Raw genomic sequence first — 70,469 nt, forward strand, 5'->3', positions numbered from 1 at the left:
AGACTGAAAGCTGGACTTGTTTTCTTATAACACTCCCTACAGTGGCAGCGTAAAAAGCATCGTCCTCTCCTTTGCTTTTCCTTTGTAGTTGATCCGACTCTGCGCCTTCGCACATCTCCTGTGGCCGTGTTTGATTTGCTCAGGTTGTGACCAAAGCTCAGCACTCGGTGGTGTCGTCCCCGATCACCACAAAGTACAGTTCCCTGCAGAAGCGGGGCAAAACATAGGGAAAAAGCAGCAGAAATCATAATGGGTGAACACTGTTGAAATAAAGGCTGCAGAGGATATGAGAATCCCAGTTCAAAGACGTGTATTCTCGCAAAATGAATCAGTCAGAAAAAGGCCCTACAGGGATTTCCATCATCTCGCTCAGACCTTGATACCAGGTTGAAGATGGAGCTTGCACCAGCTCCTTTTATCTAGTCTGAGATTGGTGATTAGATTGAAGAGCCGGGCGGAGGAGACGCGAGTCCTCTCCTGCACACCGAGAGGAAAAGCAATGTTCCACAAGACTACACATTCATTACTCAAAATAAATCTCCATTACACAAATGCCATATGCATAATTAGGCTATAGGAATAATTAGAATTGTGATTAGTTTCTCCATGGGCCAACCCATGTAGATTGTGATTGACACCCGGCAAAAACGGAGTGCATAAATGTGGCCTCGGAGATACAGGGGGACACACTGCAGCACAAAAACAAGCCTCAGGATACAGAGGCGACAAAGGGATTTAGGGCATGGGTGGCTGTAAACATGCCACCGCCACACATTCATAATCCAAGCTATACATACAAGACTACACAGGGCCGCTGTATGTTTTTGTATCGGGAATAAACAGACAAAGAAAATATATACCTGCTATTAGTCTGTACAGCAGTCTTGCATTAAATCCTCCATGTAGTTTATAATCTTTAGTTTTTATTAAAGCTGTTTGTCTCCTCCTATTGATATACATGAGGCGGGCAAAACATCGGGAAGCGCCTCTCAGTGTAAAACAATACAATTTAACAACACCACAGTTCAATAAACACCTCTCTAAAACAGTGGAAGTAAAACATAAAGGAAAATACATCAGTGGACGATAAAAATAGATGAGATTTAAACAAGACTCAAGCTGTGTCCCAGTTCCATACTACACAGTATATTCTACTGACTATAGTGTAGGTTTTGCAGTTAGTATACAACAAATAAACTTTTTAAATGATCAGGAAATGATTATTGTTGTAATATACACCTATACAAAAAGTAATGAATGAGTTTTTAATTTACTGTCAGTCCTTTGATAACATTCATTTGCTAATGAAGAGGCAAACTCTGTAACCCCCCAAAAATCCTTCAGAAACCTTCCAGGAAACCAAAAATAAATATGTACAGATATGAATACAGGTGTGCCCTGGACACAAAACATTTGAAGACCACTGTCCTGAAAGATGCAATTCATCTGCTGCTCTCTTCAGAAAATACAAACTTAGATAGTTTTTAATGTGAACACATAGCAGATTCATGTATAAATATGTACAACTAACTCATGACTTGCCAAGTGCTTTCCAGATGTTTTTTTTAAGTCCTCCTCAGACATTCACTCATATTTCACAAGACACTCTGAGGACTTTCATCGTCTGTACTGTCGGACTTCCATTAATCACTCAACATCTACATTATCATTATTCCATAAACATCTGAAAATGACTCTCTTAACCTGTTAACATAAACTAATATGTGAGTTGTGCTTTTTTCATCAGTTTTGTATCACTGCTCAGTCTTGAAACTTTGATGAATTTTGCAGTGTTTGTGATTATTTCTTTATGAGAATGACTGTTGAATTTAATATAGGATATCTCCAACCTCTTCTGCACACTGACAAATCTAAAAAAAAAATGCTTACTATCTATTTGTATATAAGTGCAAATAAACTTAATTTGTTAACTTCCAAATGTTATGTTGTAATCAATATTATTATTAATAAAAGTTTTTTTTTTTGTCCTATTGATGTGTACCTGGAATTGTTTCATCACCATCAGCAATTAGTTGGAGGAGTAACAGGATATTGGACAAAAAATGTACAGACGATACTTGTACAGGCAAAAACATACAAAAGATACACAGATACATGTGACTGTATTCAAATGCTAGAAAAGACACAAGGAAAGAGAACGCAACTACTGACAGAAGTGAGGTAGTCTGGGTAATAAAACAACCTGTTAAGTAAATTTAAAATTTGTGAGAAGTGGATTGCATGATGGGAACGACTCCACAGTCGAGATCCTCTGTATCTAAAAGTAGAATTGTGAAGAGTTGTTCTGCACCTCAGAATGTACAAATTATTTTTTCACATCTTGTGGCTGCTGGAAAAAAATAATCTTTAAAAAGAACAAAAAGCTTCAACAAAAACTAAACGCAATAACCTGTCAAGAGATGGTAAAAAAAAAAAAATCACACACGTTGCCCAAGTCGACTCCTGTGGTGAGAAGCTGAGCAATGCGTTTGCAGTGGTTCACAGACGCAGTCGTTTTTGTTTTAACAACACACAGCCTGATATGTTCAACACACATGATGCAACAAGACAGACTGTAGCGGTGGACTTTGATATGTTTAATTCATACAAACAGAAGTCAATAAGTCACCTAGCACAGAGGTCCCAGTGTATCTCTTCAAAAGGGAGCGATTATAGCCAGGGCCTTGATCTGTCTCGCTGCTCCAGGACCCTGCTGGCAGGGCAGTCCTGATATTTGTGTGGAGACGGTGAAGCCAATTATTACCAGTCTGCGGCTGCTTTGGATTCCACTTGATGTGCACCTTTCATCTCCAAAAGCCATCTCTTAGGGAAACAATAAGCAGCCCTACCCATCCTTTTGAACTCACCAGGTGGGGGCAGCAGTGCTGATATGAACTGAACAGGTGACTGAACAGGAGGAGGAGGGGGCGTGCTGCATTTTTTTGTTCATGGCTGGTCTGTCGATACATATGGTAAAACCGGTGTCAGCAGGTTTAATGCATATGCAAAAAGGCCCAGACAGGTTGTGTGTGGCTTCTTTTACATTTTAATGGAAAAGCTGGGGATCACAGATAAAACCATTAATAGAAAAGGAATAAATGTCTGTGCCTCCACATCCAGAAACCAAAGGAGACATTTTGAGGCTCAGACCTGCCCTTTGGAAGACAATCTCGTCACACAAACCAAGATATTAAAAGACCACAAGATACACAGTGATGATATGTTCACATTTATTGTGCAGTGACTTTTATATACATACATTTTATACACCTAATTTACATGAACAGAAATAAATTAATCTGCTAATGTTCTTTAACTCATCTGGCTTTAGTGTTGCCACCGACTGGACACAGCAAACTTTGAAAGAGAAAATAGTTCCAAGTGACACATGAGTGACAAGGCAGTAATATGAGTCAATGTAGTCTACTTTTCATTAGTGTTATATTGTACACATATAAAGAAGCAGTTGGTAAGAGTTTTAGTGTTTGATAACTTCTAAAATGTTAAAAACATCTATGATAAACTATGAATTACAGTTTGAGAGAGGCCAGTCATCACACAGCACTGCTTCGCTTTCAAAATCGGGTGACAAGGTCAGAAAACAGAACGGACTCCTTGACAGGTTCATAGTTGGAAATCTGTCACACGTCATTTCTAATCCATATTTTCAATCATTATTTTACAAGTACGAAACATATTTCAGCACTTTTGAGGACACTTCAGATTTCAGCTTTTTGCGATATAGAAAAAATATCAAAGATTTGTGGGTTTTTTACAAAACAAAACATCTAGAAAGTTAAATAAAATCTGACAGCAGGTAAACGAGACTTATATCAGAGATGTGTCATTATGCACCACTTAGACATTTAACACAAAGTCTCACTTGTTTCAACATCACCATGATATACAGAAGTCAATCACTGTTTCATAGACGTATGTTTTGCTTTTTAAAATACAAACTTGTATTTGTTATGCATGTCTATACATTCCTTTTGTTGTAATTTCATTGAGCGACACATTTGCTCTAAAATAATTCTTTCTTCGATTTTTCAGAGGACACATTCTTATATATTTATTCATCATTATGTAGTGGAGTCAGTCAGCCTGAGGATATCTAGTAAGTAGCTACCAGTGTCTCAGACAACGTGGCCAAACAAATGCCCTGCAGAGGTCAAATAAATCTTACAAACTGCATCTTTAATATTAGAGATGACTATTACTATTGTGCTACATACAGTATTGATCACTGACACACACACATAAAGATCAAATACAACTTGGCTAATTAGTGTGTTCTTTATAAAAAGTAAATCTAACGAGCTAAAGTGAAAACCATCTTAAATTGTGTACATTGCAGTGTGTGGAAACAATAAAAAATACATTAACTGGAGTGGCCGGGGGCCCACACACGTCAAAATGTGGAAAAAATAAAAATGTAAACCACAGGAGAATTCATCTCGAGGTTTCCCATATACACAAAAAACTGTAGATACAAACATTAACCTGCTCTCATCTTTTCAGTCTGAAGGAACTGACAGGAAGTCTAACTCTCTACGGCTAGCTTATGATAAACACTGGCACTAACTAGAGTGACATGCCTATGAAACACGAAACAACACATCGACTCCAGCCTCCTCTTACCGTACAGAAACACAGAAAGAATTTACAGGATACATTGATGGGTCTTAAGCACTAAAACCGCTGCAAGCAGCAAGAACTCTAAGCTATCAAAACATGCAGCTTGTGGCGAGTCTCTACAGTACTATTCAGTAGTTGTTGGCGATACACGACTGTGTGAAAACCCAGAGTTTGTATTTTTTTATTACTATTATTTATATCACACGATAATGATTTTAACATGGCTCTGTTGTTCCGTTAGCCTCGCACTCGATCTAGACAGACGCTCTCATTAAAGTGAACAAATAATCACATGGCAGCCGTCTTATCACCACACCATACAGGAACATCTGATTATTGCACACTAGCACTGAACTTGCAAATGTTCATGCAGAATGTATGAGAAACACACTACACTCAAATCAGTGGTTGCTCACTATGTGACAGATGACAGTACAGTTCTTTGGAAGACTAAAATACATTGTTCGGGAGGGTCGGGGACATATATCTACGTGGCACGCCTACAGTGCTTGTATTACAGCCTAAGATGGTAGAGAGAGGTGCGATGATGTTTTAGAAAATCAGTATTAGGATACTTGACACCAACTGACAACGACTGTGTTACAGTACCTTCATTCAAAGTAGAAAAAGAGGAGCGTTAGAGATGATAACTGCACCGAGGAGGGGAAGGGAACGAGACCATTTCTGTGAGAGAATCTAGCAACCTCTTTTTCAAGCAAATTCTAGCATGTAAAATATATTACATCCATATCCAACATTCATAGCATTGTTTTCTGTTAAAACACAAAAATAGTTAAGACTCACAGAAAGAATCCCAGCGAAGAAAATATAGATGCCAGGGGTTTCATCTGTTTGGAGATGGGAGTGTAAAATTGTACAAATAAAAGCGGACGAAAAGGAAATAAATGTATTCTTTTCAGACGCACATTTTCCCCACTAACTACTCAACACACTAGTGAATAGACAGGTGAGACGGTTGTAAGGCGAAACTGTGGCAGAAGGATGAGAGGAGGAAGTGGAGAAGAAGTGAGATTGAGAAGGAGTTGTGGTGATGGACCGTGTGTTTAATGGACTGTGGATCATCTTCACTTCGACTCAAGGGGATTGAGAGCCTGACCTGTAGCTCTTAAAGCTGCCTAGCAGACTCTGCACTCCCTTCTTGACCCGTCGAGCCACTGAGTCAGCAGGAGGAGTGGGCAGGCAGGAGGCCAGGCTGGGCGGACGTGCATCCAAGCATTTCTGGTAGCGAAGCTAAAACAAAAAACGAATAAAAAGAAAATACACAGCGTAAATGGGTTATTAAAGACACAAGATTAGATTCCGAAGAGTTAATAATTTGCAAGTCATCATTATCTCATCTCTACCTCTCTCCACCTGGTTTTCATCTCATGTATGCGTTTACTACTCACCATGCAGGCAGCCTGCACGGCCTCACTCAGACTGGCAGCGTTGGGCTCGCACCAAAACATGTGACAGGTGAAATCTCGGGGACCCTCCGCCATGATGAAAGCAAAAGTGTGGACGTCCTTTCCCACGCCCATGAAGGACAGGAAGCGCACCCTGCACTCTGACAGCACCTCTTCATCCTGGGATTAGAAATATAAATAACAGTAAAAGAATTAGCAAAGTGTCACTTTTTTCTTTTCTTTTTCTATTTTTATCTTGCTTTGTCTTGTTTCATTTTTATCTGTCTTTTCCCACCTCATTGCCTTTTTTGTGACTTTTAAGATGCTGTACCAAGTGAATTTCTACGGTGAGGGGTCAATTAACTCATCTTTTTAACATTTTCACAATTTGTTATGCTCCACATTATATTCCCATCAAGATTGTTGTTGTTACATACTAGACCTTCATCTTCATCACCTTGAGATAATATTAAGTTACACTAATTATTTAGTTTTAAATCTACGCAGTCAAAGTTGAGTGAAAGTAAGTAATGTAAGCAGCACACGCTGAAGGTAAGGAATATCTTTTCACTGAAACTGCTGACACCCCTGCGATGAAGCTTTAGCTCATAATTTTAAATTACCATATCACCCTCCCGGAGGCCCATGTCATGTTCAGTTTGTGGTCTGTTACCTGTTTAGAAAGTATTGTGAGGGTGGCTGGTGCCACGTTCACGGAGACAGGAGTCCATTCACTTTTATCTTTTGTCTTCACTGCCAATTCTAGAGTGTCATTGATTATATCCATACCTGAGAAGAGCAAATCATGCAGAACATGATACATCAACCATGATTATTTCAAGGCACACACTTCTGAAGCGTTCACATAAAACATTATATATTTGTAGGTATTTTCTTACCAACTGGCTTAGCCACAGCCTCACATCCAAGGTAATAAACATGGAAGTGCTGGAAGAGTTCATTTTTTGGAACAGGAAACTCTGTAGGGGAAGGAGGAAGCATTGAGTGATCTGTTTTCACATGTTGAATTATGAAGATATTTAAAGTATGTAAGGGCGTCACGATGCATTACCTTGAACCGGGATGACTCCAGGGTTATTCGGGTCAGAGTTGAGTCTGCTAACACCTGGCTTGGTCGCCTTTCTCTCCATCATTATCTAAAATCAAAGTGCGGGAAGAAAATGTGTATAATCAATGTAATGTAATATCAAGTGAAGGAAACCATTGTTGACTATGAATGAAGAAACTGAATCAAATTAAATCCAATAGTAGCTGACCTTTGAACACATCTCATGTAAACTGGTGGCTATGTTCTTGGCGGGTGAGTCACAGCGGAAAACATGACACTTCAGAACTTGGGTCAAGTTGTCTCGAGCCACGTAAGCAAAATCCCTGCAGGTAAAACGAGATGTAGAAGGTCACATTTTGATTTTGAATCATTCATACAGCATAAATGGGTGAGCCAGTTGCACATAAAGACTATAGCAAGTAAGAACAGCAACCAACAATTATTTGAGAAAACATTTCAGATAAAAGTCATCAATATATACCTTTCCCTGTTCATCACAGAAAATGCAGCATGAAAGAAAAAAAACATGATTTGTTAGAATTCAGTGAGACAGGATGCAGACAGAAAGTTATCTTTGTCAGCAATGCTCTGAACTATCCAGCAGAGGGCAGCAGCGTACAATAAAAAGAGCAAAAACAAGAGAACAATGTGCTTGTCATGACAATATTCCTTGAGGAGTGCAAAGCCTGAGTCATGAATGAGTCATGACTACAGAAGGCTGTACATTATTTTAAAGGAGAATCAACCCCTTAATTCAGCCTGAACTGAATAATGGCTGAAACATTTCAACCAATGATAAAAAACACTGAAACTTAAATTTCAACTGTGGTATATAAGAAAAAGTCAGTTCTGTTATTTGTTAGCAAAGTTTGAGATGTTTTGTTGAGCAATGATCAAACAAAGCAGTGGGGTTTGGTTAAACCAAAAGTTTGATTAATAAATCAGGTGCAGTTCTGCCAGCTTCATTTTGGACTCGTCCTGCGGATACTGACCTTCCATTGTCTCGGCCAACACCCCAAACACGGATGCTGCCAATCGGTTGAGTGTGAAGCAGAGTCTGGCCCAGTGGGTCGATCAAGTTCATGGTGTCATTCTCCAGGACCATCACCATATCCTTACCCTGTCAAGACACATAATAATATTTAATAATAATAATAATAATATTTCACCAATCACAGTCATTCATGGGCTGCTATTGAGTTAAGATAGGTATGCACATCAGTCCACATTTGAACTTTTAGGTTATTTCACTTCAATTCCTAAATGAATCTAGCCTTGAAAACTTTTTTAAAAGCTTCAAAATACCTAAAAATATAGTCACATCTTTCCAATGGCTGAAGTGGATTTTGAATCGTCAGGAAAGTGACTGTAGGATTCAATAAAAGCCTCTCACCTCTCCCCAGATACCAGCAGTGTCATGAAGGTTATGTTTGTGATAAGACAGCTGCCTGATGCAGTTGTTGACAGCAACACTGCTCTTGCCAGGTGCCATGTCCTCCTCCGACATCTCTACCCAGCCCAGGGAACGCACTGCAAAACACTGGGAGTACAAATATGCAGCACATTAGCACAAGAAAGGACTGAACAGGGAAGGTTGAAGATGAGTGAAGTCAGAAAAGGATGAAAATGTGAAGCATGTTGTATCCTCTGTGAGTTAATGCTTCTCATAGTGCCTGTAGATCTGGCTTTACTGCTTAAACCTGCCCACAAAGTTCAAAAACACAACTGCAAATATAATTATCCATATGTACAAGTTGGAGAAAAGAGCAAAGATCCTAAAGTGTTTTGACCTTTTAAAGGACTAATGGAAAACCATTAGTTCCATACTCTAATAATCCCTGTGGAAAAATGTTCCCTTCTGCATTTAACCCATCTTAATGTTTCAGAGCAATTTTAGCCACACTGCAGCAGCCATGGACCAGTTCTGAGAAAAGAGTAAACATGAAACACTGCTTTACCTTAGCTTCTAAATCTGTGCAGAGTGGAGCGAGCTTCTCTTCTTCGTCGGACTGGGAGCAATTGTAACTGCATTGATAAAGAGAGAGAAACAAATCAGGATAAGCAACAGAAAGAGAACAACAACAGGTTACAATATACTAACTACTAACTCATCAATAAGGTTTGAACAGCACATACTTCAGGTTGATGGATGCATAGCGTAGAGTTGCCCCTTCAAACTCCTTCAGACTTTGATCAGATGCAACCTCTCCCTCCTCCTGAAGATACAGAGAATAAAAACAGTTTACAAAATTTGAACTTATTTCAGATAGACATTAACTTGACAGACATCATGCACTTGTTCTCATAAAACCTTCTGCCTTGACAGAGCGACATTTCAAGTAATGTCCATTTCGTGAAAACTTTATAGCTGAGTGAATATGCTCAAAAAATAATCCTAGACGATTTGTCATCAGCAAAACGTGAAAATATGTATAAATTCATCTCCTATATCCTTTGCCGTTATTTACCTTCCACAGTTCCCCTTCACCTTCAGCTCCTTCTTCTGCACTGGAAAGCTGAGTCCAGGATTCCTGGAAAATTTAACAGAATGTATAAGTGTCTACAGACTCGCATGCCGTTGCCTCTATCCAAGCAAAATTCACGTTAGACCTCACCTCAGGCTCCTCACAGGGGGTAGTCTCCAGGGACATAGTGGAGGACATCATGGAGTCACCAACTTTACCCAGGGGTGAAGGGGGCTCCCACTGGGTGGTGCCTGTGGGGATGTGCCAGTAGTATGTGCCTGATGTATCTCGCACCCTCATCCATCCTGAAGGCAGGTCTGTGTCGGTCTCAAAAGCACTGGAATCCCAAAAGGACTCTGAAAGGCAGAAGGGAAAGGAGAAACACGACGAAGGGAGAAATGTTTAATGTCTGTTTAAAAAAGAAATAAAAACACACTCTGACCGTATAATATGAGACGGGAATAAGCTATTTGTCTGACAATCAGATAGAGTGGAATGTAAACACAGAGGTGTTGATTTGATGTGGCCAGCATTCTTCTTTATAAGCTTATCGATCAATAACAACAGTTATCTTTTGTTGCCTCAATTTATCTTTGATTGTTTTGACATTTCTTTTTATCAGCGTATTAATGAGAAAGAGAAATGGTTTTAACAGCATTGTTGAAGATAATCTTGACAACTTGCGCTTCTTCAAACAACAGGTGAGAAAGCATGTAGTGTTGCATTTGTAAAGTTGCTTCACCTCATTGTTGTCATTAACAGACTTAATATTTCTGAAAACTGACAGGAAGCTGATGAGATATGATTATTTCTGTACTACTATCATATACTATACTTTACTATATTCAACTACTATATGTCTCTATATACTATGATAAAATCACTGAATAACAATGTTAAAAAAAGAGATTGTACTGGCATCACTAACCAAACTGTCTGACCTGACTCATCAAATCAACACTGCATAAAAACATAGACATGACATTTGTCTCCAAAGCACAGTTTGTGTTTCACCCCACTCCACCATACAAATCAATACAATAAGTATATATTATCTAGAATTATTTAGAGTTCTAATTGATTTGAATATTGTTGTAATGTAACAGAGGGCCTTGGGCCCTTTCTGTGACCAGTAAATGATTAGGAAAACATTATGCATAGTATAGGCCTTTTCACAGCAAGTCCGATACAACAAAGCCTTTAATCCAAAAGAAACAAGTGCAATTTATGCACAAATCCCTTTCCCACGATGTGTGGGACAACGTTAAGAAAAAGATTTGCAGCAGAAAAAGTGGATCTTCCAAAAACACCAGCTATTATATGAAACATTTTACCCTAACTCTTCTTTCTGACCACTTATAAGCCGTATGCAACCATCTAATGAATAGTAAATAACACACAATTATTTATAAACATTTATAAATACATTTTAAGTTTTTATAGTAAGGTACAGTTATAGTAAGGTACAGCAATTATAACTCCTTCTGAAAAGGCATATTTGATATTATCACAACTTTGTTTTACTATATTGTCATTCACTATCATACACCAGCCTGCACTTCTGGGTGCTAATAAACACTTATATCTGCTGACAACTACATTATAGTGTGTTATAAATCATCTGTGTACTGCTTATAAATGCAGTTTTGCCCTTTTATCCAATCTGCAATTCACTGACTCAAGGCTCAGTTTATAATTAGTATCTTAGTTGTTTTTTGAAAGCATACACTGAAGTTTTCAGCTTCTTAATCTAATATATGTTGTTCTGAGCAAAATGTTTCCTTTTTAATGCATGTCGTTGTCCGTGCAAGCAGTGACATCCGACTGCTGTTAAAGGCAAGTCTGATGTTGCATGTGTGGCCTAAAGATCAACTCCATGTACTTCTATTTACCTCTGTTGCCATTAGGAGAGCTGTCAGCTGTGTTGTCCTGAGACACTGCAGGCCAGGTGGGCTCTTCATCGTTTGGTGTCCCGTTCATGTTGGAGAACAGGAGGCAGGGATTCCTCCCCACAACGCTGCCCTCCCTCTGAGACTCCACACTCTGCTCTCCTGCCACTCCTCTGGTATCACCTGATGTCTCTTCATCTTCCTCTGAGTTATTTTCCTTCTCTTTGCCATCTTCTTCCCTCTCTTTATCTTTCTCTTCTGTGGGCTCCAGGGCGTTGATGAGTAGCGGCTCATTAAGGATGTTCTTGGACTCCTCCTGACTGAGACCAGGGGTCATTGCTATTTTAGGAGACCTGGTCTGCTCCTCGTTCCCCTGTTGCTCTTCCTGAGTGGTGGTCTGATGAGGGAAGTCTTCCTTGTTCCCATTCTGGCTGATATTGCAGTTGTGGTTCTGGTCCTGCTGGTTCTCGGCTACTTTCCGCAGCTGGTTCCGGCCTTCTTTGACCCACTTGGCATTGTTGCCCGTGGAGTCCTGGTCGCACCAGTGGCTGCTATCGTTCAGCTTGTTCTTCAGCTCTTCATCTTGTTTTTGTTTATTTACAACATATGACATGTCTTCATCATCATGGCCTCCCATGTTAACTTTCCATATAACTGATCTAATGGAGGAGAAGGATGAGATTTGTTAGCATTACCGTTAGCACGCTAGCTAGCTAACTATCAGGCAAGCGATTGATAATAGAAAGACAGCTGCAGTCATGGGTTTCTCATCAAAGCTCGAGAAAATGTACTGTAGTTGCTGGTTACGATTATATTCAGAAGGCCTCTCTGATTAAAAGAAAGCTAATGCTAAATTAACCGTGAAGCTACTAGCATCATTTCAGTCTTCACACTGAAGTCTGTTTCTCGATCGATTATTCCGGGTTGGCCTTAACTGCGGCTACTTTCACTGTTGGATTTCCAGCACGAATACGAAACGTACTTCAGCAACTTCACCTTCCATTTGCCAACACGACCTTTTTCTCTGTTAATGTTGAGCTCAATATAGCGCCAGTCAGGGACTCGGTGCACCATTTAAGAGCCAGTCGTCTGGTTGTTAGCTAAAAATCCAAGTCTAAAAGCAGACTGCAGACTAAAATACACCGATATTAAGCGGGTGCCATCGCCGCAGCTGGAAATAACGGGATCCATCCGCCATCATCGCCGTCGTCATATTGGCTAGGCTAAAGTTAGCTCCTCAGCTAGCTAGCTAGCTAACGTTTCCAAACAGGGAAAGCAAAGCAAACAAAGCGCGTTGGCAGTGATTTAGCAAGCGGTGCGTGAGAATTTCGACTTACCAGCTCCACCAATCCCCCTGTTGTCGAAAAATACGCTGAACGTTGCGAGCTAGCTACATATTTCCACGAATCGTGAGGGCTCGCTTGGTTTCTAGGTGGTGTTTTCTGTCAGTGGGCTCGGCTGCTGATGGAGGGCGAACCTGCGTCACGGATTGACGTCACAGGCAGAGCAGGAGAGGAGAACAGAGGAGCTCAGGACATCTAACATCACTTTTAAGACTGTTTTTGGACATATTCATCCGGTGCTGCATATCTTCAGCTTCTCAGGATTAAAGTCAACTCTAAAGAATAATGTTTTGTTTCCAACAGTGGTACCAAACCCTTATGAACAACAGCTGCAGGACCAGAATCCCTTTAAAGGGCAGAAGACATTCAAACTCAGAATTGTAATGTTTACAATATTAATGAGGATATACTACAAACTCAGAAATATTTACCTTTTCCATAAGTGGATAAACAAGCTGTTCTCAGAGGAAAATCAGGTCCCCAGAACACTGTTTGAATCTAGAAAGGTGGCAGGGTCCGCCACATATAAACAAAGTAAAACAGTATGAAACTATGTTGTCCTTTAAGGTCAGTTTGTTTATTTAGTTTTTATTATATAATTATAACCGATTAAATGAGGGTTAATACCCTTTTTATGACAAATTGACATGTATAACAACAGGTGACTCATTCACTTTAGCTGATGGCAGCGATGGAATGTAACTAAGTACATTCACTCAAGTAGCCGACTGTACTTAAGTACAATTTTGAGGTACTTGTACTTCACTCGAGTACTTCCATTTTCTGATACTTTTCACTTTCACTCCACTACATTTTGGAGGCAAAAATTTTACTTTTTACACCACGACATTTATTCAGTAACTTTAGTTACTTGCAGATTACATGCTGCATCAGAGACAAAATATTGTTGAACTAGACTGAAAGTCTAAAAAATGCTGCATATTGGATCTATAAAGAGTTGTATACAGTATACATGTATAATTTACTTGTACTTGTACTCTTGATACTCAGGTACATTTATTGCCAGAAAATTACTTAAACATAAGTACATGTAATATCAGATACTTAAAGACTTTTACTCATGTACTATTCATATGGGTGACTTTCACTTTTACCAAAGTAATATTTTAACATATCTTTACTTTTACTCAAGTATGACTTTTTTCCTGTTTAATACATTTATTAGATTAGTGTAATAAATGTAATACTTGATTAGAAAGTAACAAACTGTGAGTGACACACCAGCTAGAGATTTTTCACAACCTGGCTAAAGGGTGTTCTCTATTCGTCCTTTATGAGGGGTGACTTTTTACATAAAGAACATTTTTATAGACAGTCATCAAAGGAAATGACATAAATTTGAAGGACTCAGGTATCAAAAGTTTTACTGGAATTAATTTGTGTATGAGCTAAGATAATAAAACTAAACCAAGTAGGACTCCACTTTTGAAGTTTATCTTCGGTATTCTAACACAAACCTCTGTTTGAATATTAAAAAATAAATTAAATGGTATTGATTAGAGGGGCCATTTTAATTCACCTGCCAAACAAGAATTACTGCATTGCAGTACCAGTCATGTTGCTGCTCCTGAGCTGTGGTGTTGAATGACAAGAATCTTTACAGAATATTATGTCAGTGACACTGAGCTTTGATACTGATGTCATCACTTCATTATATTGTCCTATCAGATATTTGTGTACTTTTTTTTTTCATACTTATTATGAATTGTTGAATAATAGACAAAAATGTGTTTTGTGGGGTCTCAGTGACCTTGACCTTTTACCACTCAAATCTAATAAGTTTATCCTTGAGTCCAAGAGGACATGTGTGCCAAATTTAATTAAATTTCCTCGAGATGTTCTTGAGATACTTACTTCTTAAATAAATAACAGAAGCTGCTGAAAACTTCAAACTTCTCCCCTTACAAATAAGGCCTCCCTTTTATTATTCAATTATTGTAGTTATTGCATGTTGCCATCAGTCAGTGACTGCAGGACCAGCAAACATCTTTTAAACTTCACATGAAACATTAATGCCTTTTCGGTTGCTATTTTTAGGTCATTCTTCTCTATAAGTATATCACAAAAGCACTGTTAAACACTGAGCGACATATCAGCAGTTAAATGACACTGTCCTGATATCAGTGTCTCTTTGTATTCCTCATTGAATGAATTACTTGTAAAGTTTATGCTTTTCTAAATGACCCAATAATGTCCAATCCCCACTATTGATTCACACATTCAACTTGCCCATATTTGACCTTTTAATATACTTATATATAAATACATACATTTGTATAAGTCATTCTTGATTTTGGCTTCAACCTGTGATTCAGCACAAACAAGCAAGCTGGGTGAGGCACAGAAACGATGCACGTAGAAGAAACAACCCATGAGATTGATATAAAGTCAGAAGTCAACTAGACAATCAAAATGGTAAAAATAAGTGAGGAAACAATGACAGTTTGTTGGATATTAATACCAACCCCCTTATGTCCCTTCTTTTGGCAGCAGCTTCAGATGTAGCCATGAACGTGTGAGAAAAAGCAGTCCCCATGCTCAACAAGAAAACAAATATAACTGTACCTTTGATACACGTGAATAAATCACAGTCTGGGTTACAGTATTCATTCCAACTCTCCAAGGTATTACGTGTTGGATTATGTAGATTGACAGTATTTAACATGAGAATAACACTTGAGTAACAGAGACTTTGTTGAACAGTACAGCTAATAGAATTCAAATCATAAAAAAAACATTATGTTTTAGAAGGGAAAATAATGAAAATAAACTAGATTACAGTAATACATTTGAGTAATCTAGTTAGTTACATTACATTGTCAGATTTAACAACAGAAAATCTGCAACTGCAATGATCAACTCTGACATGATTGCTGCAGCGAAGAAGAGTTTCAATGGCCAGTTTTACGTTAATGTCAGCAGGATGTACAGGAAACAAGTCAGGGACCGATGCTCAAGACAGGTCAAGCTCTACACATCACTACACAGCCAAGCTGAATGGTACAACACCGCAAGGTACTCTCACTGGAAACACTCATTCAAATATGTGTTCTTGCATGATTAAATGCTTGGTTTTCAGACACTGGCCATGCTTGCCCAGAAACATAAACCTTTTCTCCACAAGACAAGCTTTCAGTTAATATGTAATTTGTTTAATTAGGAGCCATCATTATGATTCCTTTTTGACAGTGAGCCCACTCCAGATACAAAATAAGGCCTTAAATCCACTGAAGCAAAGCAGCAGACTGTCATGCTGACCTCCACAGGTTATTCAGTCTCGACGATTGTACTCAGTCCATGTGATTATAGGTTGCAGAGACAGTATCAGCGGATCAGTGACACATAAAGACACAAATAAAAACTTGATATCACATTGAAAAAAAGAGAAACAAAACAATATAAAAGAAGTGACTGCTGCTGGATTCGTCTCAGAAGCAGAAGCTACAGTGGCGTTGAATGCAGCGAGTGAGAGTTTAAGGCAATACTGGTAAGCACCACACCACCATTCGGGGCAAGATATCCGGTTCAGTAGAGGAGGATTTTCACTTGTCCTGCATTTTTTCCAGAATTGGCACAATCATGTCGAATTTAGGCCTCTTTGCTGGGTCTTCGTTCATGCATATCTTCATGAGCTTGCAAATGTGGGGTGAAATGCCGGGGGGGATGGTGGGCCTCAAACCCTCCAAGGCGACCTGTGAGGCAAAACAGACAGACATTTGTTACTGTAGAAAAGACATTCCTGAATGCATCAAACCCATGACTAATTGCTGACTTTACCAGCAAGCGTTTGCTACTCGGTTGCAATCTAATGAGCCAAAGATAGCTCTGCTAACCTTCATGCCAATTTCCATGTTAGACAGATCAGCATACGGCACTTCTCTGGTCACCAGCTCCCACAGCAGGATGGCAAAGCTCCACATGTCTGCTGACCGACGGTTGATCTCTTCTGGCTTCTTCTGCAGGGCTGGAAAGAGCAACACGTGTAAACAAACACAACAGGTACTGCCGCTCTGTACCTTCTGCAAAAAGCACTTAGACTAACACAAACGAGAACTTGTTTGCATCTTAGATGGAAAGAAACAGTGAATATTAACTTGAAATGCAGAATTTCTAATATATTTCATTCAACTAGATGAACAGTTTTGTTAATAGCAGTGCTTGATAACCAGAGTCCTGTAGGCTATATGTGGCTACATGGAAACTGAATAACATAGATGGGGAAAACGTAAAGGACATAACCTTGAATTAATTATTTTTTTATGTTATTTATTTCCCCAATGTATCAAGATCCCTGTGATGTTTTATCTGTTGTTTTTTGTTCTTTCTGAGAAGCACTCCTATGAATATGAATATATTTACTAAAGCTCACTTTTACAACATAAATGGACACTATGAAGTGAAAATATTCTGTGGTGATAAAGGCTTGGCAACAAAAGCAAAGGTAAACAATGATCAGTAAACCCTCCCATACAAAATTGTGTGAGGTGAAACTAGAGCTGTCATACACAAGTACTCCAGATGTCCCTCTTTAATAAATCTGATGTTCTTCTGTATATCACATGATAAAAATAGAGCTCTGACTTTAAAAGAGAAATGCAATTATATTGTCCCAGCACTACCAGCGATTGACAGACCTCAGTGTCTCTGAAACCAAATCAAATCTTAAGCTTCTTTTCCCGCATGACTATTATTTCCATCTCTTCCAATAACTGGCACACTAAACAAAAAGTACTTGTTTATATATAAATCATGACATGTGGCTTCTACTGTTACTTTCCTCCCAAATATAATGTGTACTACAATTTATTAAAGATGCAAGTTTAGTACATGTGTTACTTAAACTTGAGAAATAAAAGTTTATCTAACTTACTCTACATGTTTAACACTCATTGCTCTTTTACTGACGTTTAAGTGAAATATTACAAAGACATCCTTGCTGAAGATTTGAAGGCTTTTTGAAATTCACCTCAGCTAAACCTGTGCTCACTACCTACACTCACTACCCACTTTACGGATCACTGTATGGTTGTTTCTATGGTAACAGGCTGCAGCATATTTCTTCTATCCCACACGGTCACCGCTATCACGCTTCATATACGACTTAAAACCTTTTCTGTGGGTTGCTGTTTGAAGCACTGCCGCAAACCTCCCGTTTATTTTCACATAATCAGTTTATGTTTCCAACTTGCTCTGCTTTCACTGTATCTCAAAGGGGAAATCAGCCGCAGATTACATTTAGTTCTGAGACAGTCTAGAGTTCCCTGCATCCATCATTCACGCTCCAGCTTGAGTGGCTCCAGCTGTCACTTTAGATCTGTGCTGTATGAGTGATGCCTACCCTCAGGGGCCACCCACGCAGGCGAGTACATCCTGCCAGGACACTGGAAGGAGAACTTGACGTCTGCCATGCTGATCCTGGCTGTCATATCTTCATCTATCTGTGGAAACAAGGAACAGTGACTGAGATATCACTGTACATCACTTCTTTCTGTAGTTTTTTTAGGCAAAACTATCTCCTTTGATCTTTACGATCCTGAAAACAGCTTCTTCTTACCATGACACTCTTGCTGTTGAGATAGTGGCGAGGGATCATCGGTTCCAGTGTGTGTAAGAAGGCCATTCCACAAGCAATGTCCAGGGCAAACTTCACCGCCTGCGTCTGGTCCACGACAAAGTCTGACAGCAGGATGAGTGACAAATCATTACAGGTTTCATCACATAGCAGATTCACAGTTTAAATGCTACTGTACATAAAGCGATGGCAACATAATGACAAATGTGTAAGTGCAATAAATCACAAATCCCTGCAAACCACCCAAAAATGGTGACAAGTGCGGACTTTGTGACCAGAGCAGAAGTACTCACTGGTGCCTTCATGCAGCACGTTGTAGAGGGAGCCATAAGGCATCCAGTGTGTGATGATGATGGGGTGAGGGGCGGGAGGAGACTGACATGCTCCCAACATGGGTAGGACATTCGGGTGGGAAAATATCCTGGGATGGAGCCCAAGAAGGAGGGACAGGGGAGAGACAGACAGACAGACAGACAGACAAAAAGAGGCAAACCCAGAGAGGATTTGACATAAACAGACGGCTTGTGTGAGATGCAAAAAGAAATAATACATAAAGTTTGGAAACAAACAAATGAGTGAACACGACAGCACACAACATAGAGGCTGTAGATAAGTCAGGATTCAATACAAACCTGAGTTTGGGATACTCCTCGTTGAAGTCTCGGCTTTTCCTCGTGGTCCAGTCGCGAACTTTTAGCACCTTAACAACAATTTCATTTCCTTGCCAGCGCCCTTGCCACAGCTACACATGAGAAATATATACAGAAAAAAAAAATCAGCGCTGTAATCTGACAATCAGCAGCTCTATAATTAAATAAAAGAGTGAAAACAAGAATGTAAAGTACCTCTCCAGACTGGTTCTCATTTATTTTAGCCAGAAGAGAGAGCTGTTTGTAGTCGATGCCTGCAAGTTTGTTCAAAGTGCCATTTCCTAAAAGATTGAGACAAATTTAAGTTAAAGCTCGGACAAAAACCACATTGTTCATGTGAAATTCAGCGCAACACTATGCAGATGGAAAAGCGGTGGAAATTTCAAACACCACATTAAGACCAGTTTGGAGACCAGCATGGAACATTTTTCCCTTTCATGCATCGCTTTGACCAACTGATGGAAAGTGGTCAGCTAATAAACCAGGTTATGTGTTTGTGGGACTCACGGGGTCGAGTTCTGGTGGTGCCTTTCCAGAATGTGTCTTTGAAGGGGATTTTAGTCAAGTTCTGTCCCATTTTCTCTGCTTTGTCTGCGTGGTGGAGGGACAGGAGAATGCAATGAGAAAACTGATCACAAAGCCAATGGCATCTGAATCTGTTTAGATGAGGGGGTCGGGATACCTCTGAGCAGTTCACGCAGGTGAGGTTTGCCTTTGTCAAGCGGAGTTTCCCCATATTTGTTGCAGATGCTCACCTGAGCCCCATTAGTCACGAGATCCTGAGAAAAAGGGACGTTTTTAGAGTTTACGCTGATGGGAACTACACATAAAAACGGATGAGTCTCCACCAGGGGGCACACTTACCTCAGCCACTTGGTCTTGGCCCCAGAAGCAGGCGTAATGCAGTGGTGTGTTCCCGTGTTCATTGGCTGCATTCGTATCTGCTTTGCACTGGATCAGCTAAAAGAGAAGACAAAAACAAAGGATTATATCAAAAACAAGGCTGGTCGCATCATGTTTGGGCTGTATACAGGGATAGTGTTAATGCTGCCAACAGAAATCATGGAGGTTCATCTCGCCTGTGGATACATACCAGAGGTATTGAGACATGCCTAACATTAAACTCAATAGCTGCCTGGCAGCCATTCTAAATCAGACACCCTGGAGCAGAAGCCTCACATTATGCCATATGGTACACAGACTAAATAAATTCAACAATCTGACAAGTCATGTGTGTTCTGCTTTTTTACCCACGAGACCTGCTGTTTTACAAAACCTTACTAAATAATTTCGGGGGCCACATGGAGCTCCACACACTGCATGTTGCAACACTTACAAAGCCTTTAAACAGGACATGCAGTACACGCATGTGATGTATCTTAAAGGCTGAGGTAGCAGATGAGTTTTCATGTTGCATAGGAGCACTATGCATGAGGGAATCCCTGTACTGCTGGTTGCATTGTATTGTGTGCAAACTATGCCTTTAAATGATCAATTATTTGAATGTATTTTGGTGAATAAAATTTGGCCGAAAATGTCCATCAGCCATAGATTCATCCTGTTGTTTAACCTCTTTGAAAAATGAACAAATAGTCACATTTACTGTCCCCAAAACAAAGGATTAATAAGCATACCGAGAATGACTTCTGACTTCTTTCGCATCATAAATTGCTTGTTCTACCCTAAACAAACGTAGTCTTAAGCAGGTTTTGTAATCATACTTGCACCACTGAAACATTACATTTTCCCTTGACACTGACAAATTGCTCTCCTCCAGTTTAAAATGGCTGCTGGTGGAACTGCAAGAACAGACAAGACTTTTGTCTTTATAATTGCTGTTCAGATGACATCATTTCAGGTTTCATAATATCTTGCGTGTATGAAGCAAACTAGAAGAGATTTTGTTTTGCACAGGGAGATCTGCCTGCAGAGGAGAGACTGATGTCAATTTTACAGCTCTGGCATCAATTTTTAACTTGATTTCCAGGGAGAATGAGTTTAACATTTGGCATTTTATAAGATTTATTCTGACAAACAGACCATTGAGAGAGAGTCAGCCATGATCTAATGTCGAGGAGGTAGCTCATATTCTCACTATCGTCACAAGATTTTTTACTGTTTTGTTACAGGACGACCAAAGGAACCAGGAAGCAACCTTTTTTCAGCATCACTGTGTGCATGCCCCAATGCTTCCATACCTTTCCCACAATGTCGCGATGTCCATGGCTGGCGGCCAGGTGCAGAGGCGTGTCGTCGCCACGGTTCATGACGTTAATGCGAGCCCCTCTCATGATGAGCATGTCCACCACGCTGGAGCGGCCCTCCCTGCAGGCCCAGTGGAGAGGGCTGAAGCCGTGGTCGTCTCTACAGGGAGAGAGGAACATTCATATTCAGCAGAGGTTACACAAAAACCTTCAGCACAGCAAGGACTCTGAATAACTGCTACACAGGCAGGAAAAGTGTATAACTCGAGGGAGAAAGAGTAAAGCAACTTCAGCCCCTTGGCTATACACACCAAGTTTGTCTCTGCAAACAACTCTGTGGTTTACTTGGCTCAAGGCCAAGAGATACAGACTGTGACTGTTTTTTGTAGCATATGTGTTTTTCTTTGACAATCAAAATATCACTTTACAAAAAAAGACAACAAGTGTGCATTCCTGAGAAGAAAAAAAACCCATGCACTGTACACAGACCATGTGTATCCCCCGCTGTGATGTCACACATTGGTCTGTGGACTACTAGCTTCGGGTTTGGCATTACAGCCGTCGACCGCTTGTTTTTTTGGGAACCAGAATTGACCATGTGTGGATGAGAGGGTGGAGCTGGGAATGATCTTGATTAGATCTGACAGAGAACCCATTGTACATCCTGGTAGCAACTTGTCAATCACAAGGCAGGCTTCCCCTAAAGCATACCCTGCTTTAACGTCATTTTTACTGTAAATGGGTACATACAGTTTTAATGCTGTCAAGGTTTCCGTTATCCGGTAATTACCATTTCTTTACCAAGGAAATTTGTCCAACATATTTTATACTGTGGTCACTGTGAATTGTTTTTAAACTAAAAAAACTGATCATATTTGACTGGAATTTCTCCCATATGTCCTGGACCATGATATCTTCCAGGCCACGTGAACCGACACCAATTTTTTTGGAGTGCTTTCTAAATTATACCGCATTATAATCACAAGTGTTTCTGATATTATCTGCCATCTATACGGGTAGACTTAACACTGAGCAAGATAATGAACCCCAAATTGCTCCCTATGAGCAGATTGGCACCTTGCATGGCAGCCTCTGCCATCTAGTGTTTGAATGTGTGTGTGTGTGTGTGGGTGTGGGGGTGTGTGTGTGTGTGTGAGAATGGGTGAATGTGACGAGCGCTACAGAAATGCAAGTCCATTTAATGTTAGAAACATCTCTCAGTATAATGCAATAAAATTCAACAGTGCTGCAAACTACAGCCACTAAAATCAACATAAAGTTGAGTCAACATCTCTCTAAAACGGTCTCAACAAAGGCTGAATGTTGTAACGTCAGTGTAGGTTGAATTTTCTGCAAGGTTGTTTTATAAACTGGCAACTGTAGCTACAACATTTAGTTGCTTTAGGCTATTCAGCATAATGAGGAATTTGGTCATTTGTATTTCTGTCATCTTCCTCTTAAAAAAGGAAGTTGATGCAACTCAGACTCAGACAACACCTAATAGGCCTCTGGCGCTCATCATTCCTCTTTGTCTCTGTGACACTGGCAGCGACACATGTAGGACAGTGGCCTCGATTACATGGCAGAATGACTGATGGGCGAACCTCCTCAGAGAAAAAGAGATAAAGACTGAGACATTAAGACGCAGTGAGAGCTGAGTGACAGAGAGTCAATCAGGAAAAAAAAACAGTAGGCTGAGCATTCGCTGCAGCCCTTATAAGGTCCAGGGAGACGCGCATACACTACAGCTGCTGTGTGTGATTGTGTCATTCTTCATTTCTCTCCGCCTGGCCGTGGTCACCTCCTCCACTAATGCAAAGTTTCCTCCCTTGTCTGAGTCCCTCCGCTCCCTCATCCTCTCATTCACAGTTCCACTAATACAGCGGGGCTGTACTGATGATATATTCCACTTCCCCCAGACTTTTTTTTTCCATGTGGGCTTCACTGTTTGTGTCAAAACACAGCACAATTCTCCAGACAATAAAGTTATGCACTTGTTCTGAAATTAAGAGTCGGCAGCCAGCATAATAATGGGATCTGAGAACTGAGGGAGTATTATGAATCTGCAGGAATCTGAACCCTCTGCCCGACCCGCCATCAATTCACTGGCTTGTATTCACACATCCTGCAGAGCTCGGCTCAAAACAGCATCAACAGCCCCACAGAGACTCTCAGTCCAACAACACACACACATCTATGTGTGCATCTGGGTGACCCGCCGCAGTCTCACCAGATCTGCTCGGACTGCAATTTCCTCTAAGACCAAAAGGCCGAATCCTACAAGCTAATTAGCCGGAGTTTATGAGAGAGAAACTCCCCACAGGCTCACCCTCATGATTTTATTAGTTTTCTGTGTTAAGCTCGAGTCTGTTTAGGGGAGGAAGTGGAGTTATGAAGTTAACGGCTGTATCCTTTGAAAGCAAGAGTGCGCACACAAACTGAATGAATGAATTACCATCCTGCTGCTTATCTGTATCTTTGATTATTTGCAAATAATTACAGCCCAAACAAGTTGTCGATTCATCAACATACATTTAATAATAATAATATTTTTTATATATACACTATTGAGCCCCAATAAGTAATTGACCTACTTACTATAAACAACGCAAATGGCTAAAAATGTACAACTTCCACATAAAGCGAGGCTCAGCCCTTTGGTTTGTGTGTGTATTTCTATTCGTGGCCCCTTTTTATAGGATAGATTTTCCCTGTAAGCTAGCTTCATCCCCACAGCCCATAGGCACTTGAGTGCCAGGGTTTTCTCCTGTTCGCCCCCTCCACACTGGCTGCGGTAATTTATTTCAGGCACTTCCACCTGCCAACAGTGCTCAGTTTGGCAGACGGAAAAGCCCGAGGAAGAGCCCCTGTCTGCACCCTTTATGTCTCTGGCCCTACATCCCCACCAGGTCATATAACAGGCCTCAGATGAGGGAAAGACAAATTCAGAGAAACATCCAACAAATGGAAAGAACATGCACAGAAGCAGAATTAACAGGTTTCCAGAGACTTTTTAAGTTTGTAGTGGCACTGTCACTTCTGCAGTTTTTACTCTGGACAAACAACAAGTTTGAAGGATTTTTTCCCCCCTTTTTCTGCCACCTCATGAAAAGTTCATGAAACATTTGATGCTCTATAAAAATGTTGAGCAAACAGTACATGAGAGGAGCATTTATGGCACTAAAGGGCAAGAAATCACCAACAATCTGGCAAATGATTTGATGGGCGTAATTTATGTTCCTCGTTTTGTTAATAAATCTGTATCGGTGCACCTCCAATAACCCATTCATATACTGCTAACACTGCCTCTCCGGAAACTACTGCAACCTGCTTCAACAAGCCTCTACACCACTGTCTGCTTGTAACAGTAACCACTGCAGAGCAACAGGCTCATAATGCTGCTGTCCCCACCACAGAGATTAAATATAAAATCAGTATTGACACTGTGGAAAAACAAGGAGCCTCAACATCAACAACACCGTAAAATAAGATCATCATAAGATACAATCATGGGTGACAACGTTTAGAGTTCTGCTCAAACTGTTATTCACACATGTACAGGGCCTCTTTTGATGGGAGTTTTGATGAGGCTTCATACAGATAACCATCAAAGCCATGATTACATACTTATATGCCAAGGAAAAGACAAGAGACTCAAACTCAAGTCTTCTGTTTGAGACCAAACACAACAGATGGGACACAGTGAGGAATGGACGTCAACACATGGCCTCATAATAACCGACAGAGAATCTGAAGACATCATTTTCATTATTATCTGACAATGAAATTAAATGATTTTGAGACAATTATCAGCAAATTGATTGTTACTGAAAATAATTACCAGTTGCAGCTCTAGGCTAATCTATTATTAAGATATAACTTAAATTTAAAAACCAAATAGTCCTAAAATTGTTCAAAACCACAGATTACTCTCTGCGCTAATTTTCAACACAAAACTATTACTTGTACAAACATTATGCACCACTTAGCAATAAGTGCCAGTGTAATACATGTGCAGAGAAGACCAGAGATGATGACTTTATTGTAAACATTTAGGAGAATTTGTTTCAAACTTTGCAATTAACTCTTCTGAACTTGGAGGAAATGTTGAGGGGAAATGAGTGGAGTTATCTGCTGTAATGCCACTGGGAGATGAATACCGGAAACACTGGCGTGGAGGAGGGGAAGGTGATGTGCTCGGCTGAAGCTTACTGTGCATTTCACTGTTGAAAAATGCACTATTTAGCTCCACACACACTCACACACAAAGATTCTCTGTCTCGTCACACATAACTCTTCCAGTCCGGCCCCACTACAATAATCCCCTCCCCCTCTCTCTTGGTATTTGGTAGGTGGTAGACGGTTCCCTGGAGGCCTGTGTGTTATTCCTTGTAAGGAGATTCAACATTCCACTACTACTCTTAGTCTGGGCGTTACATCAGTGTAAACACACACCATCATCGACACGCACTCTGCTGGGCTGAGATATATCAGGTGTACTGAAATATAGGTAGGTTCTGTAGGGAAATGAAAAGGCAAGAATAAAGTGTGTTTCACCCACTGGGTGAGATATATGATCTGGAAAAGGGAACCTGACATGCAATCAGCTAATGGACCAGTCACATGTAGGGGGCGCATGCATCCACTAGGACTGAATGTAATCTTACGGTCTTATGACAATGGGAAAATTGAAATAAATAAAAGGATAAACAGCTCAGACACAAAGTCAATGCAGACATTAAAAGAAACAGTTTCTCTCTTCATTTCTGCACAAATGGTTAACTTTAAAAGAGGCGAAAAGCCACATAACGGGAAAAGAAAGAGACTATTTAGCATCTTGTGTGAACCGACTTCCTTGTATAATTTCTTGCATGTTATTGCACTATAAAAACTATTCTATAAATGTATGAGTTCCTCTTATATCTTTACAGCAAAAAAACAAAAGAAGACAAATCGCTGACCAAATGACAATTTCCTCTTTCCTCTTCCAAACAAAATTATAATGTACAGACATATCTGTTCCTCAGAAGGAAATGAAACGATTCAATGTTTTCATATCATGCCTCATCATATCATGTCATTGTATAATGACAAATAAGTTAGCTTGTCATTATTTATCACATTTTTACATGGTTAGACTAACTACTTCACTTCTGGATGTTATCAGTCAGACCTCATAAACAAAAGCATGTTACAGTAATGAAAGAAAATGGGGTTTTCCAGTTTTAGACAACTACTGGTTTCTTTGTATTTGTCCAGAACTTGACAACAATTTTCTTTGCAAATTCTGTGCTCAACCTTGTGACCATAAGTGTACTGAAACACATGAAAAAAGACAAAAAGGTAAACAGTCATCATAATTAAAGGGATTAATTCATTCTCTCGAAAACAAACACCGGTAGTCTAAATCTGGGACAGAAACGTCCTAAAGAGAAACTCTTCGGGTGGTCAGCACAGCTTCATTGGCAGCCTCTGCCGAGATTATCTTTACAGTGTCAGCTGAGGATACAGAAGCAGCTCAGCTCTGACTGATGATGTGTAACTATCAGACAGATATTTTGTATAATAAACATGTCAAATCTTACAGAAGCCTGCAGTATTCTCGTTATGCACGTCCACTCTACATTCAATTGCAGTAACAAATGCAAGCGTGACTAACTCTGCCATCACAGTGGGTTTCCTGTCCAACATCTCGCTTTTGAATTACTCTGCTGGCATTCTGGACATAAACATGTGTCCACAAGGAAATGGGTTCAATCGCAGGCCACGATCTCGCTGGGGACTGAAAAGGCGGGCTTTCGTTCTGCACCAGAAATGGGCCTTGAGAATGCAACATTTAAAGTTAGAGACACTGCAGTGTGACTGATATTTCCTTGAGATTCTGATTCATGTTATCTGGCATCAAAAACTCATGTTGTGACAAGTCTCAGGCAGAAGTACAATTCAGCAAAATGACTTATTGACTGAAGAATGAAGATAAGGAAGAGCGAAGCTTGCGTTTGCGTAACTTTTTGATAATACTTCAGTGTGTAAAAATATAAAGTTTAAAAGGAAATCAAACTATTTCAGCCATGGTTAGTGTGATATCATTACTGACTAATGGCATCAAAAAGTGGGGATTTTTGCACCTTTACCCAGGCAAGTTAAAACGAGTTACATGAATTCTGGACACCAGTATCTTCCTACTGACGAGAAAATAAACCAAATGAATAAACCTTGGCTCACCCTTGATTGAGGTCATTCTCTGTATTGTCCAACCACAAGCGAACTGCCACAGCATTGCCTTCCCGGCACTGCGTGAAGATGTCATCCATTTCAGCTGTTGTATTCTTCTTCTCTTAAGGGGCTGCAGAAGTAAACTGGGACCGATGAGAGAGGCGACCCGAGGGGTTCAGCAGAGTCCTGGCCAGCATCAGTTCCTCATTTGGGACAATGAGGGACACGATCAGGGAGGCTCAGTGGCGCTCAACGCCTGGAAAATGGGACAGAAAAGGGGGAGGAACCTCAGTTAACACATTTTTCAATCAGATTGGCCTCTATTCCAGACAGGTAAACCCTCCCTCATAATATTCTGTTGTACAAACCTAAACAGAAGGATAAGCAACCAGGGACCTTGGTGCTGAGTAATCTTATCCACCTCAGTAACACTGGGTGTGTATGAAGTTTACGGCATTGTGACTCACAACACCTGGCTGTGAATCGCACCCAGTAGACCAGGCTGGGTAAATAATCCTATCCGGTGTCATATAGAGCTGCAACAATTAATCAGTAACTCTTCTGAGAAACAATTCATCTGTTTGAGTTTTGGTTTTTTTTTAACTCTGATTTAAGATTCTTAACTGTGAATGTTTTCTGGTTTCTGTCCTTCTCTATGACAGCAAACTAAATATCTTTGGGTTATGGGCAAAACAAGTTATTGAGAACATCATCATTTTTCACCAATTTCTGACATTTTATAGACCAAACAACCAATCGATCAATCTAGAAATTAATATACAGATTAATCAACAATGAAAATAATCTTTAGTCTGAGTTCTATCAATGCTAAATTTCTGTACTTCCTTATTTTTTTAACAAGTGATTAAATGATTATTTGATTACAGAAAATATATCTGCAATTTCAGTCACCTATCAAGGAGAAAAGAAACAGAAAATCACACATTATCCACTAACATCTCCTCAGTTCTGATGATTTACTGCTTTTCTCTGTCATATATGACACTAAACTGATAAACAATGGGTTTTAGGTCATTGATCAGACAAAACAAGCCATTTGAAGATGTCACCAGGTTCTCAAAACAAAAACAAAACAACAACAAAATTCTGTAGATTAATGTGATAATGACATGCATTGTTATCTGAGCCCTAATTTGATAATCAAGATGTAAGACACAATCTTAATTGATATTGATTAACAATTGATACAGGAAGACAATGCAGTGTTGATATGAATAAATGACTTGTTGGCTGACTAAAAAGCAGAATGCAAGGCCTTATTGAAGGCAGCATATTATGACTGGGTTAACAAATGTGGCATGACACCTAGCAAAGATCTGGGATCTCAATTTTGACTTTACATTAAGGTCACAATTATCATGAATAAAGCAAAACATTTCAAATTCACTGTCTGAATAAACCAGCCACTCAAAATGAAAAAGATGAGGCAGATGATGACAGAAGTCAAGCTGAAGTTTAAATACATCCGGGCCTGGAGGTTGACTCTGTAATTCAGCAGGATTTGCTCATGTAGTTAACATAAACACTGCAACAATCCGGTGTGACAGTAATGACTTCACCGCTAACTACTCACAGCCTCCACAGCAGCCTGACTAGCTGCGCTGCTATCAGGCTAACACAGGAGAGCAGTTAGCTCGTTTAGCTTAGCTAGCAGGTGATCCCTTCTGCTTCTGGCTGTGCTATCGTGCTCTCCCATTACACTAAATTAACTCAAAGTGGCTCTGTTAGCCTCACACATTAGCTAGCATCCCCTGGTTGACAAAATGTCACACAAGCAGGTCTGGCTAACAAGCTAACCAAACTGCCCCCCTGACGTCGCGGGCTGCCTCCGCTTCTCTCACTTGACGCTGACTTCACTGAGCTGATAAAACATAATATCGAGGTTTGAACGGGTCGAAATGACAGTAAATGTGCCAATGAACCTACCAGGTACGTCGGCCCGCTGGTGTGATGCAGGTAGAGAGAGCAGGAGTTATTAGCAGCGTTGTGTTGTGTCCTGTGGACTGAGTGCTGCGGGACGTCCACACCCTCACCGCCCGCCGTACGTACGTGGTAACGCTGAGTGGAGGAAGAGAGCGCCCCGCCCCCTTCAGGCGGCAGAGAGAACTGCAGGACGTCAAATATTCACAGCCTCAGGTCACAGTTTCTTAAAGCATCAACAACACACACTTACTACAGTTATTTATTTATACATCTCATATTGCATGGTGATATTATGTCCTATTATATTATATAATGCTTATTTTTTTGTATTGTAAACTATGTACAAACATTAAAAATGTGTCCTCATGCCAGTGGTGGAGAAGTATTCAGATCCTTTACAAATACTTTGTTGCAAGTAAAAGTGTCCTACCTTGACATGTTACTGAAGTAAAAGTATGTGAGTATACTCTTGAAAATGTGGTTAAACTCCCAGTGAATGTTTTGTCATGAGATTATTATTACGCATGCACAAGTGTAAAAACAGTGTTGTTGTCTTGATTGAGTTAAAGTTTATTGTTTGAGCTATTTTGCATAGGAATACAATTAATAGTTATTTTCATTAAGGATTCGTCTGCTGAATCTTTTTTGAATCTCTTCTTTTTTTAATAATCGATTACTTGTTTGGTTTGTAAAAATTCAGAATTTCTTTAATCAACAGTACAACATTCAAAGACAGTCAAAATAAAATAAAATAATTGAAATAATTGAAAGGTAAGCAGCAAATCCTCACCGTGAAATGTTTTGACAATTAGCAATATTTGCAGATACATTTTCTGTCAGCTGACTAAATGTTTAGTCAAATTAGCATTTTTTGAGTGGTTTAATTTCTGAACAAGAGATCAGACTTATACGATCTTGAGATGTTTTGCGTGTAAAAATCTTAATCCGTAAAGTAAATAAAGCTGTCAGACAATTATAGTGAAGAAAAAAAAACTATATCTATACTATATCTGAAAAGCAGTGTAGAAGAATAAAGAAAAGTCTCGTAAAGTACCTCAAATATGATGTGGCACTTTTAGCTGCATAATACTAAACAACAATTAAGATTTTTTTTTTTAGGGTATCCAGAAACTTGTTTGTGAGAGTGTGGGATTGTCTGAAAGATTATAGTATTTAAAAGTATTTTTATAATCAGTTGTTTATCAGTGTTTTATTCACGTTTTAGTTCATTCAATTAGTTCTGAGTGCCTGGGTAGGAACGATTGATTGAGTAATAGCAATAACTAAAATTGTAACATTGTTTTATGTAATAATTAATTTTAATTATTGTTTATATGATACATGTGGTTGTTTTTTTGTACCCTACAAATCCTGAATAACAACAGAAAACTTGGGTTCCTCAACATTACCACTAAAAACTTCATGTCCCATAATCCTCTGGTGTGCTTTCGTCATCCGCATGCGCCTGTAGTTCTGTTTTGCTTCCTTCGCGCACATGAGCCAAACCAACGTGGCTTTTGCTTTGGACAAGACATTTCTGTCGCTGTTAGCAGTCGTTATCTGCTCGTTGAATAAAATATTATTACACAAACAACAAAACAAGCAGGTGGTGAAGTGACGCAGTTTGTTTTGGCGCCTCGGAGACGAACAGGTGAGTGAGTTAGCAGAGTTAGCTTGGTGAAAGAGTAGAAGTGACAGTAGCAGGGTGGTCCTCATGATCTCCAGCACTGATTTGAAGATGCGTGTTTGTTTCTTACAGTCCTCAGGGAAACATGTTCAATGAGGATGAAGACTGGAGTGACGAACAAGACGCTCAGGTTCTGAGCAAAACTGTCCTGAAAAACACCCAGAAGGAGAGCAGCAGCAGCGCTAATGTCAAGGTAAGAAATAGACTCAGTTTGGTTACCTGCTGCAAGTGGTGTGTGCTACATGGCTTTATTCAGTTGTGGAAAGTAATTAAGTATATTTACTCAGTTACTGTACAAACGTGCAATGTCGAGGTACTTGCTTGTACTTGAGTGTTTCCATGCTATGTACATTTACATTTACAATTCAGCATTTCTTTCAATAGCTTCCATGTCATGTGACCCAGTGACTCCAAACCAGTGCCGAATTGTATTACTAAATGGGACAAATACACACCTCTTTTTATGAAATTTGAGTACTTCTTCTATTTTATATTTATATTAATTAATTTTTATCACTACACAGGACACACCAACATAGCAGAGTGGTTGTAGCAAACTGAACAACATGTTTTTACAGTTTTGAAAAGCACAATATGGGTATGTTTGTTTATTGTCAGGAGAATTATGAAGAAGGAACAAGTGCAACTAAAATTCAAAATATTCATATAAAATAGAAGAAGCAGTAAAACCCATTAAAAAGAGGTGTGTCCTATGTGACCTGTGTAATAATACAATTCGGCATTGGTTATCTTGATACAGTTATAATTGCCCAGGCTGCACATTTCCGTTTAAACACTAATTATATCATCTGAATTTATCCCCTGCTCAGTCCAAGGCTGTTGGAAAGAAGAGCCTGCTGCGGACCCTGCAGACGCTCGGATCAGTACCAGACTGGAAGAGCGATGACCATCAGCAGGGCAGTGACAGTGAGACTGAAGTGGCTCCGTCGCACACTAAGAGGAAGAAGAAAAGAAGGAAAAGGAGAAAACAGGCGGAGACGACAGGAGAGCAGCAGGAGAATGGCGACGTAGATCAGAGTTTAAAGGAGGAGAAACCTGAAGCAAAAAAGAGGAAGAAAGACAACAAATTTGGTGAGTTATTAGCTGGTTAAAGGTTTATATTTCATATTTTTTTGGGGGTGTTAATAAGTATTTAATGGATTCAGAAACAGAACAATGTTGAGATGTGATATAATCTAAAAAATGTGTCTTTCTTCCTGAAGGGGCCTCGAAGGTAAAATCCACATCTGTGAGCGAGACGAAGGATAAAGATGTCACAAAATCTGCAAAGGTGGAGGCTAACAAATCAGAGAACACAGACAAAATGAACAGACAACAGTGGAAAAACAAAATGAAGAACAAGAGGAAGTGTAAAAATAAATACAGACAGGACAAGCCTGAGGAGGACGTAAATAAAGCAGAATCTGTGGAGAAACATAAGCCAAAGGAAGAAGTCAAAACAGAGTCAAATAGCAGCAAGAGTGAAAAAATCAGTCAGACACCAGGAAAGAGAAAGGAAAAGGAACCGCAGCAAAGGAAAAAGACTGAAGTAGACACTGACATATCCTGTCTGACAGGAACACAGACACTCAGAGAAGAAAAGCAGTTTCAAAAGCAGAAAAATACAAAAAAAGTTGAAAAAGTTGCAAGTGAATCTCCTGCTGATGGATCCAAACAGACAGCAGAGGAACCTGAAGTGAAGATCACAGACGATCAGCACCAGTTCCCCATGAAACGACTGAAGCCTGAGCTGAGCAAAGAACAGAGCCTGAAAAAAGAGAAGCTGCGGAAAATGCTCCACAGCCTGGAAATGGACCAAAAAGAGAGTCCCGCAGAAACGAAAGAGGAGCCGGCGGCACCGGAAGAAGAGGTGATACTGGACCGCTCTGCCTCCCTCAGGTCCCGCATGGAGCAGCGTCTGGAGTCGGCTCGTTTCCGCTACATCAACGAAGTTATGTACAGCACGTCCAGCGGCGATGCCAAGCGCATGTTCAAGCAGGATCCAGACGCCTTCTGGGTTTACCACAGAGGATACACAGCGCAGGTTCAGAAGTGGCCCACCAATCCAGTGGATCAGATCATCGCATACATCCGAACAAAGTGAGATATTGTAAAATTCTGCATCTAAGTCAACAGTTTTGAGGAATGCTGAGGTCGAAATCATTATCTCGGATCATTAGATCAGACTAAGATCTAAAATTTGGGCACTGAAGTCTATTCTTGACCTTCGAGAACAGTATGTATTAAAAAAAAGTCCTCTTAACCCCTTTCACAGTAGACAAAAACCAAGTAACACCCACCAACATCTGGCTTTTGTCATCAGCGGGAAAGAGTACAACCATCATTCATTCCCAGGTCCAAATGACTTAACAGTAGTCAAGAATATTTATTGGCTTCAGCTGTGATGGAAACATGACACCCAGATGGACAAGCTGATTTTTGCGTATTATTTTATGTTATAGCACAAGTTCTCGACATTGGTGCCAAAATACACCATCCGTGTCTGTTCAAACAGCGCTTGAACACCACTCAGTCAGTGGCAATGGGAAAGGAGTTAGTCGCCTGTTTTAAGTGGGTTACCCCCGTTTAAGAAAAACCTGCCTATACGCACAAATGTTGGTGTAAAAACTGGTATTACAAAATGTTTTGGGGCTTTCAGCTACATCTATTCTTCAGTAAATGGAGCTGGCTCAGTTGTCCTCACAGTAGGATTTAAGTCACGTGATTAGAGTTAGGTTTTGAAGCAACAGTTCTGTGTAGATTTCATTTAAAGGGGAGTTCTTCCTTTCAGTTTTAAATTATAAACACACATTGTATCCTTCCTTCCAGACCCCCCTCTCTGGTGGTGGCAGACTTTGGCTGTGGTGACTGTAAGATAGCGCGCAGCGTGAATAACAAAGTGCACAGCTTCGACCTGGCAGCAACCTGTGAGCTTGTGACAGTCTGCGACATGGCCAACGTGAGTGTGTTGCTCCTCTGCATAATAATTCAAGTGCAGTCTGTGCGATTGTTACTAGAAAATAAAACACACCTTCTCTGTGTGCAGGTGCCGCTCCGTGATGCCTCGGTGGACATCGCCGTGTTCTGCCTCTCTCTCATGGGGACCAACCTGGCAGATTTTCTAGCAGAGGCCAATCGGGTCCTAAAGATGGGGTAAAACATTGTATATTGATTCGGTAAAGGCATTGCAACTGTTGTTTATACAAATATGTCTGTATAACTGTCCTGCACTATTATTACAGGGGTGTCCTTAAAATAGCAGAAGTGGCGAGCAGGTTCGAGAATGTTCGGAGCTTCATGACTGGACTGGCAAATCTGGGATTCAAGTTAGTGTCCAAGGTGAGGAAACAAACAAGATGAGATCAGTGAGCGTGTTTACAGGGACAGGGGAACACTGTCTTAACTGTCTAATCTCCCTTTATAAATATTAAAATAGTCAGAGCATGCAGCTGTTGTTAACATGAAATTGTGAGCGCTCATACTCCAGTTATGAGAACCTGATGAAGACGAAGGAAATGGTGCATGTTAAAGATCTACATGTAACACCTTTGTGTCCAGCTGTTCAAAACATGTAGGTGTATTTTTTGTCAGTACAGGTATCATACCTTCTTTTTAGCTTTTTAAGAAGTCAGTTTGCTCACAGAGGGAGCTGGTAGCTGGCAGCTGTGTCTTCTATAATTGATAGTGTGTGGCTGTGGTGCTGTGGGCAGGAAAACCTCAGGTAGAAAAAAAATATGAACTGGTTTGTTGTCGACTGCAAACAGGATGTCTGAAGGTCCTTAAAAAGCATGAGAATGTGAAAATGTCTGAAATGGTCTTAAATTTGAATTGGTGAGGTCTTCATTGCCACAAATATTTTATCTAATTTAATTTCCCCGTTCTTCTCATTTGTTTTTGCCAAAATTAGTCGAGGTGTTCTGCATATTTCTGATGTTACAAATCTTACCACCCTACCATTGAACCCAGTACAGTTGATCTAGTTTATGCACGCACTTACCCTTTAGCAAAATGTAGATTAACTCAACTCACTCAAATAACCATTTTCCTACATAAAACCTACCTCTGCACTAAACCACAAATATCATACTTACGTTTATACCTAAGTAAAAGATAATTTGTATAAAAAAACATCTTCAATATCCTTAAAAATGATCTAAATGTTCTTAAAAAGCATTGAATTTAAGGGTAACCACCAATTTTACACATTGAGATGTGTTTACAGGTCTTGGGGAGTTCTACCTGTAGACAACATGTGCAAAGAGACTTGGTTAAATGTTTTAAAGGTCAATGAATATTATTTAAAATAGTTCAGTGTGAAGAGTTAAACCACGTGTTAGCCAGTGGTGAAGTTACTAAAGTTAACCTGTACATAAAACATCTGTTGAGTGACTGATTGTATGTAAACGATGTTTTGTTTTTCTTCAGGACTCGGAGAACACTCATTTCTACTCCTTTGAATTATTGAAGACGGGAAATGCTCCAGAGAATATAAAGACATTTGGACTGCAGTTGAAGCCTTGTGTCTACAAGAAGAGATGAGTTCATGTGAAGAGGACTTCTGTGTTTGTGACATTTTCAGGCTTGGATCGAGTTGTACATTTTATGTAAATGTATTGTGTTTGCTGCATTTTGAAACCTCTACTTTATCACAGATTGAGTTGAATTACCTGCTTTATTTGTACATGTTTTCTATACACAGGGCCATAGATGTACAAGTACATGCAGGTTTCGTTCCATTGTCTCTGGTTTAAGATGATCAGTGAAATAACCATGTGAGGTGTTTTGTTGGACATACATAATACACAGGCCAACAATTTAGCGATTTTTCTTAATCTTTTATAAGAGAACAACTTATATACATGTAAAGATTCTCCTGTTAATGCTGAAAATTCCTGAAAAAGTTAAAAACAAAATATAAATTTTTTCGATATGAATCCGTCTTGTTATTTCATGATACAGGACATTCTTAGGTCGAGTTTAAACAGATCCTGATTCACCCCCTTGTATGTTTTATCCTTTGCCACAAGGGGGTGCAACAACACCGCAGCATAATGTGGACCGACGAGCTGAATTCGAGTCCGTGTGCATCTGGATCATCATGTACTGTGTGAGAATTTAATTATAGAGTTACTCCTGTTGTCACAGCAGATGGTCCTTCACTAATTTAGTCGAGCAAAGACATCACAAGGACAGATGGTGAGCAGCTCAAAGTCACAGCCAAGTCCGTCAGTCATCTCTACTGTGTCTGGAGCTGCGTTTGTCGTAGTTTGTAGTCATATGGTGACAAATTAAACAAAACAGTGAATTGGGGAAGAATTATTTTGATTGACTTTATTGACAAATACCAGAAAATACATTGTTCATACAGTACAAATTCAAGTAAGATGAAAAAGTGCAAAAGTAAAGTATTTAAAAACATTAATGGCAATAAATCGAGCAAAAATCATACAAAGAACGGATACTTCAGTACATGAACTTACTTCTCACATCTAATGCTAACCTCATATAAAAAATACAACGCTGCAGTTCCAGTAAGCATTCACAGTTTATGCGCATTTTAAAGCTGAATGTGTCCTCAAAAGCCCTGCAAGCACCTTTTATCTCCATCTTCACACTGTACTCTTGACGTCGATTACTATGGAGTAACTGATCAGCTGAGCGTACTCCTTACTGCCTTCTCCTGTCGCCGGTGGCACCTTCACCTCCGGAGAGCCGGGCTCTTGCATCAGACCTGTCAAAGCTGAGAGAGCCTCCTGCTCCTGCATCACAGAGAGGGGAAGGAAACGGGTTGAGGGAATTTTCACTTTGGTTTCAGATTTAACGTGAGCAAAACCAGAAAAACAGGATGATTTATAATGAAAATGGGATTTATTATCAGATATCCAGAGGAAAAATGAAATTATTGATTTTACTCTCACCTTATATTGTTTCCTGCTGTTTGCTTTGCTGTAAGACAAAACAAACACACAAAAAAAGATTATAAGATTATGTATTAAAAGGGGAACTTCACTATTCACACATTTAAGTGTGTTTACAGATCTTGGGGAGTACTGCCGCCTATGTGAAAAAAGTAACATAAAGCCTTTTGTGGCTCCAGAGGAAGCTGCATGTAATCTGATAAACTTCCTCTAGGGTTAGGCAGTTTATCAGATTACATGCAGCTTCCTCTGGAGCCACAAAAGAGTTTAAACTACTTTTTTTCTTATATGTGGTAGCAGAGGTGGTGAATGTACACACATTGTTTACTCAAGTAGATGTACAGATACTGTACTGTGGGTAAAATAAATAAATAAATAAAAACTCTGGGTAAAGTAGAGGTACTCAAAGTGTAAAAGTAAAAAGTATCCCTCTGAAGGACATTTCAACTGGCCATTTCTGTACAAAGCTAACAGAACCTGACGTCATATTAATATAATTCAAAGACTATTAAACTTAAAGGTTGGGTTGGTAAAGCCTCATAAATAATCGATTATTCCCCTCAAATGCATTAAAACTGAAGTAATGAGTCCGTTTTGAAAATGTAAGGAGTGGAAAGTACAGATAATTGTGTTAAATTTTAAAAGTAAAAAGTTGTCAGAAAAATAAATACTCAAGTAAAGTACGGATACATGAAAAACCTACTAGAGTACAGCACTGAAGTATTTTTTACTTCTGCGCAGTAGTTATCCCCAAGACCTGTAAACACACTTCAAACATGGTTGAACTACCCTTTAACCATGTGAACCCTAGATTATTTTAGGAACTTGTAATGCTAAAGACCACCACTAGATGACACTGTGACTCAGTCTGACACCCTGAGTCAGTTCAAATGTGCAGGTTGCAGGTGAGAATGTGATGGGAATATCAATGGAGACGAGTGGTGACCCGAGTCGTCTTCATTGATCTCTGATGTCAGGAGCAGCAGCTCACTTTGTCCATTATGACCCCGGCGACATCAACTCAATGAAGATCTGCTGCCGTCAAAAAGTGTCCCCATGCAGCACCGCAGGGGAGGGTGATGGGGAGGGTGGGGGGTGGTTGGCGTTAGTCCCAAAATAGCTTTCCTCCCGGGGAGTCATGTTTTCTTGTGTACGCTGTGTGACTGACCTTCCCAAATTAGCCTGACAGGACCCTCCCACCGGAGCGAGGGATAATGGGACCGGGACTCTATCAACCAATGGCACCTTGACCAAATGTTCTGACCAGAGAGGAGGGCCTATTGAAAGAGCTGCACAGTGCAGCTTTATTCACAGTGAGACCTGATCTGATCCTGACAAACATTCCTGAGAGAAAGTTAGATTTGGCAGCGAACGTGGAAATGTGCAAACTTCTGCAGGCAGAAACCATAAACAGCTTCAGGATCGTGACAGATCCCACATCAGTCGTAAGAGACGAGTGACTCACTGATTTTTTCCAGCAGCAATGAGATTATGAGATGGATTTGTGGCTTTTCCTCATTGATGAATGGCAGCTCGAATTTCATTATACTAATAACTTCCGAAGATGTGGACTTTTTGAACCTTTCTGCGATGTGGCGCTGACGATAATGAGCCAACTAACAGCAGTCGGCTGCAGAAAGAGCCAGAAGTAACACTGCTCAAAGTCAGAGCAGGAAACTTGAAATAAATCTGTTGTTCTCGCTGATAGAGGGAACATAGTCTACCTGTCTGCGGTGGCACAGGCACCTGTCTGCGTCAGCCACACTGCTTCCTGTTTGTGAATAGCTGCACGATACTGGGGTTTTGGTGAGATGGGTTAACGATCCGCGCTTCCTGTTTGTCTCGTACTTCATGACGCCCGCAGCGTTGCCCTCATTTGCCCGTCAACACATCACCTGCCGAGCTGCAACCTGTCACCTGTGGAGGCATTTAACTCACCAGCACACCCAGAGAGTGACGACGAGGATGATCGTGATGGCTGAGGCCGAAGAGATGCAGATGATTGTCACCAGTGCTGAAACACACACACACACACACACACACACACAAACACACAAACACACACAGTTGTCAAAGCCACAAATAGCAGATTTAAGTCTGAAAACATACCTCAGCACGGTGATATGATCACAATCTGTTGAGTAAACAGGTCACTCTGTTCTGTGCATGTAGATGGAAACTACAACATCAGTCACGTACTCACCGAACACTCTGTCCTCGCTCATGACCTCCACATGAATGTTGACTGAGGCCGTGTGGTGATAGAAGGACGCCCAGCAGGTGTACAGGCCTTCATCCTGCTCTGTGAGCTCCGACTGGAAGACCATTGCGTCTCTGTCCATTTGGACCGATGAGCCATCGCTCCTGAAACACAAGTGGCTTTTAACTACAGACATAATTATATTCTTCTTATTGACTTCCCTCCCTCGTCCGTGCTGCTCATTTCCAAGCCCATCTGCCCCTACTCAAGACATAAAACTTCACAGTTGCACCATATATATAAAGTTTAATTTGTTTTAAAAAGGCTTGGCACTGTAGTTCTTTGCAAATGTTGTGTTACTGGAATAAATGTGCATTAGTCGGAGGCTATTTTCAGCCATGGATTAGAACACATTTGGTGCTCTAGTGTATTTATGGCAGCAGGATGTGTGCATGGGACTGACTCAAAATAAACTACTGTGCCCATGTTGGAATAGTCGGACTGATGGCACAGAAGGTTTATCAAGGCTTAGGCGCCACAGTCGGATCAGTTTATTTGGTCTTTCAAGGGATTGTTGACAATAAGAAATACTGAATATCTCCTAACTGTACTTCAATGTCAAAATTATGCTGGATGGTATCTAGAGCTGCACGATTCATTGGTTAGGTGTCAACAACGAAATTGCAGCGACGGAGGCCGACTGTTGCATCGCCTTACGTAACCTGTGGCTACACCTGAACAAACAGCAAAGACTACAGCCGACAACTGACTACCTCGTATGTTCTGTGGCTGCGTGACAGGAAAACACTCTCTCCACTACAAGGTGGTGATAGTCAGGTAGTATAATCATCATTCAAAAAGGGAAATTAGAAAGCTCTGGACTGTGGATATGCTGTTCTTTTGATAAAGCAGTGTTTTTTTTCATCACTCTTGCTAATATAGCTATTACTAATCAAGAATATGTCTGATAAAAAAAAGCAAAATGCAGTGACGAAGAGGCTGAGGTAATAAATGACCCTCACAGACCAAACAACCAATATATTAGTCTGGAAAATAATAAACACATCAATCAACAGTGAAAATAATCACTGGGTGCAGCCTCTAATGAATGTCGTGGAAACAATCCAGCAAGTAAATCTTAACTCTCAGCTCAGTCACTAATTTTAATGGGGACAACATTGACTTTTGTGTGTACAGGTGCTTCCTCCTGATATTTAGGAGGTAGATAATAAAAGATACACCACCTTCTACAGTTAAGGTTGTACTCTGGCACGTTGCCTTCGACTCGGAGCAGCACTCTCTGGTTGTGCTGATTTTCCTGGAGAGATAGTCTGCGCGTGACGGCTTTACCACCGTAGCGGCTTTGCAGAGGAGTCGTGTGGTTTAGGACTTTCACAGAGGAGATGTCTGCAGAGAGAAGGTGAAACTCGTATCTGGGGATCTCTCAATGCATTTGTGTGACTTTCTACATTCATGTGCAGGTGTTTTCTTGTTGTTTCTGTTGAACTCACAATATTTGGGGACGTGAATCGTTTTCTCTGTGCTGCCGTGTTCGTAATGATACACACAGGTCAGGTTCTGCCCCTCATGATGGGCCAGACGAAACTGATAAGTCAGCCTGGCTTTCCGGATTTGGCCTTCATACTCTGACTGCAGGGATGTTTGGCTTTGGGCGTTTTCGGGAAGAACCCAGGCGAGGTTGGTCCCGACACCCTCCCCTCTGCAGTCACACACTGCCAGCCAGAGGGGAGAGTCATGCTGTCTCTGCAAAGACACACTCAGCAGATGGGCTCCTGAAAAAGAAAACAAGGGGTGACGGGAAGAGGATGAGCAGCTGTGCGGGTGTGTGTCACAGAGAGGAATATCTCAAAGAATAAAACAACGTACTGTGAGCAAGAATGTGCACTGCTCTTTTTTCTGGTGCCTCCAGGCTCGGATGCTCCACCGTGCAGGTCAAATTCTGACCAGAATACAAAGAAGACGGGAAGTGCACAGAGCTACGGGCTGATACCAAACCACCGGCCTGAACTTCAGTCTCTGACAGCTCGCTGATGCTGCTGTCCCCGTCTCCAACATGCCAGGTTATGGTTGCTGCAGGGGCAACACTGTCCACAGAGCAGTCCACCTTTGTGAACTCGTGACCGTCTTTCCACTCAGTGTTGGAGCTGATGGTGATGTTTGGGCGAGCTGCATGGGAAAGAGAAGTGAAACCACAGGAAGTTAGGGGTCTCTTTCCAGAACAAGATAAAAATCTATGGTCAAATACATCCGCTACTCAGGCAATATTATATACATCGCCTGATTTGTTGAACATACCGCAAAGAGGGAGTGTTATACTTCTGTTCTGCGGCTCCTCAAACGCAGGGTGATTTATCACACACTCTGCAGTGAGCTCCCAAGGCAAGCAGGCAGGGAGGAGTAAAACTCCCCTGACAGAGTGGCTTCCATTATGAGAAGTGAAATTGAACCAAGAGTCTCCAGACACACCCTCCGGTAGAAGCCAGGAGATGTTGGCTGCAGGAACAGCATCAGCTGCTGAGCACTCAATCACCCCGCGTCCATCTTCGGTGTGCAAATCAAGTCGTATGGTGGGAGGAACTGAGAGGAAGGGCGCGGAGGGAGACGGTCCACATCAATATTTTATAGTCAGACAATGCAGGTAATGTATTCATCAAAGTGTTTTAAGAAAGAGTCCCACCTACCAGGCTGTATAACATGAGGTTTAACTGTGATGTTAAACTTCAGTGCTGTTCTAAGATCGTAATAGGAGAAGACACACTCATACAGCCCGGCGTGCTGATCCTCCACAGCACCCTGAACCCTGAGGCTGCTGTCAACCAGCTCCACACCCTCAGGCAAGGGCCCATCATCTCTAAAGGGAAACATATACAAAGAGAAACAAATGCTTCAGTTTACCAAGATCAAAATATGGCAGTTAAATGCTGAATAAATTTGTTATTTCAATCAGGAAACATGTCTAAATCTGGTTCCTGCTGTCTGCCACTTGTGGTTTGGTGCCACAGAACGTGACACCACATCCTCCACATGATATGTAGGTTGTTTCAGTCTACATGTACATGAGTAAAAAAAAGTAATACTAATGTCACTTGCTTCTGAATGTTTTTGCCCGTATTATTCTTTATTTTTGACAATGTGCAAAAGAAAAGAGTGAGTCTCGTGACAACACAAAAAGAAACACATTTACAGACCGGAAGTTTCCAGATTTTACGTCTCATCTCTACAGTGTTTCCTTGTGTTGCCACTGAAGTTATGGCAACTAGAGTGTGCAAGGGGAATATGAGGCCCCTGACAGGGAGCCATATGAAGCACACTGGTATATTGAATAAAATTAGGAATTCTCCGGGTTTGAACATTGCTGGAAAATTCGTCGTTTAGTTAAAATAGTCGTTTGTAGATGTTTTCATGCTGAAAATGTTACATACGATGCCTTTAAAGCTCATCTAGATCAAATAAAGTGTTTCCGCAGAGTAAAATGTGTAAAATGCCCCTTTAACTTACCTGGTGCAGGTGACATTGTAACGTGGCACATTCCCGGTGACCTGCAGGGTGATGACGGTGTCGCTCTGTCCCTCCAGCAGCTCTAAAGATTCAGGCTCTTGGAAGTCATCACTGCTGCTTCCCAGCTCTGAGTTCAACAGCTGAACTCCTGAGAAATCTGCAGAATAGAAAAGCCCAGCTCAGTTTGTCTGTAACTCCTACCTCATGATCATCAGCAGAGTGTTTCAAATGTGATAATACTCACAAAAAGACGGCAGTGTAATGACTCGTGAGACTTTGTGTGTTAATTTGGGGTGGCCAAACACACAGGTGACATTGTGGCCCTCATACTCTGCAGCAGGGAGGAGGACTGAGCTTGTTTGTGTGTCGTTGTCTGTGCTGGTCTGTCTCTGCAGATCTTCATCGCCGTTCAAAGCCAAGGAGATGTCAGTCTCAGGTCTCCCTCCAGATGAAATGCAAGAGACCACCCAGAAGTCACTTCCTCCGTCTTGTATCATCTCTGCTTTAATAGTCACATTTGGCCTCGCTGCCGAGCAGGAAGAAAGGCGAGAAGAGTTATTCTTTCACAAGCTTTAATGTTTTTTCCAGCAAATTAAAAAGTCAGATAGTCAGACTGAGGCTCAGGGTGTTTTTGTTGAATAGGAAGCCGAGGCCGGATGAGCTGAATGTTAGCTAAACACAGGCCGTAAGGGTCTTCTGCTGCTTGGGCTTTTGGAGAGTGCTGACTCCAGCTTATCACCTGTCCCATCTGTTGGCCGGGCTGCAGCTGAGAGCAGATGTCTGGCCCAGCTGCTGTCCAACCAAAGCTGAGAGAACCGCAGGCTTTAATACGGGGAATCAGCAGAGATCAGAGTCTATTATCAAATACATAAAAGTTGTGGTGTCATACAATAGCCAGTCATCCCTAATGAGTAAGAGAGGTGAGCTAACACCTCGTAATAGCCCCGCTGATGGGGAAGAGCACGTACTATTAAAGTGAGTTAAAGCACTTTGGCTTTAAAAAATTCCATCTGTTAACACCCACATTCATGTGTGGATTTAACTGCAGTTAGAAAATTACCTAAGCTGCAGTTCTTCAATGAGGTGTGAATGTACCGTGGACAAATGAGCTGGCTGTTCTGGCTCATGCTAAGGGGATCATAACTGTACAGTCTGCAGTATGAAAACTCACTTTGTCCATGCGGGGATCTGGATTCTCTGCAAGTGCAGGTACAAATTAAATTTTAAATTGAAATTACATTTCTTATGTGTGCTAGAGGCAGCGCATGTACTATGAGAACCAGAGCCCACATATGGAGTGTCTGAGGATACAAAACAAAAGTTGTGTGGGGTTTTTTGTTTCTTTTTTTACCATCTGTTTTTGTGTCAGCCTGGTCTTTTTTTTGCGTGTGTCGTGTTTGACTTCAAGATCCGTTTATTCAAATCAGTAAATAGATACTCATTTCAAATCTCCGTTCCCTAATTTCTTTGGCCACTTGAGAGCAGCAGAAACAAGTCGTGAACACAACACTGATGTATATTCACCTTTTCAGTAGTTACGGAGCAACATCAGCATTGATTTGAAGTCGTGTTTCTGGACATCTGGTAAATGGAAGGGCCAAGAAACACCTAACCAACATCAGAAAAACTGGTGGCGACGAAAGCTGACTGTGGCGTCGCCTCATGTCTCCCGTGTCTCAGCCAAAAAGCTGCACTTGAACACACCGTAAAGACTACAGCTGACGGCAAACTGTCGGAGAGGAAATACCTCCTCACACCAGCAGGTGGAGGTAGTCTGTATTAAACCAGAGGATTCAGGTCTGTAGATATTTAAACTGTTGTTTTGAATAAAGCCACTTCTAATCAAGAATATGTCTGATAAAAAGTTGCACTGGTGAGGAGGCCGTGGAGAAAAATAGCGTGAAACCGCAGTAAACGGGTGAAATCACCGATACTACAGCAACAGGCTCAAAGGACTTTGGCTTTCTTTTTCTGTTTCTCTTCTTGTGCACTGATTTCCCGAGTTGAACAGCCAATCAGAGTCATTTCTCTCATCGACGGGCTCCGTTGCTGATCCTAGGGCTGTCTAGTGCTAATAGTGCGGGACACACCTCAACAAGTAGGGCGACAGATGCTCACTGCCGGCCTGGTGTGTCAATGCCAATCTTCACTCTCCTTTAGCTCTATTTTTGGTCTTCAGCAACTGTTGAAAGAAAAACCTGGCTCTATAGCTGCTAAATGTTCAACCGTGTTCACCAAGTTGTAGTCAGCTCTATCGATTTTGTTTTCTGCAGGTGAAAAAAATGCTGGTGAGAGGGAACCAAAACGGAAAGGTGGAGACCTGAAAGAGGCGCTAAAATGCTCAGAAGAGATGAGTGAAACTGCAGAGTCAGGTCATGACTCATCACTACCTCTGACCTACTTTTTTATTTTACACGTAGTCATTTGATCCATTGTTAATATAAAGATATTGAGCTGCTTTAATACTGTATATTTACACACAGTGAGTGTGCTGAATTTCAAGCTCCATCTCACTCAAGGTTCTCTGATCCTGTGCTCCTCATCATGAATGCTTTTAAAGTTGATAGCTGTAAAATTTAAAAATGTTTTTTCATAAATATTGTTCTGGAGAAACACACTCATTAACATTGCCTCCCGCTTTGTGGTTTGATAATCAGTTACTGGGTTGTTGCTGCATTACTGTGCTCCATATGCTCAACACCAGTGAACTAGTGCTTTCCCCACATGAATGCATTGCACTGTGCAATGTGATTTATGGTCCGTCACTGTGTTTGTGGAGTGAAAAGGAACGGCCGGCGTGAAAAATCAGCTGGAGAGACTCATTGTGTTGCGAGATGCTGAGTCATGATGCACGATTACAGAACTCTGCCCGGTGATGCAACACAATATGTCACCTCCCGGCACAAACACAACACTGACAGCTGCAAGCGTAAGCTTACTGTAGGTTTCCACCCTCACTGTGGTGAGTTTGGGGTTTGGGAGGGTCGGGTGTTGGACCACGCAGGTCACGCTGTCTTGGTCCTGGAGGCGGGTGGGGAAGCGGAGGCTGCTGCTCAGGGTGGAGGTGCCGTTTGAGTGAGCGGTTTCAGTCACGTTCACAGTAAAAGGGTAATCTGAGGGTGGAAGGTCGTTGACCAGCCAGCTGATCTGAGGCAGAGGCCTGCCGCCGACGGCAGAGCACGACACCGACTGGTAGTGAGAGCCGTTTATGGTCTCTGCGTTCACCAGGACGTGGATATCAGGCCGAGCTGTGGATGAATTAACAGGTAAACATGATGCAGGCATATCTGGGGTCAAAGCTGCATGAAAATCAGAGGTGCATTATTGGCTTGTCTTACCTACTACAGTGAGGAATACATGCTCAGTATAATCTGTGTCATCTGTTACAACCTCACAGACGTACTCTCCCTCTGCTTCTACACTGGACACAGTCATCTTAACTGTGAGGTTGGTGGCAGAGTCTGGCTCTGAAAAACCTTCGTGGCTAAATGGTTTGCCAGAACGAAATCCTGCCAGTCGTGATTTAACTTTAGAGTTATACTGGCGTTTCCACTGGGCGCTCTCGATCTCACTGCTGCCCAGGTATCTGCAGCTCAGGTAGGCGTCCTCTCCCAGGACCGCTGTGATGTTTTGTTGGATCTCAAGCATTGTCTCTCCACCTGAAAGACACAGAGCAACACGATGTTCAGTGACAATGAGAGGTCATATATTCACCTGAGTAGTCCGAAAATTGCAAACACAAGCAAAGCAGAAACGTCTTGAGGGGGAGAATGTGATTGTTCCTCTCCCTGAGAGGACGGACAGCCGGCTGATAGATGTCCACTGTTGTGCCTATGAAAGGGCTTTTCACACATCCTATTGTCTTTCACGAGTTAAGTGAAACTGTGATGGATGAGGCAGAATAACCGGGTCAGTGGTTAAAAGGTTCTGTCATTTTATCATAATTAGAACGTGCCAATGACAAATCGATAGAAACAAGACCGAGGGGTGAATTCACAAAGAGTTGCGGCTGCTGACAGCACCATGAACTGACCCCATGGTGACACCCCTGATAAAGTTACCACCGACTCTCTGAAGATGCTAATCATTTTCACTTGAACTGCATGTGCTTTGTGAATTAGACTTTTTCAACTAAAGTTCTGTGTTTGAAGAAAAAATGCAATTTTAACCTGATGGTGGCGCTAGATGAAAAGTCAGGGTGAATACTAAAGATACAGAAATTCATCCTGAGGAGAACATGAATATCTGAACTAAGTCTGATGGCAATCCATCCAGTGGTTGTCGAGACATTTCACTCAGAATCAGAAATGTCAATCTCGTGGAGGTGTTAGAGGAGAAGTCAGGGGATCACAAAAGTCTTTAGAATCCATCCTCTGGGGAACATGAATATCTGTAAAACATTGTGGACCAAACCATCCAGCAGATGTTGAGATATTTGACTGAATAAGGGAGAATTTCGACCTGCTGGAGGCACTAGATGAATCTCCAAAGTCATTAGGATTCATCCTCTGGGGACCATGAATGTTTGTACATAATTTCACATAATGCATTTGTTGAGATATTTCAGTCTGGACCAAAGTGATGGACTGACCCACCAACAAACCAAAATTGGGATGGGTAAAAAAAAACAACCCAAAAAACAGAGTTGCAACACAAATAAAGTTATGAAAGTATAAGTTAAAGATGGACAGACGCTCTTATAAAACTCAAAGAGCTGAAAACAGGAATTTCTGCACACAATGACACTTGACAAATGTGGCCCGGTCCCCTCAGTGTATATTTAATAGAAGACTCCATTATGTTAATTAAATGAAAACAGTCCAAAAGTTACGCCCTGATCCATACCCAGACAACGACGACCTCTTCCTTCCACACTTGAGAAATCAGCCATGATTAGGGGAGGTTTCAGAGGAAGGGACATTTAATAGAGCCTGACAGGTTTTAGCACCAGCAGAGGGGACAGTGTGCAGACTCCAATGCATACCAAGTCCCTTTCATGCTGCTTCCTCTGCTGACTCTATCAAAGTGCACTCGAGGACACGGTTTGTTCTACTGAATCCAATACTTTCTATTCAGCTTCAGATGAGTGAAATGATGACAACTTACTGCTGCATTGCTTCATGGAAAAGCATTGAACCCGCAGCCAGCTGCTGCACTCAGAGCTGCTTGCATCAAACACTATTAAAGCTGAAATGCTGTTGGTCTTACTATACATCACAGCAAATGGAAACAATGTGGAGAGCCTCCAAAGCCTTTAAAGAGGAAAGGACACAGAGGGAGAGAAATAAATATGCTGTACGGGTTCAATTATGCCTCGTGGGTTCATAATTCATTTGCCCTTGCAGGTTATTGCCAAAATAAATGTCAGCCAAGCATGAAAAAGGCACACCTTAAGGACACAAACTAAGTAATAACTGAGAAAGAAATCAGGTATTCATGCACTGCATCATATTTCCTGAGCCCCGGGGGCTGCTTTTTCTCACCAAACTGCAACCATCCACCCGTGGCACATCACAGCAACTCTTCCTTCCAGCAGACTGGGGATGTGGTGAGCAAATAAGACTTTCGACTCTTTAAAAAACAGCTTTCTTCACGCGTTTAATCTTTCATCTGCGGCTGGAAGTCCCAGTGACTCCACAGAAACAAAGACTTGTAACAGAACGGTAGGATCTTTAAATAAGTGCAGCCTGCAGAGGGTTTTCCCCTTACACAAAGAAAAACCCCTTAACGACCCTCATATATTAACTTTAAAAGGCTGTAAAGAAACGAATGTGGCTTCAGGTGGCACAGCTGATCAATAATAATGAGCTGCCAGAGTGACAACACCAACATGTCATCAGCAACATATTGCAGAAATAGTTATTATTAGTGCTCTGGAGATGCATCCAGCATGCTGCTTTATTGCCCGTGTGCATTTATAATTGGACTAATCAGTAAGGAAAACCATAGCAACACTGTTTAGTGTAAATGCCACAGGTTAAACAAGACCTCACGGGCCAGTAAAAGAAGCCCATAAACAGCTGACAGTCACAGACGGATTGTAACCCTGCAGACTTACCCAGAATTTCCAAGCAGTGAGCAACATTTAGGACCAGACCCAAAATCAACAGCCATGAGCATCCCATCATGGTGTCACTGAGTGAAAAAGAGGTGGACTGGCTGTATGTAAGACTTAAGGATATTTAAAGTGTGTGTGTGTGTTTTCTGTGGTTTATGGTTAGAGGTACACACCCTCTACAGCTGACACTGACGCTGGTGCATGTTCCTTTGTGCGTGCATGTTTGCTGCCACTCATACAGCGCATAAAACCACGTCTCTCTTCTGCCTTCTGAAACAATAACTCTTCAGAACTTCTGCAGATTTACACGTTTTCTCCGAGCTGCCGTGCACTATGCGTCTGCTCAGTTGCTAAATCACCACATATAGCAGGGCGCCTTGGGAAATGGTAAAGCCATGCATCATTCATTACCATCCCGTCCCTGCTGGGGCACTCAGAGCCAGTCTGTGAGGCAGCACCAGCTCATGCTCCTGCACTGCAGTTTGGGAAATCACTCACTTCTGGATATTGTTTTATGGCATAATACTCCGCTAATTCACTTTGAGACCGTGTGGTTTTTTTTCCGCAGTCAGACTTATTTGCTGAGCACCACTTCTCACCCGGTGAGGAAAAAACTGCAAACAGAAACAAATGTGGGTGAGAAAGATAAAGACGTGACGCGCAGGGGCTCAGCTTCGCCTGTGTGAGTGTGCCACCTTTTATTTCCTGTTATAGCAGATTAACTTCAGTTTTGAGTCACAGAGACCACAGTAAGGATGACAGTGAATGAAATGACCGGACGCGTGCATAGATGTACCGTCACATTTTGATTGTGTGGTTACCAACGGCTTTTCGAAATCATCTGGTATGAAACTGGCACTGAAACAAAGTGGGTTTTACAACAAAGAAAATAGTCGTGTCATCCTCTTTCACTCTCGACTTCACAGACACTCACACTCACTACAGCAGCGGGGCCGACACTATACAAACAAACTGTTCATCCTCCTGTGAGATGCTGAATTTAAAGCCTTGTCGTATCTTTCTTTGCTTTGGAGGCCAAGAACCTTAAATACACTTTAAATTCAGGAGTTAGACCCCTGAATAATTTATATACGAGCAGAGGAAGGTGCATAAGCATAATTCAGGGTCTCTCTTTTGTCTGGTCACAATCAAATCCAGATGTTTAAAGGAAAAGTTCACCCAAAAATGTCATTATTTACTCAATGACAACAAAAACAACCTTTTTTTTTTTAAATGGCTCCATACAGCTCATCAAACGTAATCCAAGTCTCCGGAAGTCCAGAGATTTCAAATTGATTTGAAAAGACATTATTTACCTGCTCTTTAAGACAAAATCTTCACTGTAGCTAAGCTACAAGCGTTAGTGTGCACCACGTCTGAAGTGGGTGCATGAGCTCGATTGCCCTCCGAGGGTAAAAAGAACGTCTTTTCAAATAAATTTGGGATCTCTGGGCTTCAGGCGGAGACTTGGAGTATGCCGGACGAGCTGTATGGAGCCATTTTATGTTTTTACACCCTTGATGTCTGATTAAGCTTGTGCACCCACTTCAGACGAGGTTGGCGCTTACGCTTTTAGCTTAGCATCTAGAGTGAAGATTTCAGTTTCAAAAAGATTTTTATGAACATGCTTTCCAGTCAAATTAAGATCTCGGTGCTTTCAGAGACTTGGAAAACAAGTTCCCATCTACTTCAGTTGTCTAGGAGAACGCTGCAACGCTGTTTTGCTGTGCAGCTCCAGAAATGTTTTGTGGGCTACAAAACTTCACCTGACTTCCCATCAGCATGAGGGTGAGGAGATAACGACTGAATTTCCATTTCTGGGTGAACTTTTCCTTCAACCCCTTATTAAGGTACTTTACATTATTAACATCCAGTTGATAGTCCTTCAAAGGGTTCGAAGAAAAGTGTTAATCAAGCCAAGTATCATATCTTGGTTTCTTGATAAGTTATTTTGTTTAATAAAACAGATGAAAGGAAGCAAATTAGTTTCCATAGTTATCAGCTTCTGAACCGCACAGATGAGAGAGGTTTTGCTGGCGCGTTCGAGACAAGATTATGTGAGATGATCATATCTCCGGAAGGTAAAACACAGTTCAGTCTGTTACCGAAAATTACACGCAACATTTGATTTCAAGGGCAAACACTTGACACGCAGTCAAGTTTATCTCTTAAAACCCGGTGTAATCACATGAAGATGGAGCTGGTGGTAATTTTTCAGCTAATTAAATTACCTGAAGTGGTTATTCCCTCAGGGTAGGAGGAGGTGGAGCGGAGTCTGGAAACCTTCAGTCTTTTCCGGCTGTGCCCTGTACTGTCTGCAAGCTAATGTATTTTTCTGACAATGAATTGTTAACATTTCACAGACACGGTACTCATAGATTTCACAGATGTACCACTGGCATCCTTTTCACCTTGCTGGCTTTCTCTTTATCGGCCTCTCCACGGACACTCGTGCGGAAATTCAGCCGGAAAAAAAAAAGGTAGTTGGTGATCAGCCAGTAATAATGTGTGTGTGCAGGAAAGCACCAGGAAAAGGTTGTGTGGTAACCTACTTAACTCAGTGGAACCTTATCATCACTTTCTACAGAGGAGGAAAATCACTGATCGTCTGCACCATCTCGTCCTGCTGTTCCTCATTTACAGCTGAATTATCACCAAACCCTCTGGCAGTTTGTCACACACACTGATTCCACACTGACACAAAACTTGATTGATAAGCCACTATCGATCTGAGTCACAAACCGGTACTGGCCTGTGACACTGCTGGCAGTCGCGTACAAAGAGAAATAAAAAACTAGATGTATCAGTACCATCAGCACGCACCTCCATCTGGGCTTATATATCTGGAAGTACAATCTAATACCGCTCACGTTTGAGGAGACATGTGTGGTCTGCACAGACAAAGAGTCTGGCTGGAAAGGCCACTCGTTTCAGAGCACACGTTCACTCCCCTGGTCTGGAAAACAAATAGGAATAAAAGGTAAAGGAGGTTTTAATGCGAAATAATCTTTCTTTTTCTTGGTGAAGCAGCTTTTTTATGCTTTAAGGAGCTGGAACAGCCTGCCTTGGAACACATCTTTAAATGTAAAATTTGGCCTTACCTTTTTAGCAGGGAAGTTTGAGATATTATCAGCCAAATGTATTTAAAATAATAGTTTGATATTCTGGGAAACAAGCACGTTTTTCCAGTCTGCTGACCGTTATCAGCGCTTTGTCACATTCACCCATTCACACACACATCCATACACTGATGGAAGAGGCTGCCGTGCAAGGTACCAAACTTACGATTTGGGGTTCAGTATGTTGCAAAGGATACTTTGACATGCAGTCAGGGGAGCTGGGGAATCAAACCAGCGACCTTCCGATTACTGGACGACCCCCTCGACCTCCTGAGCCACAGCCGCCCCGAGAAAAACAATAACAAGAGAAATAACTTGCTGGCTTTGTTACTGAGAGTCAGATGAGAAGATTGAAACCACTCGAGTGTGTTTGGTAAATATGAAGCCAGTAGCTTAGTTTAAATCTAGAAACAGCCAGTCGGGCTGCGTCCAAAAGTAACACAATCTGGCTCCAGCACCTCTAAAGTTCACCAATAAACAGACTGTAGCTTGTTTCTTGATGTGTGCAAAATCAAAAGTGTACAAACAACAAGAGGACAGAGCAAGGCTAGCTGATCCCCCCTGTTTCTAGTCTTTAAGCTAAGCTAAGCTAAGCTAGCTAGCTGTTGGGGTAGCTTCATATTCACCAAACAGATGTCAGACTGGTTTTCTTCTCATCTAACTCAGATATTTTCTTCTTGAGTCCTGTATACTCTGATAGGTCTGTTCTGTTCATGTGACATCTGTTGCTTGGCTCTTCCTGAGGTTTCTTCCATCTTTTTCATTCCATTCATCCATTTTTTCATATTTCTGAGGATCTGAGGACGGAGGTTGTTGTACACTGCAGGCTACAGATTGTGAAGCCCACTGAGGCAATGTGATTGTGATTTTAGGGTAATAAATAAAAGTTGACTTCACTTCATGTTTTAAGGCCTATGCAGTAGCACAAGTAGCATCTTAAGTACAAGCACCAAAACAGCAATGTAGGCCTGTACTGTAACAAAAGAAATGAAGAAAGGTGCGTCAGTATTATCCCTTAAGTGCAATATTTTTGTATATATTATATTATAGGATTATTACTACTGATGTATTGACATAAAAGCAGCATTTCATTGTTGTAGCTGTGGAGATGGAGCTAATTTTACAGCTTTATACAGTTTTATGTTGTATCAACTTTAAGCAAAACATTTATTTGCAAAGTAACTTGTTAAAAATGTATCGGAGCAAGAACCAGAAGCACTTTTTTTGTTTGGTTATGGTTGATTAATGAATGAATATTTAGTGTTTTCATCTATTTCTTTACTTTCATCATCTACTTCCTTATTAGTCATATCGGTAATGTATGTGAAACGTGGTTTACGCAGGTTTGATCGATTGACTGACTGATAACACCCGCTGCAGACGACCACAGAAAAATAGCTGCACTCTCGAAAACAACAAAAGAGCCAACTTTTGTCATCAACATGAGTCTATATGATGCATAAGAGGACGCCCAACTTAAACCCATTCACAAAACATCCTGACCTTGTTTTTAAGAGCACATAATGGCTACTGATGCATTTTATCAGCTCGTATAAAACATTATACATCCATAATCAATCACGACTGTCTCATGAATGTTTATGACTTGTTGTCTGACAACCTTAAAGTACCTTTAATGCTTTTCAAATGCATCATTCAACAGTATGAGACGGAGAGAAAACTTTCATTTCCACGTTTCACACAGTGATAAGTTGTGATTCGCAGTCTTCTATGAGAACTTTGTGACTCATTCTGAAAGACTGTTACATATAATTTCTACAACTGTCAGAAAACATGGGAAAAGGTCATTCAACACATTCATTCTTGTGCTTCTTGTGTTTCAGTGCAAAAAGTAGAACATCTGATGCAACTGCAAGCACACTGAGTGGGTAAAAATCAAACAAATGCTCCTTTTTTCAAGATAAAAAGCTTTCAAACGACGGAAAATTCTCCACATGCAGCTTCTTAGTTCTTTTCTCTGTGTGAGTCACAACTTCTGTGATCAATCTCTTCTTCTTCTCTGATGCCCCAGTGTGTTTTAACGGTCGACGAGGCCGGGACGCTGAGTGCTTAATGGTTATTTAGTTGGTGGAAATTACTCGAACAGAGATGCTTCTGATGTTCAGGTCATGAGCCATTTATGTACTTCAACAGTTGAGGCCGGACTGCTGAGTGCTTAATGGTTATTCAGTTGATGGAAATGACTCAAATACACTCGTGAAGAGTGGAGAGGCAAATCTGCTCATTACAGTAAGTAGAAGATGGATCTTGGAAGAGGGTTTATGATAAATGATGCCACTTTGAAATATGTTTCAGGGAAGTGTATCTCTTTGTTTTTGAGTAACTGTGATGTCCGGCCAGCTCAACCCCGAAGCCCTGGTGGCTCATGTGGGGACGGGAGGATTAGTCTCGTTCCAGGGGTGAAAAAAGAGAGCTGCTGGCAGAGCATCAAGTGAGAATGTAAGTGAAATGGACAGCAGATGGCTCTGGTTCGTGCACCGGTTGTTTGGGACCTGCTGAGCATGGCTGGGCCTGTGCACCCCTCCAGACCTGGCACCTGTCCTGGCTTCCCCCTCAACAGGACTCTTGAAACCAGCAGGCTGTGAGTCTGTGCTAATGCGACCTGTACAACTCCCACCAGGGGAGGAGGAGAGTTACTGAAGCCCGTCCAAGGAAATGATGCCGTTTAGGCCGAAAGAAAATCTTCACAAGACCCCAAATCAAGACCTCTTGCACGTTACATTTCTGACATGTTATACATCCGATTAAGGCAGCAACATTTGAATCTCATATACTTCTTATCTTATGATAAACACACCACAAAGCTGTTGTTGTTGTTGTTGCAGAACAGAAAGGCCACACCTTGTAACCACTTCCAGTAGTAGCCTTACTACTAAGATCAACCAGTGGTTAAGTTGCAGGGTTTCTTACGACGACTTGAATGTCACGTTTTAAGAGACTCCCTAAGGTTATTTAAGTGAAATTCAACAGCTACAAACTGACATTTTCAGGGGCTTCCTGGTTTCACACAGCCAGTCACAGCAAACCATGATGCACTCATTTAAAAAACAACAACGAGAAACTGGCGCCAGATCGACACAACTTCCTGTGACACATCCTTCTCAGGATGTCAAGTGTTGAGTGGATACAAGTGGTGAGAGGTGAAGCATTTGTGTACCTTTATGACAGAGCTGATGGCGTCAATATGACAGGAAATGAGTGAAAAGAGAGAGAGAGAGATATTAAAAGACATGCAACAGAGGTTCTCTGCTGGACTCAACCTGGGACTGTTGCACCCTCGGTTGTGAAAGATATGGCCAGTGTTTCTGTTTAAAACATTTAAATGACATGTGAGCCGGACAGCAGACACACCTGATGGAAGCCCCCCATGGCACTGACCTCTACCCCTGCCACAGCATAGAGAAGTGTGACCCTTACCTGACACTAAAAACTACAGAAACACAAAAAAGTACAGGGAAAAACTGCAAGGGAAAAACACCCCTCCAGTAATTACTACTTGGTATCTCCTGGAACCTTGAGATTAGTGTTTGGACTCTGGAGAGTCTTTTAGCCTGAACACCCTGGAGAGGAGACGAGACAGCAGAGTTAAGTGATTCAAACAAAGACGTTGTCTTAATTACTGAACCAGCTAGCTACATTTAAAGGTCCAGTGTGTAGGATTTGGGGGGATTTAGGGGCAGAAATGGAACATAACATTCATAATTATGTTTTAATTCGTGCTTAATCACCTGAAACTAAGAGCCATTGTGTTTTTGTTTCCCTAGAAAGAGCCTTTTATATCTACAGAGGGAGCAGGTCCACTTCTGGTTTCTACTGTAGCCCAGACAAACCAAACACTGTCTCTGGAAAGGGCCTTTCGTGTTTTTCATGTAGGGATGGGTGAGACGAGGGGTGTTTAGTTGGTTGCAATCTCCAACCAAACCACTAGGTGCCACTAAATACAATAAAACTTAATCCCCTGTTGTTGAAATAACCAGACTAGCCTCGTGTGTTTTTCTTCACTGGGCAGGCCATCACTCCTTGCCTACAAAACATCAGGAGGATGCGTCTGTTCCCCCTCCAGGAGGAGACGCAGGTTCTGGTTCTTGTCATCTCGCGCCTCGACTACTGCAACTTCCTCCGTGCTGGTTTGGCTGCATTTCCGATCTGACCTGCAGCTCTGTGCACCTTTTCTTCAACCTACTAAAGTTTCCTCCTGGGCACCCTGCACTGGTTACCAGTGGCTGATCCCATTCAAGACAATGGTATTTGCCTACAGTGCTGCAACTGGCTCAGGCCCATCCTGCAACCACGATTCCAAAATAAGTTGGGACGCTGTGTAAAACATGAATAAAAACGACTCAGGAAAACCACAGCTGTTTACTGTCCTGGCTCCACAATGGGGAAACAAGCTCCCCGCTGACATCAGGACGACAGAAACTCTGTACATATGCTGTCCCATGTGACGACTCGTCTGTTCAGACTGCCCATAAAACCTCTCTCTCTTTCTCATGTTGCAGTTGATGTCCTTGTCTGATTCTTGTCACTTTTGGCTGAACGCACTTACTGCTGTTGTTTTGGGACAAACGCTGCAGCTAAATTAATGTAATGTACAAAACACACCTACATCATCAATCTCAATAAAACACATTCAACCCCAAAGGTTTGTGCAATAATTTCCTCCTGTACTGTTTTAATCTAAACAAATTGATGAAGTGCAAATCTATGTAATGCGCTTCAGCATGCGGGTAATGAAGCGGACCTTCATTACAGTGTCACCCATTTGTTTTTGTTTGTTTTTCATCCATACGTCTTTAAGGATCCTGCAGATTTTTTTTCTACTGATCTTTACGCAGCTCTAAGAAGACGAAGATTTCTTCCCCAGCCAACGATGGTAACTATGAAGTTTATAGAAACATTGTGGTCATGAAAAATAAATCACTGTTATGGTATGGTTTGAGTTTGGCAACTGAAACATATGTTTAAAGTTAGGGAAAGTTTGTGGTTATGGTTAATAACCTCTGACCTCCTGCATGTGAGTCAGTTGTGCTACATATTAGTCGACATCCTCACTTTGGCACTGGGTGTTAATCGCGAGGTGTGAATCACAATACATCCCTGCATATACACTAAAACAGGGTCACACATTATCCTCTGACTCTCACAGTGACGCATTTTTGCTGTCTTTTATTAAATATAAACCTTATTTTCTGCTATGATTTGTCGCCTGCAGATGTATTCGTGACAAAGTTAACACTCGACTGTTGAAGATGAAATATTGCCTCTTGCCGTTTGGAGATGCCTACTGCAGGAGGTAATAAATGAGTTAAAGATGTTGCTTTGGTTGACAGCGAGCTCTTAATTAAAGCAGTGTGGGATAATGAGAGTTCACCTCCTCTCAGGCATGCACTGCTCTAAACTCAGCTGACACAACAGAAAATTCACATGCAACCTTAGACCTGGGGGACAAATTACTCTGGCACCAGCCAGGCAGGGACTGTACAGGAAGGCAAGCAGCGAATCAATACAGTTTTATAGACCTGAATCATGCCTAAATGTTGCTTCTTACCTCTGATGCTTTCACTTATCTTTGTGTCTCAGAGAGGAGACACTCACGCATATTCAGACCGCTGTGATGGAGGTGATCACGTTCTACCTCTATCGTGACTGTTGGATCATGTTTTATAGTTTTATAGAGTCCACTCCACATTACTCTGCACAGACTCAGGTTACAAACTTAAAAGACAAAAAGTGTTTCATGCAAACTTTGTGCAACAGGACTGGGTTTTGGATTCCAGCTAAACAAAACTCATGGCTGCCATCTACGGGCACAACTGATAACTGAGTTGTGAGCCACAACACTGTCTCTCTTATATTCTTCATCCAGCCCAAGATATGTTGACTGGACTGCTCTTATAGGACTTTTTCCAACTTCAGTAGGACAAAGAGATTTACAACTTGTTTCTCACCCACCCATCCACACACTGATGGTGGTGGAGCTGCAATAAAAGGTGCAGCCAGGGGTTCAGTATCCTGCCAAAGCGACATGTGGACAGACGGAGCCGTGGATCGAACCACCAACACAGCACCAGTGGTGGAAAGTAACTGAGTACTATTTCAGTTGTTATTCATGTGCAGAATTTAAGGGGCTATGTTGGCAGGAATTCCTCATCATGTTTTCATTAGTGTAAAATCACCTGAAACTATGAATGTAAGGGGGAAAGGTGGGTTCTTTTTTTAATTGGGTAGAGAGCAACACTGAGGAGACCAAAAGAGCCAAACTTCAAGGTACAAAGTTTAAAATGTATTTAACAAGTATTTGAATGCATTGCCAAATATATTAAAATCCCAGTGTCCCTTAAAACCTGCATACCAGTGTGGGTGCAGCAGAGAAAAGGTGGTGGCTTGTCAGTCTCCCTCTCTCTGCCGCCTGGTAGGGTTAGTGAAATACAAGAGATCTACCAGATGCAGGTTATCAGGCAGTCAGATTAGTCAAGGGGAGTGCAGACATCAAGCAGTGATAGGAAGAGCAGGCACAAACCAATTTGCAACAATAAAAGCATGCAATACAACAAAACAAACTCATGCAAATAAAAACAGAGCAACAAACTTTACACTGCAAAAGAAAAAGAATAAAAATCATTCACTCAATGGAGAGCCCTCCGGTGTTATGTCAAAGTCTTTTCTCTCGCTTACTAGATCACTAAGTAACAAAACCTGCCTGCTTATTAACAGAAGCGGATGTTTTACTCTGCCTTTTCATAGCACTGAGATCAGGGTTTCTAGGTCTAATTTGGAATTCTTACGGTTGTGTTTTGCTCTGGACAGTAGCCAGGCTGCTAGTGGTAGCCATGTTGCTAACGCTGTCTTCGCGACAGTGGCAGCAGCAGTAATACCACACAGAAACCCAAATGGAGGGAAAGTTGAAAAGTTTCCACTTTTTCCACTTTAAGTATGCAGAATTATTCTGCAGGGCGGTCACCTTGATTTCTTACCTCTCTCAAGAGTGTCACTGATCAGATCAAATTAATTTTAAATCAACCAAGCATACAGTCTGTATATTTAAAAAATCGCTTGTTTATGATCATAACATTTGCCCCTGAGAGGACGGACACACACACACACACACACACACACACAAACACACACTCACAGAGAGGGAGGCCCTCAGAAATCCCCGTGGCGCCTCTTGTGTACGCACTGACCGCTCAACCAGTGCATTCCTGCAGCACACTGTACTGCAGGACTGCCCATGTTAACACAGTATCTAGAATCTAAAGGGACATTCCCACACTTTTAGCCTCTAACGGGAGAAAATCATGTCTGCGAGCGATTATCAATGGTTTTAAAACGAGGCGTCTCCAGTGTCCCTGAGTGACCGCTCTCTCTGCCTCTGCCAGTAACACACAGCCTGACCTTCGCTTTACCTACACTGACTCAGCATTTGCTGCTTAATGTTAAGTGATTATGCTGCCGGTGACGCCCGCTGGGTGTGAGAGGCATTTGTCAGGGATCAGTCCAGCATCCTCTTAACTGCAATTTAAAAAGCCTGAAAAGCCCGAGGCCATAAATCCATCTGGACTCGCTGATCAGAAGCTAATTGATTTCTGTAAAGGTCAACGATGAGCACTAAGTTACGCCTTATATGTTTGCTGTGAAGCACGAAGTACCTTTAAATAGTGTATATTGGGGTTTTTTTGCAGCTTTTTTCCATCAAAACACAAATGTAAAGTAGATAATTAGACTTTCCATTGACGTATTCCTTTAATTATGACAATGGAGCTGTCTTTTTCACTTTTAAAAGCCTTTCTCACAGAAAAAGAGGCAAAATTAACAATCAAATAGAGAAAGAAAGTCCAGAAACACAATATAAGAAATATAATATTGTATCATCCCATCAGACATCGGTATCAGCCTCTAAAACCTTACATGGACGCTTGCTCCTCAGTGAAACACAAGCTTTAACATAGTCTAACATTACACCTTCAGTTTACCTCACAGGACTCTGTGTTCTTGCATATAATTAGATTTGGTTCCTGTCAGGATCAGAGGGGCATTTTGAGCTGAAAACGCTCACAGGAAGACTAAATTTGTGATACAGGAAGTAAGGTTAATATCAGAGGGTTGGGTTACAGTGAGTCAGGCTTCAGTTTATGAAATAGATCTGTATTCAAAGTCATCGACAGGTTTCATATTTTCTGTGTTGTGTCATTGCTGCACAGACTCAAGAAGGATTATGAGTTTTATTCATAGCGATGGAGAGTTATACAGGTCATGTCTAAGGGTTTATTTGTACCACGCTAGCAACTTCAGGAATGGTGTTCGGTTGGTCTGTCAGACGGAAATATCTCAATTATCAGATGGACTACCATCAAATATTGTAAAGACATTCATGATCCCCAGATGAGGAATCCTACTGGCTGTGGTGTTTCCTCCTGGTCCATCATGAGGTTCATATTCATGGTTTTGAGTGAAATTTCTGAACAAGTATTGGATACATTGCTATGAAATTTCACCCAGCTATTCACGGTAGCTAGTGTTAATTGTTTAGTGCAAATGTTAGCATGCTTATGCTAGTATGCTGCTCAAAGCTTTACTGTGTTTAAGCGTGGCTGGAGACTCTTAGTTCTGTCAGTAAATGTTACTCAGACTTGAGCAAATATTGCATTTGTTGCAGACGTTTTTGGCGGGATCACACACATTTAATGTCCCAGCGAGTATTTACGGCAGCAGCAGGGCAGTGTATGTGGGAGTGACTCAAAATAAACTACAGTGGCCGTGTTATTTATACTGAAGGAAGACGTCACCCAGGGCTGCAGTGTGGCTCACTGATGTGTTTTTAATAGTTTTTGGAGAGCTCTGTGACACAGAGAAGGGAGGTAGGTCAAGCTTTAGCTACAGTCAATAGTCTACTCAAATGCAAGAATCAATTAATATTGGTTTTGGTCTTTTCATGGGACATTATGCAGTATGACAATGGGAGAGAGAGGCTTTTAGTGATGAACCTACAGACAATTATCACCTGGATCTCAGCTCCCCTCGGCCTGAAAATCGATTGTTTGGTTCACTCTTACTGCTCTCATGGTGTCGTTTTCAGCCGCAGCAGGACACTGATTCTAGTTTAAAACTTCCAGACATTACCTGCTCAGCACCAAATGGCAGACAGACACAGATGGCGACTAGCTGATCCACATAGTGGAGTGTTTAGCAGCTAAAGAGCAAGAAATTTCCACGAGTAGGTGGTGGAGACCAAAAATAGAGCTAAAAGGAAAGGAAATGTGTAAATGAGCGTCTGTTTACTCACAAATTCACAATGTTGTGTTCACGACTTGTTTTTGTTGCCCCCAAGTGGTCAAATAAAATCAGTTATTGCAGGTTTGAAGATCGAGTTTATGACTTCTCCCAAATTTTTTCTCCAAAGCTCAATGAATTATACATTTCTCCGAGTGAAACTATGTTACGGATTATTATCCGTTCATGACAGTATTTATCTTTACAAAACTGCATATAAGACAGTAGAGGACAGTGCAGAAGCCACTTGTTTGTTTTGTTGACCAAAACCAACTGTGAGATAATGTCTAAACCCAGAGACACACTTTCTGCACACAGCTGCAACTCCTTCGCCAACATAAACACAGCCTGACCAGACTGCAGTGACCTCTGTCCCCGCCGGTGTCTTGGTCTGGTTGTGATGCACTCCCTTATTATAACACATATGACTCTCTACACATATATAATTACTGACTCCCTCCTGGCAAATAGCTGTTTAATGACATCTCAAATTTTGGAAGAAAAATGAGCTCTAAACTTCTATTTCAAGATTTACATTCCACTTAATAATATCGAGGGGGGGTAGGGTGGACATTTTTGTGCGTAAAGTTGGTCTGACTGGAGCCAGACGCAGGGGCCAGACAGTTTTATTGCATTGTGGGATTACTTGCTGGCTGAAATGAAAGTGTATCGTCACGGCTCCCAGACCCCTGATCCTCGCGGCTGCCGAAGGGCCAATGCATGACCTCTAAAGGTAACACAGCCCGGGGAGATTCTTATACAAGCACAAACACGCATTTCAGCCAAAATAAGAATGCTGCGTGACATTTGGTCCGATATCACCACAGGAGACACTCAGACATTCGGCTAATTAGGAAAGAAAAGAGCCCTGACTGTGCAGAATGATGTGAAGTTACATCAGGTGAGATTTTGTCCAGTTGCAATAAAACTTTCCTCGTAAAACTGGTCTAATAATGAGCAAACAAATACACAAAATGCAAAACTAAGAGGAGTAACATTTATTAAACCTTTATGTATCCAGACTGTCTCTTGAGATAATTACGTCTGTTTTACAAAAGAGATGGGGCCAAAAAAAGGCAGCACAGAAGTTAACGCACAGTCACACACAATTAATTTACAACGCTCGGGGAGTGAAGTAAAACAGAACCTGAGAGGCATGAAGAGGAGAAGCTTGATTATTCAACACAGTAACATGACTTGTGAAACACTTTTTCACAATGTCTGATACGACACTGTAAAAATGCTCCATTCCAAGTAAAACTTCTGCACTGAAAAAAGTAAAAGTACAAGTTAAATGTACTTTAAATATCAGAAATTGGCTGCAGTAACTTAACCTTAATTTTAAATTCTCATCATGAAGGCATCATGTAGGGGATTCTGGATGAAAACTGTCCCTAGACATTGAATACAATAATTCTGTTGGGTAAAATATTTATATTTAAAGCTCAATCAAGAATTAATTTAAAATTAAAGGTGTTATTGGTAACATTCAGCCATTAAATGGGTCATTCCACCTTACCACCGCATTCATGTCAGAACCCCGCTGTTGTGTAGCTAATGTTAGCTAGCAAATGTTACTAATGTAGCTCACACTAGCTAGCAAACGGTACCAACAGAGTTATACTATTGGCTCACAAACCTTTTCTTACACAGACATAAACAAAACAATTATTTATATATTATATATTATTTCAAATTATTAATTCACATTCATAATAAAGTTTTTAAGCACCTTTCTTAAAGCTCTATTGATGTTTTACTTTGAATTTTTCGACATAAAAATATGACCTTTAAAGTGTTGTGAAGCCACTTTCTTTTGGAAAAGAGAAATGCTAGTAACCTTTCAAAGTAGCACAACACAATATAAAATGTGAAACAATGTGCTCTGGTGAAGCTGGAAATGTCAATTTAATCATATTAACTACTAAAAGAATCCAACTAACATTTTTATTTTATGGTAATTTATCTTATTTTAGTTTACTCTTTTGTGTCCAGCTATCTTTTTGTCCTTTTGTGAACATATATTATGTCATCATATCGTCATGTGTTTGTTTGTTCTTGTCTGTATCTAATTAACTAAATTAAATAAAGTATCAAAAGTAAGTTGTAGTTGGTTGAGGTGGACCTATTTTATTCAGTAGATTAATCTATAATGATGCAGCATATTTCATATACAGACCATATACTCTATATGTAAAATCTTTGTAAAGAAACTGTAGTTGTGGAGTAGAAGTGTGCAGTAACATAAAATGGAAATACTCAAGTAAAGTACAAGTGCCTCAAAATTATATTTAAGTACAGTATTCCACTAAAGGTGCTTACATTTTACTCCTGCTGATATGGGTTTTCAGAGCTTTCAAAAGAAGTTTAAACTGTAAATCGTTTCCAGCCCAGCATCCGGAGTATGCAAATGCCGTCTTGCCAAATTCAGAACCGACTGTGGAGACACTGAAGATTATCAGTCTGGATAATCTGACATGAAAGCTGTAAGAAATAACACAAATCATTGTACAGAATGGCTCTCGAGATGAAAACATACACATGAATCTCCCTCTATATTCTTATTCCTTTCAGTTAACACAAATAAATTACATGATGAGTTTGTGACCCGACAGTTCAAATAAAACACAGAGATGAATGGGAGACAAGATCAAGTTTGTGCTGTAGCCGGGCTGTGGCCAGGAATTTAGTCCCCCCACCACCAACTCCTCAGATATTTGGATTTGTCATATTTTACTTATTAAGTTAATTGTTTAATTATATTTCATGGAAATGCTTTAGTTACATTTAGACCCGATGTGATCTACATGCCGCTTCAAAGCCTCGTTCACACTGCCAGGACTAAATTCTTTTGAGGATTTTGGTTTGCTTCCTTCCTCATTCTCTGACAAATCATCTGGTGCTTCCCTGGAAGTCACAGTGACAGGCGACCAAATGAAACGCACCGTTCGTTGCCTTGAGTTTAGCACATTTAGCGGGATGTGTGGTACACAGATTCCTCTGGAAACATTTGGGATTATGTAAACAAAACTCAACAAAATCGATTACAAAGGTCTGGTTGTTTTTTGACATGAAAATGCAGAAATGTTACATATGGTATCTTTAATTGTCACATGTAATTACTTAGGTTGCTAGTTAGGTACAGCCCTTGTTGGTGACGAAAAGAAACCATTTCTGAGAATGATAATGAAAACCTGAACTGGCCTTTAGCTTCCGTAAGAAAATACTTTTTCTTCTTCAACTCCGTCGAGTGTTTGAGGAGTAATGTTACCCACCTTTTCAGCCCATCCTCATCAGAAACAAGACCATATAAGTCGACTATGAAAGCAGCTTATTACAGCCCATATTGACGTTTGGTGATGACCTCTAGTGGCCGTAATAATCATTACAGCAGCACAGGAGACATCCCCATTCACACTGCCCTTTCAAGGCAGGAACAGTAATGTCTTCAGCATCTTATATGAGGAAAAAAATACTGCAACCATCGTGGAAAAGTGTCTGTCATCCTGTCTGTTGTACCGACTCTTCGTCACATTTCTGGTCAAAAAACAGCGTTTGTCCCCGGAAGAGGGAGCCAGGCGGCTCCCGCAGTTGAATGGCGGTGATTATGTGACGTGATTCAGAACAAAAAACTTTAACTCACCATGTCTTTGTCGCCTTCAACTATTGTATTGTTGTAGTAACTGTCTCTGGAAATTCATATTGAAAAAAATCACTGCGACTGTCAGCCCTCCTGACCGAGACTTCAGTGAACTTTCCCCCAGATAACAGCATCCCTCCTCGCAGGAGCTAAAACAGAGTGTCTCAGACAGAGGGGGAATACAGTATGAGTAAACCGATGTGTGTGTTTTGAGCATTAGAGTGTGTAAACCTTTTCTAGTATATAAAATTCTGAACCTGAAAATGAACATTATATGTCTCCTTAACATAATTATATAATGTAAAGTAATTAAACGTTACATTATATACACTTCAATGGCCATGTGGTTTTAGAAACAGTGATTTATGTCGTCACTGGCAATCCATCTCTTCAGGCGTTTAAGTATGAGGATGTGTTGACCTTTTGCACTGAAGGTTATGGACCTTGTTTTTGAGCATTCAAAGTTAACTTTAATTGGTAAACATGATAACAGAACTCAATTGCATATGGTTATACTTTAGTTTAAGCAGGGGTCAACTGCATCGATAACATCATCTGCATAGACATGAATCTTTTCTGAATTTGCCAATATCGTCTCTAAAAACAGAAAACAGAAGAGGTGCTATTATAGACCCCTGTGGTACACCTTTTCTTCATGATTTTGGATGTAGTTGTCAACACAAAAACTTTGTGGTCTGAACTATACTACTGGCTTGTATTTTTCACCACTGAAGCAGTAAAAGCAGATGTGAAGTCTGACATCTCATAAGAGAAGCAAAGGTCAAAGGGTCAGCATGTATATCTATATTGTCCTTCACACCATCACACCTTCAAACTAATGGTGCTGGAGCCTCTCACCCCCTCTTGGTCCTTTTCCAAGTAACCGACCCCTCCCCCCTTCATCTGAACAGTCGGCATTAACATGTGATTGGTCAGCGGGGAGCAACCGGGGATCATTACTGCCAATAAACCCGAGTGTGCATGAAGGTTCAATCTGACAGGAGGGATAAAAGGTGGAAAAAAAGGTGCAATTTGTTGGAAATCCATTTCATCCCGACATGAAGTGGAGAACAGGATGAGGCCTTGGCTGCTTTTATCTACAATCCAGAAATGAAATGAAATTTAATCAACCTTTTATTTTCCGTCCTGTTGGCAGAAACAGTGGAAACGTTCTGTTTTATCTTCGGCTGTCGGTCTTCTCTCCTTCCTCTGAAACCACGGGGGCAGCAGCCTCCGACTCCTGACCGTCGCAGCGTGAGCGCATCGCTGGCCAGTGTTAAGTCTCAGTAATTAAGACTTCACGCTGTTCGACTTTAAAAGCTCCTAAATGGGCCTCCCGCAGCCGGCCGTCCCTCCTTGTTTCAAGTAATTTATTCGATTTGACATGAGTTGTGCTTCACCTCATCCTCGCCTCTCCCGCAACACAAGCCTGTGTTGTTGTGGAACTATGGAGTTCCTCTCCTCCTTTTGTCTCGTCTTGCTTTTTTCATCCCTGCTTCTGTCTATGATCATGGCTGTGTTTAATGAAGTCAAAAGCGCCTCTGTTTTTAGATGAGGGTAGATGATTAAGAAGTCAAGTGGTCAATCAGTAAACTATAATAAGAAGGCAAAACAAGTCCAAGACAAAAAGAGGGACGTTAGATAGATACTGTACATTTTCCTTCTGTACAAATGGAGAACAATGCATGATTGTTGTTTCCAGTCTGTAATGACACTCAAGTAATTCAGGTTGCTTTGGTTTTGTGATTAATAACAATCAATTAAAAGATTAGCATCTGCAAGATGACCCCAAACCACCAGTTTATTGAAATATATCATCAGATCCAACCCTCCACGGAGACCCAGTGTAAAAACAAGCACCATTTCTCCCACTATCTGTGCACTGTGTATCTATTAATTAGTAATTAGTTTGTTGCTTCTGGTCATAATAATAATGATAATGATAAAAATAATAGTAATGATTACAATAATAATAAGTTCATTTATAAAGCAGCTCAAAGTGCTTTACAGTGTGCCATTAAAACAAAACACGATAGAAAACAATACAAAAAGATAAAGTTCATAAAAATTCCATTCAAGAACGAATAAAATGGCAGACGCATAAAAGCAGGTAAAAAAAGAGATCGAACATGTAACATTGACTAAATGCCTGCCTGAATAAGTAGCTCTTAAGCTGATTTTTAAGCATGAATCATCATCTCTGCACCCAGAATGACCTTCCTTCAGCAACATTTCTCAGGTGAAAGAATGCCGTCCTGGTCTGTTGCTATTATAGGCCAGTTTTTTAATTCTGATTTGGTCCGGTGAGCCACGTCCCAAGCCAATTAAAAAGTTGTCTTCCTCTTGCATTTAGGCCTGAGTAGCAGTATCTCTGTCTTGTCTTTGTTTAGTGTTACAAGATTTTCACTCATCTATTGTTTAATCGAGGCTAAATAGGTAGGCAGAGACGACAGGCCGTTGTGGTTAGTTGGCCCCACATAGGGAAAAAAAATGTAAAGTTAAATATACATATTAGACCAATGAGGTAAATGCCCCAGATGAACTGAAATGATAAAGGTTTTAAAGCTACATCTTAACTCCTTTCACAACAAGGGACAAGTGTTATCTAAAGCTGGCTAAAATGTCTGTCGACATTGTGGTTTTCAGGGTGCACAGCATTTTAACAAACAAATTAGTAATTTATAAAATTACCACAAACACAACAAATTGAATTAGGAGACTTTAGGCCCCTTTGAGGGTCTAAGGCCGTGGGACAGGCCCCAGCTTCCCAGTTGGCTCTATGATGACAGGCGTAGATCACTATGAGCCCCGCCTAGGGAGATAAACATCTCAAAACAATTAAGATTTCAAGGTATGTCCAGTGAAAAGTCAATCAAAAGGACATTCATCTCAAAGAGGAGTGCATAAACAATAACGCATGAACTACAAATATATGAAAAACATCTCCAAATGACAAGGAAATGAAGTTGTTGGCTACTTTAAATTCAATTGTACCTTTAAACACAGACCAGGAAGATTATTATTGTATTCTCACATTGCTTTTGTGTAGACATGTAGCGTACCAAAGCAAATGAGAAAGGGAACACTTTAAAATGTCTTATCTCAGGGGATAAATGACAAAAACAACAACAAGATAGAAACAAAATCCACCAAAGAGATGAGAGGAGTCTGCACAAACAGACATACTGTAGTTAAAACATCAAAAACTAAATGGCCTAAGTCATGAAATTACACAGATTAGTCTCTATCTGCTTCAGATAAGTGAATGCTTTAAATCAGAGCTATAAATCAGACATGTTGAGGTCGTGCTGATGTTGTTGTAACAGTAAAGCACATGTCCTGACTGTAAGCCCGAGCCCCAGTGATACATCATCCAGCCAAACAGCTGAGCGTGACGGGCTCGTCTGTCCCAGTCAGATAAAAGACTGAAGAGGAGGGCTGTGAAATAAAGGCAGCAAACACAAATCAGAGCTAAACACATGATAAAACATTAGAAAACACAAACTAGCTGATGGATTCATAATAAGCTGAACTTGTTGGGGCCTGATGTGAGGTGAAGTTTTATAACCACTCATCTGCTCCAAGGACCTGGAACTAACAACAACAGCCAGCCGGTGGTGGTCTGCAGGCCGCTGAGCTCTGACACCGAGGCAGGCAGCAGTCACATGACGAGCACCCTCACGTGCACACATGCTCACAGTTGGTGGTGGCAGAGCGGCGAGCGGACGGCTGTCAGACTGCATCCACACCAACCAGGCCCAGCTGTTCACGAGAAGCATGCAGAGGGAGCGGAGGGCGTCTGGACGGTCAGATTAGATGGAGCTCGTTGGGCCTTGTGGTAGACGCAGACTGACAGACGCAGGCAGGTGAAGGAGACGCAGCTCTAACACTAAAAATAACAACAACAGTGGACGCAGAGGACAGCAGACAGAGAGACAGACAGACAGAAGACCCTGAAAGTGATAGATGGGGAATTCTTATGTCAATTTGAATTTTTGTAGCCGTGCTCACAGCGTGGAAATGTCGGACAGTGAGTTGGTCCAGACTGAAATATCTCAACAGCTACTGGATTTATTGTCTTGAAAGTTTGTGTAGACACTAGACATCCACAGATGATGAATACCACAGATTTCGGTGATCCCCTGACACCTGTGGTTCAGAGTGAAATGATTTGAATTGAATTGAATGCACTGACATGAAATTTGCCACAGACATTCGAGGAGACTACAAACAGCTCTGGTTTCCTTAAGTGACACCAGCAGGCCAAAACTTGGTTCTGTGGCTCTGTTCCTTTCATGAACTGTTAATGTTTAATGTACCAGGATAATGTTTGGATTAGATTTGGATTAGATTTAAAATCAGACATCCAACTAGGGCTGTCACAGTATCAGATTTTCTCGACACGATTACTGTGAAACGATATTATCGTGATGTTTGTCATCTCCTCTCTGACATTAGTCACACAATGTGGTAGAAGCTAGCCAGGACAGTGTCTTCTACATCTTATTTTTTCAGTTACACAGTAAGTGGCAACCAGCATTAAGGTGCATTAGCGCCACCTACCATGACAATGTGGGAATGGAAAGAAACAGAAATGATTCAAGAGGCGCTACACGATATTATCATGTGTGTATTATCATCACAATATCAGTATTTTTTTTAAATTTCACGATTAACTTCATTATTGTTTTTTATCGTGAGACCCCTACATCCAACCAATACAATTTCATTTTGCAACTTCACAAGCGTTTCTCATCAGGTTTGATTGTTGAAAGTGAAGTTATGGCTCTCTCCCCATTCATTTGGATCAGAGCTCAGTGTATGATAGCCTCTGAGTGGTGAGACTTGCCTAGAAGGACTTGGGTCCCCTGACTTTTCCTCTACAACCAACATTTTTGTTGTAGAGGAAATGTATTCCCCTGAAACTTGTTACAGATATTCATGGTTCCCAGAGGATGAATTATGATGTTAGCGTGCTGACCTTTAGCTCAAACCACTGCTGTGTCCAAGTACAGCTGCCCTCTTTCTCTGGTTGATTGCAAAAAGTAAACTTCCTCGAGGCGTGTCTCATATTTTTCTGACAGACGTATATGGAGCTGCAGGTCCAGTCCAGTCCTCGCTGTGTTTGACTCTGCTCCATTCACTTGTGTGTTGTTGTATCCTTATTTTCATACCCTGTGGACATTTCCCAGGGTACGTTGCATTGTTTTGCGGGGATTAAAATTCACTGAAGATTATATCTGCTCCAGCACTGCAGAACAATGCAGGGGGAAGTGGGGGTCTCCCTGTCACAGCCCAGTAAGACCGCTGCCCACCCATTCTGATCAGAGCCTGTGTCATGCCATGAGCCCAATTAGAGGCTGATCCATAAGAAAAACTCTGAGTCTCATATGTAAAACCATGTAGCTGTCTGCCCCTTGCACCTCAACATGTGCATGTTTTAGTCTTCAGAGGTGCCTGTTACAGCGGTGGGAGGCAGAGATGGTCAGTCTGCCAAGAGCATGAATGATCCTATAGATATTTTCTCCCCGTCCACCGTGTTTAGACCTTATTTATTAGGCCCCAGAGAAAACCACTCTATCATCCCAGTTTACTTTCATATTGTGCAATAAGATATGCT

The 70,469-nt window shown here is 41.1% G+C and overlaps 4 protein-coding genes across 4 annotated transcripts; 1 reads left to right on the forward strand and 3 right to left on the reverse strand.

Moving 5' to 3' along the window:
• Positions 1–3,216: 3,216 nt before the first annotated feature.
• On the reverse strand, positions 3,217–12,928 carry apbb1 (amyloid beta (A4) precursor protein-binding, family B, member 1 (Fe65)). Its single transcript, XM_073484729.1, has 14 exons — positions 12,805–12,928; positions 11,471–12,126; positions 9,729–9,934; positions 9,582–9,644; positions 9,250–9,329; positions 9,072–9,138; positions 8,507–8,653; positions 8,106–8,233; positions 7,322–7,436; positions 7,117–7,201; positions 6,944–7,024; positions 6,718–6,833; positions 6,048–6,224; positions 3,217–5,889 (listed from the first exon to the last, which is right to left on the reverse strand). Exons 2-14 carry the CDS (start codon positions 12,102–12,104, stop codon positions 5,734–5,736), a joined length of 2,055 nt encoding a protein of 684 aa, XP_073340830.1. The 5' UTR covers positions 12,105–12,126; positions 12,805–12,928; the 3' UTR covers positions 3,217–5,733.
• A 2,132-nt stretch (positions 12,929–15,060) lies between these two features.
• Positions 15,061–29,521, reverse strand: LOC141011104 (scaffold protein ILK). Its single transcript, XM_073484337.1, has 13 exons — positions 29,421–29,521; positions 27,483–27,729; positions 21,252–21,417; positions 19,918–20,013; positions 19,736–19,832; positions 19,561–19,644; positions 19,249–19,334; positions 19,036–19,145; positions 18,697–18,824; positions 18,386–18,507; positions 18,170–18,269; positions 16,665–16,795; positions 15,061–16,523 (listed from the first exon to the last, which is right to left on the reverse strand). Exons 2-13 carry the CDS (start codon positions 27,569–27,571, stop codon positions 16,374–16,376), a joined length of 1,359 nt encoding a protein of 452 aa, XP_073340438.1. The 5' UTR covers positions 27,572–27,729; positions 29,421–29,521; the 3' UTR covers positions 15,061–16,373.
• Positions 29,522–30,913: 1,392 nt separating this feature from the next.
• rrp8 (ribosomal RNA processing 8) lies at positions 30,914–36,017 on the forward strand. Its single transcript, XM_073484324.1, has 8 exons — positions 30,914–31,068; positions 31,177–31,297; positions 31,935–32,196; positions 32,328–33,204; positions 33,934–34,063; positions 34,151–34,257; positions 34,347–34,443; positions 35,530–36,017. Exons 2-8 carry the CDS (start codon positions 31,190–31,192, stop codon positions 35,641–35,643), a joined length of 1,695 nt encoding a protein of 564 aa, XP_073340425.1. The 5' UTR covers positions 30,914–31,068; positions 31,177–31,189; the 3' UTR covers positions 35,644–36,017.
• A 411-nt stretch (positions 36,018–36,428) lies between these two features.
• LOC141016381 (uncharacterized) lies at positions 36,429–48,872 on the reverse strand. The gene is made up of 14 exons (XM_073490698.1): positions 48,800–48,872; positions 46,080–46,400; positions 45,681–45,989; positions 42,986–43,267; positions 42,742–42,898; positions 41,925–42,094; positions 41,539–41,820; positions 41,110–41,409; positions 40,734–41,015; positions 40,467–40,629; positions 39,226–39,386; positions 38,961–39,036; positions 37,023–37,050; positions 36,429–36,863 (listed from the first exon to the last, which is right to left on the reverse strand). Exons 1-14 carry the CDS (start codon positions 48,867–48,869, stop codon positions 36,714–36,716), a joined length of 2,751 nt encoding a protein of 916 aa, XP_073346799.1. The 5' UTR covers positions 48,870–48,872; the 3' UTR covers positions 36,429–36,713.
• Positions 48,873–70,469: the final 21,597 nt, after the last annotated feature.

The sequence above is a fragment of the Pagrus major genome, chromosome 2 (genome assembly GCF_040436345.1).
Source record: "Pagrus major chromosome 2, Pma_NU_1.0".
NCBI classification, from domain to species: Eukaryota; Metazoa; Chordata; class Actinopteri; order Spariformes; family Sparidae; genus Pagrus; species Pagrus major.

What these genes read in the sequence shown, in the direction of transcription:
- rrp8 (XM_073484324.1), top strand. Translation starts at nt 31,190, where the DNA reads ATGTTCAATGAGGATGAAGACTGGAGTGACGAACAAGACGCTCAGGTT. An exon ending in GCAGCAGCGCTAATGTCAAG is followed by an intron (nt 31,298 to 31,934) that starts GTAAGAAATAGA and finishes TCCCCTGCTCAG; the next exon opens with TCCAAGGCTGTTGGAAAGAA. An exon ending in GATTCAAGTTAGTGTCCAAG is followed by an intron (nt 34,444 to 35,529) that starts GTGAGGAAACAA and finishes GTTTTTCTTCAG; the next exon opens with GACTCGGAGAACACTCATTT.
- LOC141016381 (XM_073490698.1), bottom strand. Translation starts at nt 48,869, where the DNA reads ATGATGGGATGCTCATGGCTGTTGATTTTGGGTCTGGTCCTAAATGTT. An exon ending in TACAACCTTAACTGTAGAAG is followed by an intron (nt 39,387 to 40,466) that starts GTGGTGTATCTT and finishes CTTGTGTTTCAG; the next exon opens with GAGCGATGGCTCATCGGTCC. An exon ending in GAGCGAGGACAGAGTGTTCG is followed by an intron (nt 39,037 to 39,225) that starts GTGAGTACGTGA and finishes TGTGTGTTTCAG; the next exon opens with CACTGGTGACAATCATCTGC.
- apbb1 (XM_073484729.1), bottom strand. Translation starts at nt 12,104, where the DNA reads ATGGGAGGCCATGATGATGAAGACATGTCATATGTTGTAAATAAACAA. An exon ending in GTGAAGGGGAACTGTGGAAG is followed by an intron (nt 9,330 to 9,581) that starts GTAAATAACGGC and finishes CTGTATCTTCAG; the next exon opens with GAGGAGGGAGAGGTTGCATC. An exon ending in CTGCTGGTATCTGGGGAGAG is followed by an intron (nt 8,234 to 8,506) that starts GTGAGAGGCTTT and finishes GTGTCTTGACAG; the next exon opens with GGTAAGGATATGGTGATGGT.
- LOC141011104 (XM_073484337.1), bottom strand. Translation starts at nt 27,571, where the DNA reads ATGGATGACATCTTCACGCAGTGCCGGGAAGGCAATGCTGTGGCAGTT. An exon ending in CCTGCGTGAACTGCTCAGAG is followed by an intron (nt 19,645 to 19,735) that starts GTATCCCGACCC and finishes TCCACCACGCAG; the next exon opens with ACAAAGCAGAGAAAATGGGA. An exon ending in TGCGTGGGTGGCCCCTGAGG is followed by an intron (nt 16,796 to 18,169) that starts GTAGGCATCACT and finishes TGCTCTTTCCAG; the next exon opens with CCCTGCAGAAGAAGCCAGAA.